The 67,723-nt window shown below is 40.6% G+C and overlaps 1 long non-coding RNA gene across 3 annotated transcripts; it reads right to left on the reverse strand.

Annotated features, from left to right (window-relative positions):
* Window positions 1–15,679: 15,679 nt before the first annotated feature.
* On the reverse strand, window positions 15,680–60,293 carry LOC117196813 (uncharacterized). 3 transcript variants are annotated; one of them, XR_007470393.1, is made up of 5 exons: window positions 60,210–60,293; window positions 47,328–47,460; window positions 35,010–35,147; window positions 31,519–31,597; window positions 29,300–29,875 (listed from the first exon to the last, which is right to left on the reverse strand). It is a non-coding gene; the product is annotated as an uncharacterized LOC117196813 (long non-coding RNA). The 3 variants fall into 3 exon arrangements; XR_007470392.1 differs by lacking the exons at window positions 29,300–29,875; window positions 60,210–60,293 and adding an exon at window positions 15,680–16,313 and having other exon boundaries at window positions 47,328–51,079; XR_007470391.1 differs by lacking the exon at window positions 60,210–60,293 and having other exon boundaries at window positions 47,328–51,079.
* Between the last annotated feature and the right edge of the window lie 7,430 nt (window positions 60,294–67,723).

The following is a 67,723-nucleotide window of genomic DNA, read 5'->3' on the forward strand; positions in this document are numbered from 1 at the left end:
AGGGAGACTGGAAATACCAACATTACAAATGCATTTACCCTTTAAGTAGGGGAAACTGGATCCCAGAATCTAGCTTTTAGTTATATCTGTACCCAAACAAAATAGCATATGCAAAAATTTGCGTCTTACAGCATTGTTTGTAATAAAGGAGACTGGAAACTATGCAAGAGTACAGCAGCTAGGAGACTGGTTGAATGACAACTAAAACATTTATATATTGGAATACTATGTGACTGTCAAAAAGAAAGAGGAGGATTTCTACATACTGCTATGGGGAAATCTCTATATTTTTAAATGAAAAAAAAGCAAAACGTAGAAGAGTGAACTCAATCTTTTGTACAAGAAACAGAGGTATAAGAATATTTACTTGGATATGCATAAAAAATAATATAAAGATAAACAGAAATTTGGTAATAACTTAGAGTGGGCATGGGGAGAAGGTGGTGGGTGGGGACAGAGGAAAGTGACACTTCTCAGTGTACATTCTTGTATAGTTTTAATTTTTGAGCCATGTTTAAAAAAATTTTTTTTTAAGAGAAAATAAACTCAAGGAGATCCAGGGAAATCTTATAAGAATGTTGTAATAACATACTCGGGCTTCTGTCCTACTAGATTTGGTTTGGTGGGGTGGTAGCATGTGAGGGAATCTTGCCTTCCGGGAAGGCGGGGCAGGGTCTAGGGGGCTCGGTGTTCACAGGTGGTGTCCGGGCACCAAGCCATTCCTTACAGTCAGAGCATTAGCCCAGTTTATTTTGGTCCCACGCATGGCCTGATTCCACTCATTGTCTTGGCTCTCTACACTGGTAACTCCGGTCATGAAACTGCCCTGGGGAAAGAAGTAATAGGTTATCCAGACCAGCTTCCTCTCCCTGTCACCCGGCTCTGTGAAGGTCTCGGGGAAACATTAGTAAGTGTTTCCATCACTTTTCTTTGAAAGGCCTTTCTATAATTACCTTTTCTCTCTCAGGAAGACAGTTTCATTGCACCTAATCTAAATTTGGGTTTCCTAATTCCATTGCATATCTTATGAAAATAGTTTGGACAATGCAAATAATCATCCTCTTTGCTGATGTTTCAAGGAGGAAAAGATCCTTAAATGATCCCTCCAACCAGGGCTTAAGTTGAATGCTCTCAAGGTTTTCCCTTGGTAAACTCAGAGACGCAGAGCAGAGGATTGCCCATGCTGCTGGCTCAAGCAGGCTAATCTTTCTGGGCATTTGGACTAAACAATCACTACTTCTGGAGTCTTCCTTCAGCTTTGGCCCTGGCATCGCCTTTTAATAGACCATATCTTCTATTATTCACAGCAGGGGAGGACATCATTGGAGTTGACAAAATGTACAGCTGTCCCAGGATGAGGAAGCAGATGCACCTAGGGCCAGATAAAAGTGCTATCTACCTGGTCTTATACTGTACAGCAGAGAGAGAAAGGACAACCATCACCGATCCCCTTCTCTCTATGTGCGAGGGGGTTGAGGGGAACCATGAATAATATGCTTATGTTTCCTGTGCAAATCTGAAGGTAATTGGTTTAGGTGATTTGAGCGTGACCAACAGAGAAGCCACGGGTATTATTTTTATGGATGTTCCCTCAGGACATATGACGAGAGGAATGGAAATTCTTCTCTAAGCAACCAAGAGAATAAAGAGGGCAGGGCAATGAAAAATATATGTGTAACTCAGGCATATAAGGTCCCTCTGCCACACAGTTAACACGTCCTTTAGCTCCTTGCTACTGAACATGTGGTTTACAGGCCAGAAGCATCAGCATCACTAGGGAGCTTGTTAGAAATGCAGAGTCCTGGGCCCTACTGCAGATCCGCTGAATGGGAATCCGCATTTTTAGCAAGATCTCCAGGTGATTCAAATGCACATTAAAGCTTCAAAAGTGCTCCTCTAACCAGCAGACATAATTAGAATGGTATCTCCCTCTCACCTGAGCTCTCCCTTTTAGCCACTCTTCTCCTGTACTTTAAACACCTCCCAGGCTTGGAGTCTGAATGAACCCAACAGATGCGTGTTCTTGCATGGGACCCACTGAAGTGATGAGATGTGATATACCTCCCTTCCGTTGCCATCCTGTCCACTCACTTGGCCCAAAGCAGAAACATCACATGTTTAAATAAAGCAAACATCTATATTTTAAAAATCAAAGACAGTTTTAGAAGCATTCCTAAAATAGGAGAAGGAAAGTTCAAACTCTCACCTTCTTGAACCACACCCCTCTCAAGATCCCTCCTCTATAATTCCATCCACCTCCTGGGACATCGCAGTGGGGGGTTCCCCTCACTTATGCCTCACACCATCCTCCCTACACCCTTGCAACGAGCCAGGTCTGTGACATTCTTTCTAAAGTTGTGGATTTCATCTGACCTGTGAGTGATGTGGGAGACTCAAAGACCCTTTGTTGGTGGTAGAGATGAAATTTCCTGATCCGATATGTGGCTCCACTTCCACACCAGAGTGAGCTGCAAACAGATATCTCCTCTAACTAGGGGACTTACTGAGATAGTTTGTCACGGAGGAGGCAGTTCAGTGTGATGAATAAGAGCACAGCGTGCAGCTAGACTCCCTGCATTCCAACCCCGGCTCTAGTTAGAACAGCAACTGGTAAGCATTGGATAAGTACCTGCTATCATTACGTGGCGGCAAATAATTTCTAAAATTATTCAGAATGCTGTGGCCCTGTGAATGTAAAGAGCAATTTGTCCTGATTAGCTTAGAGCCTGATACAGATTTACAGGAAGGACAAGTAACATCTATGCTGAAGAGCTCTAAGACCTTTTGTGCAGGGCAAGAAAAGAAGTCAAGATTTCTTACTGCCTCTTCCTCAGCCTCAGTCTCCTGACTTCACACATAGGCTAATTGCATCTGAGCACCTTGAGTCGCTCAGAAAATCGACACCGCTTTCCCAGTGTTTCAAGTTTCCCTGTTATTTCACTTGACGCTCATAGTATTCTTTTCTTATTGCAAATATTTGTCACGTGGGGCATCGCTGTTCATTTCCTTCTTGAACATGATGGTGGAATGGAGGAGCTGGAATAGAATGATTTCCATATAACTGTATAATTATAATGAATAGAATTAAGTACTCAAATGAGCTAAATACAGATAGAGAATTTTAGCATCGACATTTCTCTTTTTAACAATACGCTGATTGTAATAAGGTCTTTTTTGTCCAGAGGTATTCAGAACAGCTCTCAGTAAATTTGGCTCATTAAGAACAATACTCCTTGAGTGACTAGACGTTCTGTGTGGTGAGTCAGCCCTGGGGTGACGTCCTGCACTGTGTATCTGCTAGCGTGGCTCTAGGAATCATTGCCAGGCTGGTTAATTTGGTCCAGATATTAACAAGATGGGAATCCTATTTTGAAATATGCCAAGACTTACAAAAAAAGAGGGAGATCTTTACCGTCATAGCAGGTGGAATTTTTGTGTGCGTTTAGAACATTTCTACATGTTCTATGAAATTTACAAAGTTACTTTTATTTTTTTAAGTGGTAATGAAGTGCTATTTAAAGAAATAAAAAGATTTTTTACACAATATAATTATGAAAATTCTAATCAGAAGAAACTCAAAAGGTCATCTACTGCAACATTTCATAAAATGTTGGCATTGCTTTAATGGTACCCTTGATGGAGATTATTCTATGATAAAGCAGAGAAATATGTAGTCTCAGGAGCCAAATGAACTGGGGCTTAAGTACCAGTCATACCATTTCCTGGCTAATATTTGACCTAGGTCAAGTTGATTAATTTCTATTAGCCTCAGTCTCCTCATCTACAAAATGGTACATAAAACCTACCCTAGGGCTTCCCTGGTGGCGCAGTGGTTGAGAGTCCGCCTGCCGATGCAGGGGATACGTGTTCGTGCCCCGGTCCGGGAGGATCCCACATGCCGCGGAGCGGCTGGGCCCGTGAGCCATGGCCGCTGAGCCTGCGCATCCGGAGCCTGTGCTCCGCAACGGGAGAGGCCACAACAGTGAGAGGCCCGCGTACCGCAAAAAAAAAAAAACACGAAAAAAAACCTACCCTAGAGTTATTAGTAAGATTTAAGTGAGATAACATATGTATAGAAAACACTCAGAACTATGCTTATGTGTGCCATGATGCCATATAAAGCATTCTGTCATGAGTGTCCAGTGAAATTTCATAAAAGCAAAACCATTCAAAACTTATAGCTCTGTGAGCCTTTTCTCTTGTCTACCTTCTTTGAAGAGTCGTTATTAGGAATAGATTTATAATATTTAAAGCACCTAGCACATAGTAGATGGATGCTCCATGAATTACAGGGGTTATTAGTATTGCTTCCAGATGAATATTCTACATCTTTTATTTATTCATCAAATATTATTACCGTGTGCCAGTGGTTTAAGGAAACCCAATGAATAATACACTTGTGTTTCCTGTCCAAGTGTGCAGGCGATTGGTTTGAAGGGCTTTGAGTGTGACAGGCAGAGAGAGGCCAGGAATTTGGGGCTAAGTAACAGGTAGGTGATGGTACCATAGATTGAGCTAAGGCAGACGGAGGACAAGAAGACTTCGGGATAAGGGGATAAGGAGGAGGAGTTAAGAATTCTACTTTTCACATATTAAGCTTGAGATGCACATGAAACATTCAAGTGAAAGGTCATAGAGGTGGTTAAATATATGAGGCTGGAGATGATATTTAGCTGGAGAAAATCATGGGTTCATTATCACACATATATGGCATTCAATACAATGGAACTGGATGAGGTGCTTTAAAAAGTTGTGTAGAGGGTCTTCCCTGGTGGCGCAGTGGTTGAGAGTCCGCCTGCCGATGCGGGGGACACGGGTTCGTGCCCCGGTCCGGGAAGATCCCACATGCCGCGGAGCGGCTGGGCCCGTGAGCCATGGCCGCTGAGCCTGCGCGTCCGGAGCCTGTGCTCCGCAACGGGAGAGGCCACAGCAGTGAGAGGCCCGCGTACCAGAAAAAAAAAAAAAAAAAAAAGTTGTGTAGAAGGAAAAGGGAGCCCCAAACTGAAATCTGAGGAGCTCCAACATTTAGAATTTGGTGGAGGACAAGGAGCTCAGGAATACCCCAGGAAGCTGATATCATTGATGGATGGCTTAAATGTTTAAGATGTTTCATTTTGAAACTGTCTCTTTGGAATTTCAAAATACTGGCCTTTTTAAAACAACATAGAGCAAGTCTGCTCCTGCAGGTAGATGAGGAAGGCACCCTGAATGTCTACTGGATTTTTCTCCTTTAGCCTCAAAATACCCACATGTCCCGGAACGTGACTCAGAAGCAGACATCACCCAGACCCTACCCTCCCAGCTTGACGAGCCAGCCACCTGCAGGACTTCTAAGCAAATACAGAGTGAGAGGGAGTAAAAGGAAAACAGAGGAATCACTTTCAAAATCCACTGCCGTGGTCTTAATGGATCGTGACAGTGGCTCTAACTAACAGAGTAGTTGTATAAAGCATGGAGATAATCTTTTAGAAATAACCATAAGGCTAAGAGGGCAGATTCTAAAGTCAGTTGTGCTTCCAGCAGCTTAAAAAATATGGAGTGAGAAGGCATGTTCTGGTGATATAAAAACAACTACAAACCAGCTGGACTTCTGCTGAAACTAAGATGGACTGTTCACATTTCTTCCTTGAGTCCATGACACCGGCTAATTCATATGTCTCTGCCTGGTCCTGGTTTTGATTTCCATTTCATAACTCTGATTTAGTGCATTTGTTACTCGGCTGTGTGATCTTATATTAGGATATCCATGAACTGACTTTGACATCACCCCAAGCTCTGCCCTCCACATTTCATTTTGGAAACAATATTTACCTACTACTTCTTCGATACTTACCTCAGGTTTTGGTCTTGCGGTATCCTGATATATCTAGAGAAAGCCATATGTAAAACCAGGCACTATATGTTAAAACTCCAGCCATTAGGCAAAAGTCAGAGTTTCTTCTTGTGCTCTGTGTAGAACTGGAGATTTATCTGCGCTGGATTTTTCAGACACCTCTGCATATCTAGCACGTGCTGTGCTACCTAGTAATTTCTTGACCAAGAAGCAGTGGCTAGCCAAGTCAGACCATTCCAGCCTGGTGGGTCTGTGAAGTGTGATCTCCATCTAGGTACTAAGATCTGACCAGGTAGTTGGTTGAGGGGGTTCTACTCAAGGTACCATGACTCAGAGCTGAATTTACTTCCCTTTGTGATGCTAGCCATCACCCAACAACAGGACCATAATCTGGGCTTCCTTCTGGTGTGGCTCTTGCCACTGCCTTTCTAAGGCTCACTCGCTCATTGGGAGCCTCCTCCTAAGGACGTCTTCTACCTCCTTCTTTTCCAAGCAATGATTTTTCAAAGCTTGGCCACATCCGAATAATCAGAAAGAGCTTTAAAAATATAATATATGTAAGATATTCTTTAGGAGATTCTCTTTCGGTAGACTCAGGTGGAGCCAGAATTCCACATTTTCTAAAGTCCCTTCTAAAGCTTTCTAAACCTGAGTGACCAGGTTTGGAAACCACACTTCCAAAGAATCCAAGTCAGAGGCAGTAAGGTCATGGCTTCGTGGGCCATATCTTCTCTCTGGTCTCACTGTATCTGGTTACCAACATCCAGTAGCTGTGTTGGCCAGTTTGTTCCCACTCTGAACAGTTCTTCATTCTCAGGTTCTGATTCTCAGGTCTTAATGGTCTTACTGGTTACTCCAGATTCTCTGATCCCAATAACGCTTTTGATTTCCTGTTCTCATTCACTGAGAAGATCTTAATTTAGTTTCTGTGGTTTGATACAAGATAAGGTGGCACAGACTACACTCATCAAATATCCACGCACTCCAGACATTTCCCAGCTCCCCACTCCCTGCCCCCATCATGTTACTAGTTCTCTCCAAGGGACTGGGAGCAGTAGAGACACAATTTCTGGGATGAGACCGTTAAAGGCTGGTGTGAGTTTATATCCTTCTCCTCCTCCATTGCAGCAACTTGAAAGTCACATACTGAGATGGCATCCTCACAGGATGGAGGCCTCCTGCACGGCTCAGTCATGGATGAAGGGGATTCCCTGCCAGTCTCCATCAGTCTCTATGGGAGCAGCAAATAAACTTTTTTTTTTGCTGAGCCACAGAGATTTCAGGGTTAATTTGTTACCACAGCATAGTTGACCCTGTCCAGGACTAAAGAGAAACAACGACTTCTGGGTAAGGTGCTCCCAAAAGAACTAAGCCCAAGCCGTCATAACCCATCTTCTTAATTTCTTGTCCTCTTTCCCTTCCTAATAGCTCATTGGAAGCACCCACTGGAAACCACAGAGGACAAGTCATGCTAGTTACATGGGATGAAACAGCTGTGCCTAACAGTGAAAAAAATGAATCACTATATTGTACACCTATAACTTATATAATATTATACATCAACTATACTTCAATAAAAAAATAAAACTACAACTTAAACTGGGATTGACATTTCAGAAAAGTCATTTTCAATCACTTTTAATTCCTTTAATGTTTCCCTTAACTCTTGTACATTCTATATCAAAGGTGGCAAACTCAGGTGGGAAACTAAAATGCATGCAGTAGGCAGATATAAAATAATAAGCAATGGTAGGGCCTTGCACTTGGAACAGAACAAACAGAAGAAGGTTTGACCACCTCAGGGTATTCAAAGGTACTCTGTAATGGCCTATATGGGAAAAGAATCTAAAAAAGACTGGATGTATGTATTCATATAACTTTTGCTGTACACCTGAAACTAACATAACATTGTAAACCAATTTTATCCCAATAAAAATTTTTAAAAAATAATAAAGATATTCAAAGGAAATCGAAGAAAATAATAGCTCCAACTTAAATAAGAGGCTGCAACCCAATCATCAGCCTGCCATGGCAGCTATGGTCTGAAGCTCCACATTCCTCCTTGTAACTCTTGTCAAGTCTAAGAGTCATTTTTGAAATGTTACTATACACGTGAAAAAACACTATGCAGCTATTAAAAATGTGATGTGAAAGAACGGTAGCTGGCAGAAAAAATAATATATATGTATATACATATATATATTTAAAATTTAAAAAGAATAAAATTGTGCCATTTGCAGCAACATGGATGGACCGGGAGGGCGTTATGCTAAGTGAAATAAGTCAGACAGAAAGACAGACACTGTGTGATGTCACTTGTATGTGGAATCTTAAAAATATAACAAACTAGTGAATATAACAAAGAAGAAGCAGACTCACAGATGTGGAGAACAAACTAGTGGTTACCAGTGGGGAGAGGGAGGAGAAGAGGGGCGATATAGGGGTAGGGGATTAAGAGGTACAAAATCTAGGTAGAAAATAAGCTACAAGGATATATTGTACAACAAGGGGGAATGTAGCCAATATTTTCTAGTAACTATAAATGGAGCATAACATTTAAAAATTGTGAATCACTATATCGTACACCCATAACTTATATAATATTATACATCAACTATACTTCAATAAAAAAACTACAAAACAGTTATAGTATGATACCAATTTTGTGGATAAAATGTGTAGAAAAGAAAGACTAAAGGGTACCTGTACCTAGTTAGCAGAGTTAATATTCACTCCAACCCAACAGAATGGATATCTCTGGGTTGTAGGATTATGGGTAATTCTTACTGACTTCCTTTTATTTTTGTGTATTTTCCGTCTCTTCTAAAATAAACATTTTAATCATCAGGAAAAAAATGTTATCTTAAAAATCCATATTTAGTAATAAAGGGTAAATATATATGTATATTAGCTATGAGAATTTCTAGTATTTTAATTCTATGTACTTTATAATACAATATAGTGTGTGTGGTATATTGTAAGTCTAGCAATAGTTTACTAAGTTATATAAAAACTAACCTGGAACTGCCACTCATTTACAAATTCTAGTTAAGTTGAAACATACATCTCTATTATCCTTTACACATTTCAGAAAGAAATTACGCCCATCTTAATGATTATCATAACTATCTTGCAACAACAACTTAAAAATATACTATCATGGGCACAAGTTGTAACAGGCAATGAAAAATTGCCTGTAATTATAATTACAGCTACCAAAAGAATGCAAATAATTGAGAAGAATTTTTGTTCTCCAAGTTTTGTTCCACTGTTTATTCATTGGAATGGCTTGGCAATCGTGAGTTCACAACCAGCCTGAGACTGGTTCATTAAACTCTAATCTGATTAGGGCTTTTTGTTTCTTTGTTCTCTGTGTCCCCAGGTGGCAATTTTGGCTGAACATTGCAAATTTTTGCCCCATGTCAGGTACAGAAACATAACTTTTCCTGTGTATTACATAATAAGAACACAATTCTCAGGCCTCAATCCTAAAAACGTAACTCTTGTTAACAGAGTTCCACTTCTGTCCAAACAGTCTTCAACATGTGAATTTTGTTACATAGGTAACAAAGCACTACACATGCCTTTATGTATGGATAGCCAAATGTGTATAATTTCCCACAGCCATTACCAGTTACATATAAGTTGCTTTTTAAAAATTATTTTAAAACATTCCTAAATGTTTTTTATCTCAAGAAATTAAACATTGATCTAATGTAATTTGGAGTCAGATAGCAAGATTGGTGGAAAACATGGTAAGGGAGGTCATTTGTCAGGAAAGGGGAGAGAAACCTAGGGTCGGTTAGAGAAGGAGAATCACAAAACCATCTAGAAAAGGCTTTATGTTAGATATGAAATATAATTAGGACCCAGCAAAATCTTCAATACCGAAAAGCAAGTATGAGTCATTGTGCTATGCTGATGGGCAGAAAAGATCATGGGGGACCATGGCCAACAAGTACATTCTATCCCAACAGTCACTGCTGGATGACCCTATAGTCATAAGTAAACAAACATCAGAAATTTTCCACTTTAATGAATGCACTCAGAATTTTATAATCAAGAAATCACCTAGAAAAGACAAGTTGTTCTGCTAGAATCATACATTTTATGTTATTTCAAAAAATAAAGTTGTATTTTTGTTTATGTGCTTAATAGCTTAGGAGGTCTAAAAGTCTTATTCTGGTTCTGGCAACAATTCAAGTGAATATGGAAAAAAAATGAAGACATATATCAGGGCAGGTCCTCCGACTTTAGTATATTCTGCATGAGACATGAGTCCTGACAGAGGAAGGTAGGCGTAAGGCTCTAGAAAGTTCTAGAATGGTGGCTTCTGAGGGTGTGTGCACTCTCTGGTTTAGTCTTCAGGCACCTTTCCCGAGAGCATGCCACCATCTGGACATGCAGCCTACAGCTCCTGGAGCAGCAGCGGGTTTAATGGAGACCTATGCTACATTAGGAAGGGTTCTAATTGCAATTGGTGTTGTAATATTTACACTGTTGAAGGTGTTTGGTTCCTTTCTTAGAAGCTGAATATGAAAACTGTCTGCCAACTGGCTGTCAACCTGTGAAGGATGGGCAGCATCATATGATCAAAATAGGCATGAGGACATATTTGATCTATGGAAGATCTTCTCAAGTCTGTAATGACACCAAAATGAATTGTCCTCAGTTGAAAGGAGCCAATAAATTTTACTTTAAAATCTATAGAAACACACCTGTGTTCCCCATCACTGTACTATGACTCGCGCTTCTAAGTTCGCGATTCTATGAAAGAAACAGAAAATCCATCTCTCTCTTAAGCTTCAGACCCCTGGGGACTTGAACAGGACCAAAGAAACCCTTCCAGGCTCTCTATTTTTTAGTTTTTGGAGCTTAACATGCACTCCTAACATTAACGAGCTTAGTTCCACGAAGCACCTTCTGGGCCAAAAGATAAGACTTTCTCTCCCCCAAATCACATTTTCTCAAATATTTTCAAAGCTGAGATATAAGCCTTTTAATAGAATTATGTAAATTTTGCCCTAACTCCAAGTGTTTTCGGAACTAAATACCTCTTTGAAGAGTCACTGTTTTGCAAAGTCCACATGAGGAAACAAAAGCTAGGAACAGCAGGCAAGGAGGGGGTTCCATGAGGACACCCCAAACTCGGCTTTTATTTGTCCCCAAAGTTATTTTGTGCAAATTCAGAGCAACCTCTGCTTCTAAAAGGCCACACTCTCTGGGATGAGAATGCTGACCAGTCATTAAGGGATTATCTTCTTTTCAGAGTAGAAGCCCAGCTCGAATGCACCTCACTCCTGATTTGAACTATCTGGATGATGGGATAAAAACATCCAAGGCACAAGCCCAGGGCGATGAGCAGTGAAGCAAAGACACTTGCATCCCTCCCCAAACTGAGATGCAAAGGTACATTTGAAAAAGAAAAGCCTTGTGAGAAATAATTTTCTACTTCCTAGTTTCTCTCTTAAGACAATGGAAGAGATTTTCTTGGAAATTAGACTCAGGAAAATATGACTGTAAACGATTTCTTTCAGGATGACACATGCTTAGCATTTCACACGGGGTAAGACTCCTTGTTTAAGACGTGTATACTCACGTCCAGAAGATATATTGTGGAGAAGCAGGCCAACTGTTCTGATTCCGCAGTTCTTGGGCCTTCTGCGTGTGAGTTAAACCAAATTACGTACTTGAAATTGCCACAGGGGCACTGTCTTATCACTCAAGTGACTCCTTGGAACTCAGTGCTGATGAAAACGGTGACCTTTTTGGGGACTCAGGTAATGTTGCAACAAGAAAACAGTGTTTATGTTTAAAGCTGTCTCCTCTGCTCTACACCTAAATGATGCAGGGGGGCACATTTAGGCCCTGGGCACAGCCCCAAAGCAGCTTGAAGGACCCCAGCTGCCTTCTGAGCTGGCCCTTTCCATCAGCTAGCTATTCCCTCTTCAAGGTGAAGGCCCTTTTCTCCCCAAAAGCAGTGCTGGAAGGTGAAATGTTTGGCAAAACAGCCTCAGACAAAGGATGGGCACAAGAGAAGAGCAGCACAGGTGACCTTTGCCAAATTATGATTTTGACACCAGTTCAGCATTTTGAGGGTCACTAGCTAAAGATGACATTGCCAGCGCGGCATTTCCTCATAATAAGGTCTCAGCTGAAAATCCAGCTCCCATCAGCTTTCCAAAATTCACTTTTATATTTAAAAATACACACGAGATGACAAAACTCCAGCGCTTACTCTCTCCCAGAGTCATGCCTGACTGCCCTGGCTCCGGCCCTGTGATATGCCCTCAGCACAGCTCTGTGCCTGCAGCTGGGAGGTGAGTCGCTTGCACAGAGGCTATTTGCCACCATCAGTCTAGGTGATGTGCACACTTAGCTAGCATCTCCACCAAGGAGTTTAAAAGTCGGGAACACCAGCAGCTTCAAATATGTAACCTGATTTCAAAATCAAGTTCCTGTGTTTCTGCTACATCCGAGTGTCCCCAGCCACGATGGGCTTGACTGTCACTCTCTTGGCTGCTGTGTAACTTCTCTTGCAGGTCGCTTGATGTTTATTGGCTTTAAAATTGACATCTCGGGCTTCCCTGGTCGCACAGTGGTTGAGAGTCCGCCTGCCGATGCAGGGGACACGGGGTCGTGCCCCGGTCCGGGAAGATCCCACATGCCGCAGAGCGGCTGGGCCCGTGAGCCATGGCCGCTGAGCCTGCGCGTCCGGAGCCTGCGCCCCGCAGCGGGAGAGGCCACAGCAGTGAGAGGCCCGCGTACCGCAAAAAAAAAAAAAAAAAAAAGACATCACTAGGTCAGCAGAAGTGAAGGAGTTTCTTCCTTGATTTATTTGTTCTTGTTTATGTTCAATTATGATTAGAAGCCACCTCTACATAGCTGCTCTGTGGTTTGTACTGTGTTTGCTTCTGGGATTTCTTCTAACAGCGCTGTTCCGTAGAATAACAGTAAGATTATGAAAATGGGATCCGTTTTTACAGTTTAGCATGCGGCAGATGGTGCTCTTTTATTAAAAATTGCTGAAGGCTGTAATTTGTAGGTAATTAATTAATCCATGTGAGATTTAACCTTAATATGTATTTTCCCCAGAGAACACTTTTCTATAAGCAGAAAGACAAAAATGAAAAATTAAATCAAACCAAAACACACCTATCAAACTCTTCTGATCAGAATAGCAGTATCCTCTCTGTGCTCATGTATCTCTGAAAGACGTGGCTCCCCACTTTGGTCTGAAATGTCAGGTTGTACAAAAAAAAAAAAAGAAAAGGAGCCGTTGGTGGGTTTTTTGGTTTGGTGCGGTTTTCTCCCCTAAAATAACAGAGACTTCATAGACACAGATCAACTGCATGTTCTTTTCCAAGAAATTTCTGCAGGAAGGTTTTCAAATGTGGTCATGTTACAACGTTAAGTATGGCTAACACAGCAAAGAGAAAAAAAAGGATGTTTTGGCTGGTACATGTGGGTATTAGTTTGCAGTCTTGAAGCTAACTGAATATCCATAGACTCTGGGTTGAGTCCAGGGAATGGCTCTGATGCTCTAACTGGTTCAAACTGGTTTGGTTGCCTGAGTTGGAAGTGCTAAAAGGGAACAGAAAACAAGTCTCCTTACTGGCTGCTTTTCTGAGCATCCTTACACAGGGCACAGTTGTGCAAGAAGGTCGGGAATGACAAGCAGACAGGTTATGCCTCAGGGAAAAAAAAGATCAATCAGAACTATAGGTATCGACTGTACTGTAAAGGGACCATCAGTGTGTGTGATGAAGTGGATCATTTTCTAGTTTTCTAGTTTTCAGAATTTTAAAATTCAGCATAGTAGACTGAGAATAAACCATTTTCCACTGCTCTTATCATCTTCGAATGTGCCCTGTGATGTTAGAACTGTTAAATATTAGCTTTTTCTTTATTTTTCTGCCTCCCCTGCTAGAAGGTAAATGCTAAGGAACCTGATCACTTTATTTATTCCTCTAGCCTTAGGACTGAACTAGTGCCAGGCACATAATTCTTGCTCAATAAATGTATGTGGACCAAATACTGATTAATCTCTATCAACTTTATGTTCCATGAAGCTGACTGATGATATGCCTATAGCTTCTGAAATAACATTACATTATTTCGTACTCACTGAACACCAAAGGCAAAGCCCCACTTTCTTATTTCAATATACAGTACAAACTGCTAACATCTTGAGACTTTTAATATTCTTGCTTCAAATGAGTTGAGGCCTCCTCCTCACGTGGAGAGTTGCTGATTGGTTATCAATTTAATCGCTTATGAGATTGTTTATTTCTTGAGTGGAGGCCAGAAATAACACTGGAAGAGAAAACTCTTTCCAAAGTTCTCTCATGAATGTACCATCCAACTAAAGAAAGCTGAGAAAACATTACTTCAAAGTGCTTTCAAGAAAGTGATGTCAAAGTTTGCACACCGATGCAGTGCTGCTTTTATTTCACATAAGCACACGTATCTGTGTTTAATAAAATGTTGAGAGAAATCTTGTTACTTCTGGAAAGAAATGAGGAACAATTGTCCTCTTACAACTTGCAAACTTTAGCCAATATGCTCTTGGACCAATGGGCCTGTCTCAACTGGTGTGCTTTCTAAAAAAGGCAGATTTCTAGGCCCCATCCTGAAACTTCTGATTCAGTAGGTAAAAGTAGGGTGCAGAAATCAGAAAGGTTTATAATCACACCAGGTGATTTATATGAAAGTTGTCTGCAGACATTACTTTGAGAAAAATAAAAAACAAAAAACGCCCTGATTGGTAGAAGATTCTACAAAATCTTGGTTCCCTTTGAGCTCAACTCTCATTAGATTGTAATTTAGGCATTTGGCTGCCAGACAAATACCTATAAATTTTGATTATAAGACAAGTAAAATGGCTGAGATCCTATTAGAACATCTTATCCAGTTCAAAAATGCTTATCGTCTCTATTCTTCAATAGGCTTTTGTTTAGGTTGATGCTACAAATGTTGGCAGAAGTCAAGTGCAGGAAAAAATAAATCAATAGAAATATACCATCTTCAGTTGGCAAACCACAAAATATTTTCTCCCATATTACCTAATTTGCTTCTCAGAGTAACTCTGTGAGGGAGTCAGGGCAGGTATGTGTTAATCTAATTTTGCATATGAGCAAACCCAGGACCAAGGAGGTTCTCACTTGCCCAATGCTAAGTAGAATTAACAACAGAGAAGTCATCCCTCTTGGGACCGCTTGTGCCTAGTTTATTGTTTAATTACTCTTCATGGTCCCTTACATATATCAAAATATACTTTCTCATTGCTTTTCTTCCCCGACTCTTCTTTCTCTAGAGATGTTGCATGGAGAGTTCTTAGCACATTGCCCAGCTCATGGTAACCAGGAGGAAGAGGAGGGTTGGATGTTATTGTTGTACTTAAGATTAAATGAGATAACGTGTGTGAAAAGTGCTTTTCGTAAGTTACGCAATAGTATACATACCCATGCATATATTATTATATGACTATATGACTATATGCATATATGCATGTATTAGTATTACTAGTATTATTATTAATACTACTACTATTGCTTGTCTTTTCCTAGGCTTTAAGCCTTCAAAAGGGAAACTCGTGAAGCTTACTCAGTGTATCTAAGGAAAACAGAGCCACCAACAGCAAATTTGGTGATAAATCATAAAAGGAAAAAAATGGAGGAAGGAATACATGCAAAAAGAAATAATACTTTTTTGGAGTAAGAAACAAATTAGAGTATGCTGAACTTTGAGGAAGTGCTCAAATGTAACTGAAATTGAATTGTGGGAGGAGGTATATGACTTCTCTCCAAAACGTCTCCAAATGGTACATAAATAAATAAGTATACATAAGCTTAGAATTTCTCCTTTATTTTCTCAGGAAAGTTCTTGTAGTTGAATTCGAATCTGCCAGAGATTTTGGCCGCTTCAGAGGAACCACAGAGGCTGGCACCTGTGCTGTGAGGTATCCTGACTGGACCGGGTCTGAGAGACTCTTTTCTATCCTAGAAGCAAGGAGGCATTTCTCAGCAGGATGCTTTGCCTAGTTCTCACAGCCTGATAAGGGAATGTAACACAGACCGCCTCACTGCCTTGTTATTTTCACTCTTAATATTTTCTGGTCTCTGCACCTCATTTCTTTGCCCATAATTCTGTATTGGCAGTTGTAATCAAATCCTACCTTGGAAATGTCAGACTTGGGAGGAAAAGAGAGCAGTTGTTCCAACAGCTGCTGCTGTGGGCTCTTTTGCTGTGTCATAGTGCGGGGAGCGCTTAGACGTGAAGTTGAATTACCAGAATCCTTTCCGTCAGACAAACACTGCCTAAGTCTGGCGTAAATAACTGGCGTGATGACTCGAGCCAACTGTTCAGAATAGGAATGGAGTAAACATCAACGTACTACAAGTACCTGTCTCTGTGTACATCAGAATAACTTTGCATAAAGGTCTGAGGGGCTTGAAAAGTTTTTCTCATCTAGTTGAATCTGAATAAGAGAAAACAAAAGAAAGCTTATCATAGCTGACAGATTCACAAATGACATGCATCTCACAACAAATTCCGGTTCACATCATTACACTGACGTACCACTGATTGTAGTCTGGATTGAACCTAACTTAAACCAGAATCTGGATCAGATAACACCTGGCATGCTCACTTAACTTACTGGGGCATCAGCGGCCACTGCTCCATCGATCCCGACTAAAATGCTCACTTAAGAAATTCGTAAGTCTTAGCCCCCTCTAGAAGCTCATAGATCTCCTTTGAATCCCATTACACAACACAACACCCACCCAACACCAAATACGTAAAGGGTGCATTCAAATAGTATTTGAGAAACGAAATTCAACATGCTACTCTAGGAATTCCCACTCCTACTTCTTTAAGGGAAATTTTTTAATCGCTGAGAAGGTATTTTTCCTCTTCTTGACCCTTGTAAGGAGCTTGAAAGCAAAAGACACTTTTCCTGTGACATTTCCCTCCAAATAGAGAGATGGGGAAACATCTTTAAGATGTTCAGAGGACACAAGAATGTAATCATCCCCAGCCCCACTAACTAATCTGGTCTTTTGAACCAGAAAGAAATCAAAATATTTCAAATTCTTTACAGAATCCTGGGATTTCAAGATGAAGCAGACTCTCTGGCCTCTCCACTCCATTCCTTTGTTCCCATATCTGAATATCTTCAGGCTGATAAGCATCTGCCTATAATAAGAGCTCTATTTACTAAGCATCTACTGTATATCACACCCTGGACCAGGAGCTTCACAAACCTCATCACATGTGGAATTTTCAATCTCTGGAGGTATTGTTTGCACACCTTGCAGGTAATGAAAAGAGGGTCAGAAAAATGTAGATACTTTGCCTAAGGTGATAAGAGATAGAAAATCTGAAGCCAGGTCTGTCTTCCTGCAAGACTGTGTGCTCTATTTCTGTCTGCACATCTGCACGTATGTGATTTGTTGTACAGAGATATCGAACTTCCTTTATCCAGATTCTCTGTTTACTAGTCATATGACTCTGTGCAGGTCACTTAACTTCCAAAAAGGTAGGTTTCTGACAAAACGGAAATGACAATTCTTGTTCCTTGTACTTCATAGGATTGTTGGAGTGAAATGAAATAACACATATACAGTATCTTTGTAAGCACTAAAAAAGTTTTCAAATCACAGATGTGCACTACTCAGGGTTAGGTCTGACTATACAGCAGAAAAGTCATTGTGGCTTTTTAAGTTGAGCTGTATGGCATGCGGGATCTTAGTTCCCCGACCAGGGATCAAACCCGTGCCCCCTGCATTGGGAGCATGGGGTCTTAACTACTGGACTGACAGGGAAGTCCCAGTTGTGGCTTACATGAGAAGACAATCGATTTCTCTCTTATGTGAAAGATGACCTGAGGGAGGCGGTCCACGGAAGGCATGGCAAGATGCCCAACGTCTGGCACCCCGGGTCCTTCAGTCATGCTGATCTCTTCTTTAGTACATCACCCCATGGTACCATATGGCCCCACCCACACTGACTACATTCAGCAGATAAGAAGAAGACCAAATGAAGGGTGCACTTCCTCTCACAAGAATCCTTTCCCAGAAGTTGAACACATTCCCCATTTCCCCATAATCTTATGTTATCCACTAAAGCATATAGAGACATACAAATTATGTTCAGATGACAGGATTTATTAATAAGGTTTTAGATGCAATGAGTCATTTTCCCTCTGAGAGCATAAACAATGCTTTCAGATTATTTCTAGGAGAAGATACACATCAGATATTATCCTTATTTCCAGGTGGCATATGCGAAATACAGAGCGACTACAGGGCTTGTTAAAAGTCACATGGTTAATGGATAAAAAAAATCCCGACAAGGTATTTGACAGTTGTACCTTCTACACAATTTTTTGAACAAAGCAGCTGGAGAGAAAGTATAAAATTCAGCCAAATGTTGGCAGGAGAACAATGCAAACATCCTGAAGAATGACTCAAATGGAACTTTGAGGAAACACAACTAAAACCAGGGTTCTTTCCATCAAACTAGAATGTTATAACCAAAATTCTAGTACTTGAAAAATTGGGAGGCAAGCAGAAATAAAAAATTCTAGCTATATACTCCCTCACTTCCACATTTCATTTTTTTCTGTCTAACAGTGACAATTTTAAATATATGGAGCCTCTAATTATTGACTCTGGTACAAGCTCCTGCTTCTTCCCATAGACGACTGTCATGTTGACTCATGACTAGCACCAAAGAATGCATCCTCACAACGTTGAGATATGTGTAGAAAGAACTTCGGGCTAGCACCACTTATTCAAGGCTACACAAATTATTTTTAAAAATAAAGTACATACATTGTGTTGTAGAATAAAACATTGTGCATGGAATTTAGGCTAAAACACAAGACTACGGCAGATGCCTAGGCTACCTCTCCCAGACAGCCAGGAGTCACTGTCACTGTCCTCTCACTGAGATGTCTCTAAGAGGGATCTGCACACTGCATGCTTCCTCCCATACCTCATTCAGGCCTCTACTTAAGTGTCCCCTCCTAACACTGACTTCCCCAACGACCTTACCTAAAAAGCCCCATACACTCCTTCACCCCACTCTCTCTCCCTCACCTGTTCTAATTTTCCTCTTGGCACTTATTAGCACCTGACACTGGCCGTGTCTGTACTTCTGTCTTTATAGTCTGTCCCCAAATAAACTGTGAACTCCACAAGTGTGGGACTTTGACTTGTGGGCTGCTATATCCTAACTTCTGCCATATTTACAGAATAAATAAAATAATGAAATACTGAGAATTTTAGGCACTCTTGTAGACAAGAGAAAATAATTGATTTGGGCAGGTGATCCCATGATATGTCCCTTAAATCATACCATAGGTGTCTCTGACTAAGCTTACAAAAGCCTTCAGAGAGACCTTAGTACATCTTATAGGACACTTTTCACTCTCATTAAAATGAAAAATGTAGATAAAATCAGTCATTTCTTTCAAGGCTTCTGACTGATTCCCATTAAGGTTGCTGCCCTTACAATAGTTCCTTAAGTGGCTGGTAATAACCTTCTTATAAACTCTCAGAGTAGAGAATGCCAAGCACATCCACATTCATTGATTCATTCATTCATTCAATTATGCAACAAATATTTTTGGAGTACTTACTATGAGCAGAGCAATATCCCTGAGGATATAGCAGGAGCCAAAGTTCCTGCCTTCATGGAGTTTATTTTCTAATGGGAAGAGAGATGGGTGATAGAGAAATCAGCAAGTATATTTGGGAGGGTAAGAAATGCTGTAGAAAAAAATAGAGAGTAAGAGAGATCAGGAGCTGAGTAAAAAGGGATGGAGGAGACAGTTACACCAAGGGAGATTAGGGAAGAAGGGAAGAGAATGTGAAGAAATAAGAGGTTATGCAATGTGGAAATGGGGGGAGGGGGTAGTTTCAGGGTTGTATCTTGGCAGAAGGAGAGGCTCCAGGCTGAAGAAGAACCAATGAGAAAGCCCTGAGTTAGACCTGTGCAGGTGTGTTCTGAGACCAGCAAGGGGGCAGTGTGGTGGCATCCGCTTAGCAGGCGTTGGGTCATTTGGGACAGTGTAGTCCTGGGGTCAGTGTGTGCGGAGAGCAATGAGTGAAGAATGGAAGGTCTACTTGATAAGGTTGGAAGGATACCAAGGGAGCTGGACCATCCCTCCTAGGCCACCACAGAATTGACTTTACTCAGTGAAGTGAGGACCGTGAAAAGATTCTAAGGAGAGTGGCATAATTTGACTTACTTTTTGAAAGATCTTTCTAGTAGCTGTGTTACCAGCAAGCCACAGGGGCACAGAGCATATGTAGAAAGGCCAATTATATGGCTGCTGAGAGAAACGATGAGAAAGAGCGAAGTCAAGGTGGATGCCAATATTTGGGGCCTGAGTGACTGGCAAGACCGAGTTGCCACACAGTGAGGCGAGGAAATGGGAGGGATGTGGGGCTTGGGGACAGGGGGATTTTAGGCACCCAGTTATAAATAACAAAACTCATGCGGCCTGTTTAAGCAGCAAAGGGATTGAGCAGCATTCAGAGCGCCTGCAGCAGAGCCCGAGTGCCAGGCCTGGCCGTGCCACACGCTGCTCCAGACAAGGTCCGTGTCCCAGAAGACCCAAGTCCACGTTGACACCGGGTACCGGAAGCTCCGCCTCTGCTGCCAGAAGCCCTAGCTGTCACTCACCAGAAAAAACTATAAATAAATACGCTATTCCATACGCTTCTGCTTCTCACTTCCCTCTGCAGATAAGGACCACCTGATGGGCAGAGCCGGGTCCCAGACCGCCGAGGAGCCTGGCTGCAGGCGCTGGTTCTAGCTGGAGAATCTGCGGGCATCAGCTCTACCCCCGCCCCTGAAAAGCGAGTCACCAGGGCTTGACCACCAGCAAACCCCAAGATATTCTTGCCATCATTTCTTTGCTCATTACTAAATGCTCCGTGAACATATTCTTAAAAGGGACATGATTTTCTTTTTTTTTCTCGACTTCCAGTTCCAGACCAGGTTTCTTGTGGAATGTGCGGCCAGCCTTGTCCCAGACCGGATAAAGGCCTGAAGCAGGGTGGTGAAAACTACATCACTGTTTGAGAAATAGTTCCATGAGAGAAAAAAAAAAAAAAAAAAACACAAGATGTTTGACACTTGGGAATAAAACATTTCCAGAGAAGAATTAATAATAGTCTTCAGGCATAAGAGGGAATATACACCATGTAAATGATAAATGGATAATTAAAATTGCTTACATCGATGTTTAAAAATTGGAAATTTGGGAGACCCTGGTCTGGCGCTCCTTAAGAGTAGTCATTATCACCAGATAATTATTAACTGTTCATTTTATTTATTGAGAGGTTACTAATGCTAAATACTACTGTGCAAAATGCTTACTTACAACATCTCATTTGACTTTCATAATAGCCCCATTTAGGCAAGACGAGGTGCAGAGAACTTAAGTACCTTGTCTAACTGGTAAGTGATGGAATTCCAATGCCTTAAACTCATTGCTATGAAACTGTATGCTGCCATTTAATCTCTAAGAAGACAAGATGTCAAGTAAGGACCCTGGAGATCCACAGTATAACAATCTGCCCCAAATAATCTCATTAAATGTTTATGTTAACTTTGTTTTTCAAGTATCTTTAAAATGATCTGCTAGTTCTTCATTGCTAGGAATTTAGCCTTCTTTGTTTACAAAAATATGTATCTATGTGCAAAGGCACTTACTCCAGTTTTTTTTTTCCATAAGAGGGAAAAAAACTAGAAATCTAATGTTGTCAGAAACCTTATCAGTAAGTTTCGTCATATCTACATAATAGAATTTGTAAGTAAATTACTTAAAAGATCTTTAAGATACACTTTAAAGTTTAAAATATCTAGATGGAAAATAGTGGCTATAGTATGATTCTATTTGAAAAAATATATACACAGATTTATATGCTTGTAGATACATAAAACACTTCTAGGAGGATGTCCAAACCTGGGAGGAGGGGAAGGGAAACTGTAACGGGCGAGGGAGACTTTTGCCATTCATTTTCTACTTTCTACTTTTTCTACATTCAATTTTCTACTTTTACAGTTACTGAAAGTGAGCGTCTTCAATAAATTCTGTATTTGAAATATTGTTGAGCCTTTTGAAGAAGGTATTTTATGTCTTCCTACACTTCATTTTTAAATTATAAAGCTGTAGAGAACTTTGTATTGTTTTGCTCTTCATAGCAAATGCTTTTGTCTTGATTCCTTTTTCAATATTTATGGCTAAAGCAAATTGCACAGTGTTAATATGCAGACGTTTGCTATAAATGATCATAGTTTCCCTCTAAATAAAAAGAACGCAGAATTGAACACCTAGAGACGGTTAAAATGGTAACTTTTATGTTACATATATTTCACCACAATTTTAAAAAAAAAAACCCAGAACTTCATAATATCAAGTATTGAATGGAAATGTAATCATCTTAGCTAACATTTCTTTGGTGCCTGCCCGGTGCCAGGCTCTGTGAAAAGCACGATGCACGTTTATCTCCCTGCATCTTCAGACTTCTACAACCTTGCTGCTTTTCCGGCCCATTTTACAGAGAACACTGAACGAAATGATTTGCCCCAGGGCCTGCAGCTGGCAAGCGATGATTGTAGAGGGAGCCCAGAAATTCTAATTCCAGACACAGGAAGCCCTCTGTTGATACATTACTCTTCACAGCCTCCCTAATTCAAATGAGTTTGACTCTTGGAAATATAACTGTGACATTCCCAAAGAAATGTGACTCACTTCTTGTACATATATAGTGCAATGTGAAGCTTAAAAACATAAAAAAAAAAAAATATTTAACACTAGTATCTGGAAATTTTAGGCCTATATTTTCTGATTTATATAAAATCATGGCCTAATATTAATTTATAGGTGATGTTTTCCATATACAATAAGTAACTGGAATACACTGGCTAGTTAAACTTTCTGGCTACATCAGTGATGAACAGAAAATGTCTTTTGTTTTCATCTTTATTACTGAAAATATTTCTGAAATATGTTAGTATACTTTCTCTTCTTAGTAGACTCATAATGGAATCTTCTTTTCATGGAAGAATTTCTTGTGCAGTTATTACACATATCAGTGATCATTGTCTAAAAATATGTTCAGCTGAATTTATGTTGAGACTGTGCTCCATCTTGAAAATATCCTTTTTTTATACTGAATCATCAGTAAGGGTTTGTTTTAGGTCATTGCCTCATGTTTTCTAAAAATAGAATTTTCAAAGTGATTCTGGCTAAGTGGATTTCATTTAATAAGGTTTGGCTACACACTAATGTTTCAGATAGTTCCACAAACACATAATTCTTGAATTACTGGATTTGGAGAATGCTCTACAGCGAAAGACACTAAATGCAGGACAAATACTGAATGTATTGTTTGTTTAAAAAAAAAAAAGAGGACTCTGTGCTTTGACCAAATACACATTCCTGCCACACCCTAATCCCCTCTCTCATCTCTCACCCAGATACTCCTTTGGAAAAGACAGGCAGGTGTGATTCTGGTCTCCCTTCCCCCTCATGCAGCCCCTTACATTTTTTAAGTACACTCTCTAGAGTGTGTGTGCGTGTGTGTGTGTCACAAGATCTGTTTGTTTTTTTTTTTTTTTTTTGCGGTACGCGGGCCCCTCACTGTTGTGGCCTCTCCCGTTGCGGAGCACAGGCTCCGGATGCGCAGGCTCAGCGGCCATGGCTCAGGGGCCCAGCCACTCCGCGGCATGTGGGATCTTCCCGGACCGGGGCACGACCCCGTGTCCCCTGCATCGGCAGGCGGACTCTCAACCACTGCGCCACCAGGGAAGCCCCGTCACAAGAGTCAGCTAATCACATTTCTAACCTAGCATAGACATGCCTTCAGCAGCATTCCTGACAGCCTACAGTCCAGTGTGAATGTTAATTCTTCTAGTTGTTGAGGCCTCTGCATCATTGGACATTCCTTCCTTTGTCAGACAATTCTAATTGCTATAATCCTGCTGCCACCAAAACAGTCAACTATCGATGCTAGTTTTGACACCTAGAGAAACTCAGATTATGAACATACTCTTCCACAAACAGACTTCCCAAGTGTTCTTTGCCCAAGACCTTTCCTTATCCAGTTAGGGATTTATTGAAAATGATAAAGCCAGAGTCTGTACAGGCTCCTTATAACCTCTGGACAAAGTGTTTATTGGAATGTATTGACTTGTCTTTCATGATAAAGCATCCCGGACTGAATTTATTTTTAACATGGATGGAAGTAATTCATTTGCATTATGTATTTGAACAGTACAGGTATTTATATCTAATTGTTCTCAGGTACCGACATTCAATGAAGCTATGCTAGAAGCCACACAAAGTGTGTTTTAAACAGACAATATTCCATTCCTCCTTGCAGACTGTCTAGCAAAGTCCTCAGCTCCCAGGATGAATAGATGATGACGGAACAACAAGCAAAAATAATAGCAATGAGCTACACACACAGTCATTAACACACTAAAAGGCAGCAGGGTAACAAGAGCCCAAGATAACAAACAGGTAAAAAATTGCATAATTAGGTCTTAAGACTGCCTTTAGTTGTGAAATGTGGATGATTCACCTTGTGATTCTGGGTGTGGGTTAGGAAATGTTCACCTCTCTTAAACTATCTGCTAGAAGCCAACCTGACTTCATGTTTTCCCAATCTACTGGGTGTTTGCTCTACTGGGTATCATTAGCCAACCAGTTTGACAATAGTTCTTTGTTTTTTGCACTGACACGATTTATTTACCGAGTTTCCTGAACAAATGGGTTGTAATTTAGGCTATTGTAATGGAGAAGCCTGAAAGTGGGTTTTGGAGAGGATAGAGCTCTCTTCCAAGGAAGGACTATTCCACAGTTACAGTAACTGATGAGAAACGATTCTCTTGATGTCCACATGTCAGTGAAGCCACTGGAGGGTGGGGAAGCAACCCTGCAGATTAACGTGAATGGTGGAACATAACTCATTGAACTAGTTTCCCCTGAAAAAATTCTCAGCCAAACACTTCCTAACCTCTCTCTTCCTTAGGGTACCCCTAACAAACTGGAAGCGGAGTAGTTTACATGGAGAATTTGGGGCTTGTTATGTAGACATTCTAAATATTTTATTTGTGGGCAATTAAGTGAAGTGAGAAAACAGGCTGCCCCGGGCTTCCCTGGTGGCGCAGTGGTTGAGAGTCCGCCTGCCGATGCAGGGGACACGGCTTCGTGTCCCGGTCCGGGAAGATCCCACATGCCGCGGAGCGGCTGGGCCCGTGAACCATGGCTGCTGAGCCTGCGCGTCCGGAGCCTGTGCTCCGCAACGGGAGAGGCCACGACACTGAGAGGCCCGCGTACCGCAAAAACAAAACAAAACAAAAAACAGGCTGCCTGTGGGAAAAGCATCAGCCTTTGAATAATCAAACTTGAAATCAAACTCCAGTTCTGCCATCATTAGCCTCATGACCTCAGATTCTCTCTGAGTCTCAGTCTTCAACTGTAAAGAAATGCTGTGAAATTTACATGACTTATGTAAAACACCCAAGATTGTGTTTGGTGCAGTGGTTCTCAAAGTGTGGTCCCCAGACCAACATCAGTATCACCTGGGAACTTGCTAGAAATGCAGATTCCAAGCCCCACCCTAGACCTAATGAATCAGAAAGAAACAGAAAGGAGAGAGAAGCAACAAGTTTTTAACAAGCCCTCCAGGTAATTCTGATTAGCACAATAAATTTTGAGAACCATTATCCTGGCATATGAAAGTCTCTCCAAAAATGGCAACTGTTATATACTTCATATTAGTCAAGTACTTTACAGCTTACAGAGTTGTTTTTCTGCCCGAAATACCATCTACTTTGCTCAGGTTTGCATTTCTTTTGATCCAATAATTCCACTTTGCAGAATTTCCTCAGGAAATAATCAGAGATGTTCAAAAAGATTTTATGTAGTAGGTTATTCATCGAGGAACTGATCATGTAAGTAAAAATTTGGAAACGAGACTTAAGTAAACAACATGATATGGGTTTAATAAATTATGGCACGTCTGTGCGATGGAACACAGTGTAGCGATTAAAAATCATGTCATATATTGTATTTGTCAGAGCAAGCGTTGAGAATCATCTACACCAGAATCACCTGGAGGCTTTTCAAAATGCAGATCTCTAGTCTTTATCTCAGATTTATGAGTTAGAATCTGTGAGCGAGGGACCTTATAATCTTTCCTTTCCACGTGCACACAGAAATTTGAACATCTTGTTTCAGATTAATAATTAATAACATGGCAAGTATTCGTGGTATATTATTATGTGGATAAAAACATATTACGAAGCAAATGTTTACAGTAACTCAATAACATAGGCACCATGTATGTATAAAGATGACCAAAAATACAAGTGCTAAAATGCTAAGTAATTATCTCTGGATGGTAAGATGGCAATTCTGGTGCTGGTTATTTTCTTCTTGTTCTAAATTTTCTACATTTTCAGTGATGTGTGTAATTTCAATGAGAAAAGGGATGTTATTTCAAAAACCACATATTAGTGTGCGTGATTGATCTATGTAGTGAGGACTTCATATTTATACCTGAGGATCGAAAACTTTGATGTAGATACATATGAACAAGAAATAGAGAAAAAAGTAATAAAATCAAGACACGGAGGAACAAAGCAAATACACTTGTGTCTCAAAAGGGAAGGCGTTTAAGTCTGATTGAGGAGTGCGAGCAAAGATAAATTCAGAATTAGGTTGGAAACCATCCCCTGCCCTTCTCCCGTCCCCCGGCTGTGCACAGCGGGTAAGCTGCAGTCTGCCATCCACTAGGCAATGCAGGTGGCTGGGAATACTGCTGACTCTGTGTGGCCTTGATGATGACTAAGGACAGAAAGGAAGGAAACCAAAGGATGCTAACCTGGCACAGAAGTTGCAGAGCCTTCATGGAATTTTTTTTTATAATAGGAGGGTAGCCCATCTTTCAGGGGTGATGTAGGTGATATACTTTCTGAAGTCAGAGCAATGGCATAAATTACAGCTGAATGTCTTTGCCAGACCCCTGATGTCCCCTATGGTGGGCACTGGCAGATAAGTGAAAGGAGTGCCTGCAGAAGACAGTCTCATGGAAAATGCTGCTCTACCCACAACTGATCAGAGCTACTGGCAGTTAAAGAACTGCTTTCAGCAAGTGTGTATTAACTGTCTATCCCAGGCCCACCACCAAGCTGGGCACCAGAGAAAATATCAAGGAGGTAAAGAGTGAGGACTACCAGTGCAGCCCCAGGCTCAGAAGGGGCCACACGCTTGGAACTGAATGCTCTGTGGTCACCTCTTGAAAGTCTTTTTTTTTTTTTAATAAATTAATTAATTTATTTTATTGGCTGCCTTGGGTCTTTGTTGCTACGCACGGGCTTTTCTCTAGTTGTGGCAAGCGGGGGCTACTCTCCGTTGCGGTGCGCAGGCTTCTCATTGGGTGGCTTCTCTTGTTGCAGAGCACAGGCTCTAGGCACATGGGCTTCAGTAGTTGTGGCACGTGGTCTCAGGAGTTGTGGCTCGTGGGCCCTAGAGCACAGACTCAGTAGTTGTGGCGCACGGGCTTAGTTGCTCCGTGGCATGTGGGATCTTCCCCGACCAGGGCTCGAACTCACGTCCCCTGCATTGGCAGGCGGACCCCCAACCACTGTGCCAACAGGGAAGCCCACCTCTTGAAATTCTTAAAAATTTGATCTTTGAATTAATGTTTTCCAAAGTGAAGTCCAGAGGGACAATGGAGCATAGCGGGTGGGGACGAACTTGCTCATCTCCCCCTATTGCCTGCTCACCCTCACAGGTTATCGGCCTCCTCCTCCTCCAACCCCATTCAGGGACCACAACCAATGAGGCAGACAGGTGCCTGGATGAAGGTGCAGGGAGGTCCGAAGTCGGCTGTGCATGCCCCACGCACCATGCTGCAGGGCAGGGCTCAGGACACCTGGGAGGGTCTGCACTCACCTTGTAAGTATCCCCATGCTCCAGGGGGCACAATGTTACACAGCAAAGAGAAAACACTATGACATGTCAAGAAAGAGACAGGAAAAGGAAGGAAAGCTTTTTTTCAGGCTTTTTGAACAAGAAACCCTGTGGGGTTTTTGTCCTGGACCTTGGAAATTAGGGAGTTGGTCCTGATGAGAACTTATAGGGGTGGGAGGAACCAAGGGACACATACTAATAAATAAAAGGGGAGGACTCACTGGAAGAGGATCCTCCCTTGATGAGTATTTCTCGCCTGTCTGAGAAAGCTAATCTATCCAGGAAGGGTGTTTCCCTTGTAAGCATCACACTGTAGAGCAAATCATGGTTAAATAAGAAGAGTATTTTCCCTGAAGGGAGTCTCTAGTGATTATAGGCTAGAATCAGCCTTGCTTAATTACATGCCGTACAAACAATCATTCTAAATACTCTTTCTCTCTCTCAACCTCTCTCTCTCTCTCTAAAAACATATATCCAGGACTAATTAGAGAAAGTGTTGGGAGTCTAACAGAGAAGTTCTTAGGCTTTTGCTAAACAAGGTCAGGAGGAAAAAAACACAATCATAAAAATGAATTGAGTTCATTCTTCCTAGAAATGATCTTTCCAGCACTTTCTATTGTCCTCCTTTCCAGAAGTTCATTTTTAAAAAGTAAAAATTGTGCTTTTTTGAAAGCATGCGATCAGTTTTTTTGCTAGCATTCTGGAAAGTTAAGGTCACACCTGCACAAAAAAATTGCAATGCAAATGCTTATTAGTGAAAAATATGTGCATGTTTATAAAAATCAATTACATTTCACAACAATTTCTAAGTTACCCCATAGAGTTCAAAACCACTTTAGCTGCTCAATAAAGTGAGAGAACTCCATTAAACTCCTAAGTCCTGTTGAGTGTCCCGATGAAAGAGAACAAGAACTTAGTCATTACATGCAGAAGAAGAAGTGTGCTTGTTTAAGGAGGTCTTTTTAAGACCTAGACCTTGGCCTAGTTTACTTCAAGTCACATGGACTTCTTCGCTTACTCTAACAAAAGAATGAACCAGGATCTTCTTACTTATTTGCATGCTTGTGTGTCCTGTGTTATGGAGAAAAGGGTGTAGGTAAGAAGTGGTTGACGACTAAGCTCAGCTTCCTAACAGAGGTAAGATGCATGTATCTATGTGGCTGGGTAAGTCCAGAAGATTGGGAGGGATGGGATCTCCAAGCACTTCCACCCTTAGACCCAGGCAGACAAGGGACATGCTTTCGTTTAAGAGGAAAGCAGGCTGTGAAGCCAAGGGGACATGCCCACCTGGAGCCAATATACTTTTTCTAGTCCATGCTTTGGATACCTTGAACCCGAAACTTTCTTTCTAAATGTCCCAGCCTGCTTCTAGAACCTGCGTGGGCCTATTCTTCTTGTGCAGTCATCTATGCGGTAATGTGACTTGCAGGTTAAAAGACATTTGATGCCAAAAGTATATCTTTTATTATTTTTTATGGAGATATAATTCACATGCCATAACATTCACCATTTTAAAGTGTAAAATTCAGTAGTTTTTAGTACACGCACAAAGTCATAGAACCAGCAGATCAAATTAACTGTGGTGCTTCTCCCAGCTTGAAGAACTATGAAGGACTTCTCTAAAACAAAATGTGTACTTAAGAATCCTTCCTTCTAAAATGTACCAAAACCTAGTAACATCTAAAAGCTTCAAAGCAGAAACATGGTAATGTGCTCTGCTCTAGCTCTTTATGACTCTCCTCTTGGAACCATGGGGCCATGAACACCACAATCTTGGAAGATGAGCATAGCAAGGTAGCAAGTGTGGGTGAACGCTTTTTTCCCAAAAGGATCCTTCACCCCTTCTGAATAAGGATCAAGAATGGGGAAATAGGGCTTCCCTGGTGGCGCAGTGGTTGAGAGTCCGCCTGCCGATGCAGGGGACACGGGTTCGTGACCCGGTCCGGGAAGATCACACATGCCACAGAGTGGCTGTGTCCGTGAGCCATGGCCACTGGGCCTGCGCGTCCGGAGCCTGTGCTCTGCAACGGGAGAGCCTGCAACAGTGAGAGGCCCGCGTACCGCAAAAAAAAAAAAAAAAAAAAAAAAGGGGAAATATACAAATCATAATATTGGTTAATAAGATATGCATCATATTTTTTTATCCTTGTAGACAGCTGACTTGACTATATCCCAACTAGTTGAAAATGAAAAATTTAGTCACGTGGGCTATTTAACATCAGGTCATTTAAAAATTATAACCCAGTGTTATTTTTGGTAGTTTTCCCCCCTCAAATTTATTTTGTTTGTAGACATAGCCACAATTTGAAGCACAGAATGTGTGCTCAGAAATGTGCTACACTGATGAATTATGCCATGACAAAAGAGGCAGGCTGTATTTTTGACTTTTCAAGTAGACAGTTACAATTTGCATTTCTTACTTTCCATGTGTGTCATCATGGCTTTTTCCCTATAGGTTTTTCAATGCTCTCTCCCTGTTCCTTTCTTGTTTTCTTCATTTCTGACCCCATAATTCCTGAATCATCATTCCGCCACTTGCAATTGTTTTCAAACTAATGTGTTTCACTCATACATTCCAGGGATATATCCATCAGGAGAAAATTGCAAGTGCTAGTAAAAATTGTCTCTCTAATTTGTTAATGCACGTCTGAAAAAATACAGAAAGTGTGAGATGAGTACAAAAATAACTTGAAGCAGAAGGCTGAGGAGTGGGAAGGAGAGGAAATGTACATAATAAGTAGTTTGTTGATTTCTTTCCCCTCATAAACTAACCCACATGTCACTGCCTGCTATGGGTTTGTCTAGTGCCTGCATTTTTAGCATCCACCAGTGAAGTTCCAGGCCACTGACTCTCGGGTTCATACTTGTCAGTGGTAATTCATGCATCCAGCCTGTTCCTTTCCTGGCAACTCTTCTAAGAGATGGAATGTTGTAGCCTCATTCTAATCATAAGGTTCCTTGGGAAAATCTCTTGGATGCTGTACAAACCACTCAAATCTAATCTTTCACTAGGGATAACTGAAATTTACAGGTCTACCATTACGATTTGTATTTGTGGTCCTTGTGATTTGTATTAACAGTAAGCTTCCAGAGTGTCAGAAAGAGTTCACTGCATACACAAAGCACCAAAAACATTGAGGATTTTTGCTGCCTGAAGAGCACTGCGCGTGTTACCCTGTGTAGCGGAGAAAAATAGTTGCACAGCCTGTATTTCCCTCGGTTCAGCTTAGAAAGCATTACTAGGTACAGCCCCCTCCTAGGCACAGAGGGGCTTGCAAGAATCGCTTGCTCTCGAAAAGCACAGGAAAGCAACTAAGAAAAAAATAAGCCTGTGATAGAACAATAGAATCACAAGTATGTGCTGTGGTGGTATAAAATGTGTATACAAATGCTTAGAACACAAGGAATTCATTCGGTGGAAATAATCTGAGCAGACTTCATTACAGAGTTAATTATTCAGCCGACCATTGTAGGAATGATAAGATTTTGAGTTTGGCAAAGTAGAGAGAGAACGCCTTCTGAGCTGGGGAGGAAGAGTGATTGTAAAAGAATAGAAAGCCAAAAGTCCTAGCAATGTAGCTTGAAATTTAAACCTCATCTATTCCACAAGTCCCTTCTAGTTAAAGGTGGCCATGTGACCTAGTTCTGGCCAGAAAGTTCACCGAAATCTGCTAGGTACCTGAGTGAGAAGCACTTGCTTATCTCGATGCAAAGAGGCAGACACAGACAGCTCCAGCCTTCTCCCCTCTCGTTCCTGCCTGGAAAGATACAATAGGTGTGACGTGTGGCGCCGCAGTCCTTCTCCTCCAACGTGAAGGAAAGGCCGGAGAATCACGAGAGGCTGGACTCCACACCGCTGGCTACTCTATATCGTGGAAAAAATAACCCCTCTTGGATATAAGTCACATTTTCTATTATTTGTAGCCTAGCATATTCCTAATAGATATTCTTAGGTGGTTTTTTGGTCAGGAAGACATTGCCCAGATTTTAGTTGTATTGGGTAAAACTAATTTTAAAATAAAAATGCACATGATCATAGGTTTGTTTCATGAGAAGGTGATGGTTTTAGAGCTTGCAAGTTTATTCACTTGAAGAATAACACTTAAATAATTCTCTCTATATATAACGATTTCATAATTGTAGCTAAAAGCAGATTTCCTGAGCTTTTAGCCACTTTTAATCCATTAAGCCTCACTAACTCAGATGAGCACATCTAAACCCCTCTGTGTGGCCATGAATTTAACGTCAGCTGGGATTTCAAGGGACAGATCCTTTTACAGTGTCATTTATTTTCCTTTAGTTTCTCTTGCAAGTCCACAAAGTCATATGTATGCTGGCATTTTTTTTTTTCATATTTAGAAGATTGTTGTATCCACTCCAAAATCTAATCTTTTTACAGGGCCTTCTCATATTTCATGAAATAAAAGAGGCTTAAGAATGCATAGTCTCGGGCTTCCCTGGTGGCGCAGTGGTTGAGAGTCCTCCTACCGACGCAGGGGACACGGGTTCGTGCCCCGGTCCGGGAAGATCACACATGCCGTGGAGCGGCTGGGCCCGTGAGCCATGGCGGCTGAGCCTGCGCATCCGGAGCCTGTGCTCCACAACGGGAGAGGCCACAACAGTGAGAGGCCCACGTACGGCAAAAAAAAAAAAAAAAAAAGAATGCATAGTCTCTAAACCCTTCAAGAGTTACTTTTTCACCAATTTTAGTAACTGTCAGCAGTGATCAGGCAGGGATAAAGGATAGCGTTGTCTTGAAAACATCAACTTTCCACGGACTATAAAAACTGGAAGGGACCATAAGGACGAATGGATCCCATCATTGGTTGATCTTCAAAATCATCTTTTTTTTTTGATGATAAGACTCCCTTCCCAGGTGCCAAGGCCATGCTGACTTGCTGGGTACAAGCTGATCTGTGTGTGTGTGTTTTACCTTGAAGAAATGTGTCCCTGACTTGTTTAATGTTCTTTGTTCTGACAAGATATAAAACTGTGCTGAAAACCCTGTTTCTCTGGAGCAGTTTCTCAGAGTGATCTGGCTTCTGGGCTAGTCCTCAGTTTGGCTCAGATAAAACTCTTTTCTATTCTTATTATTGATCATTTATTGATTATTTTCACGGACAATGCCCACCTGACGTTACTGAACATGGAGTTGGATGAAGATGCACCCAACCAGCTCTCATGGCCTAGCGGGAGCCAGCTCCACCCTTTCCCTCCTCCAGCTCTTCTCTGACCTGGAGGAGCTGAGGCCACAGGCCAGGACAGCAGCTGTGGTTCCTGCCAGGCTGCCAGGAGCTGGTACCCGGCTAAGCGCAGGAGAAGAAATAACACTATTGTTTTTTTTATTCTGTTTTGTTTCGGCCATGCCACGCAGCTTGTGGGATCTCAGTTCCCCACCCAGGGATTCAGGGATTGAACCCGGGCCATGGCAGTGAAAGCCCAGAATCCTAACCACTAGCCCACCAGGGAACTCCCAAAATAACTCTATTGTTTTTTAGGCAAGTCAACCTCCGATGTAACTGGTAAAATGTATTGATTATGTGTTAACAATGAAAATGCCTTAGAAAAGCTAATTCCAAGAAAAGCAGAAGATCATGGGGAAAGTATCAGCTTATAAAAGAGCTAAAACATTTAGAGACTGAAAACAAACAAGCAAACAAAAATGAACTGATTAACCCAAAAGTGGACAAGCATATAGATGGATGCTTTCATTTAGTCAAAATAGAACCAAAAACTGGATTAATATTTTTAACTTATTTTTTGAAGTATAGTTGATTTACAACGTTATGTTAATTTCTGCTGTACAACAAATTGATTCAGTTATATATACATATAATTTCTTTTTTGTATTCTTTTCCATTATGGTTTATCACAGGATATTGAATATAGTTGCCTGTGCTATACAGTAGGACCTTGTTGTTTATACAGGAAATTCTATATATAATAGTTTGCATCAGCTAATCCCAAAGTCCCAATCCATCTGTCCTTCACCCTCTTCCCCCTTGGCAGCTACAAGTCTGTTCTCTATGTCTGCTTCTGTTTTGTAGGTAAGTTGATTTGTGTCATATTTTAGATTCTACATATAAGTGATGTCATATGGTATTTATCTTTCTCTTTCTGACTTACTTCACTTAGTATGATAATCTCTAGGTCCATCCATGTTACTGCAAATGGCAAAACTTGAATTTTATTTTATTTTTTTTTGTGGTACGCAGGCCTCTCACTGTTGTGGCCTCTCCGGTTGTGGAGCACAGGCTCCAGACATGCAGGCTCAGCGGCCACGGCTCACGGGCCCAGCTGCTCCGCGGCATGTGGGATCTTCCAGGACTGGGGCACGAACCCGTGTTCCTTTCATCGGCAGGCAGACTCTCAACCACTGCGCCACCAGGGAAGCCCAAAACTTGAATTTTTAATCCAAGGCTTCAGTATTGACTGGGTGCCTCCTGTGTTCAAGACATTCAGCTAGGTTCTTGCAGCATAGGTTTTATTTTCATATGACCTGATTGTAATATTTTTTTCTTTTTCCTAATATAAACCACTTCTGCTAGGAGTCTCACTAGAGGCGAGACAGTTCCCTGGACCAGTGCAGGGGTGACTGCACCTCATTGGCCCCTGGCCACCAGGTAATTTATGCTATTTTTTTTTTTTAATGAAGGCTCTCTATTAAAAGAGATTTATCATATTAAGAGTAGCCCCCGCTCGCCACAACTAGAGAAAGCCTGCGTGCAGCAATGAAGACCCAACGCAGCCATAAATAAATAAATAAATAAATTTGTAAAAAAAAAAAAAAAATTCTCCCCATCTTCCTCCTAAATGCTATCATTCTCAGGGGAAAAAAAATGAAATGGAATTCTTTCCCATTACATGTATTTGATAAGTGCTGCATAGAATCAGAAAAACCTGCTGTAAGTTCGATTGCTTTTCTTCTGTTATCAATCCCTGTAGTTCACTGCAAAAAGCCAAAAGCCAAAGAAAATTCAGAGAAATTCTGCTTAAACTACATTTAGCAAAACCAAGCGAATAGGTTTAGAAACAGAGGACCATTATGAAGTGGCCTTATCTATACAAAAACATTTAAGCAAAACCTAATATGAATGAGTCCAAATTTCTTTATTTAGGAATATCTAGAAGTTAAATTACAGATTCTTTGAAAGTTTGTCTTCAACTTACCTAGTAAGAGGTTTGTTTTAATGTCCACAGCGTGCCAGTTTAATTCAAGGGTCTATTTTGGGACTTCCCTGGTTGCCCAGTGGTTATGACTCCATGCTGCCACTGCAGGGGTTGTAGGTTCCATCCCTGGTCAGGGAACTAAGATCCCAAATGCCACGCAGCCAAAAAATAAATAAAAATAAAAGTTTAAAAAAAGAGTCTATTTCAATAAATATTTATTGAGCACCTACTATATGCAAGGTCCTGAGCAAGGCACTGCAGATAGGCAATATAAAATAACCTTCTACTTTTTTGAACATCAGCACTATGCTAAGAAATATTTTGAGCTATGATCTAATATTTAATCCAAGATGGAATAATCCAGCTGGTTTATAATGTAATCCAGTTGGCTCTAATAAGGTAAATATTGTCCCCATTATGCATTCCTGACAATAACAAATTCTTAAATATTTTGATCACTAGAGAGATAAGTGAGAGAGTATAACTTCAACAGACATCCATCCTCAAAGTGAAACACAATCTTGAGGTCCTGAACAAAAGACCAGAAGGTTTTTGTCAGCCTCATACATTTGTAGGGTTCAATTTGTACTTAATAGGTTTGGTTTGAAGATCAAAAAAGATGAAATGTACTGAGAATGTGTGAGGTCAAAGCACCACAGAGATGTAAAGTGAAACAATTATTACTATGTATAGGTCTTTACACACAGAAATTTCCAGGGTCAACTTTTAAGAAGCTCATAGTGTGAAAATATGGTATTCTCTCCTTCTAGAAAACATTAAAAATTGGTCAGTTTCTGGGTTTTTCTTTCCCCACAGTTAATCTGAGTGAACTGTAACTTCCTTCCATGGTAAGGTTATATTTTACACTTTATTCTTGAAATCCCTTTGCTTTTCTTTCCTTCTTCCTCTCCCTTTCTTTCTTTCTTTTTTTTTTGAAAACATACACCTCCCATTCCTTTAGTAGTAGTATTATTACCATCATCATCTTGACTTTTATAGCTGAAAGAGATTGTGCCATCTTTCACGTTACAAAGGAAGAGATGAGAGCCAAAAAAGGGAATGTCAGTCAGAGACAGTGGCAAAAATAAGCATAAAGCCCAGGTTTCTAAATCCTAATCAAGTATTTTCTTTGGTGCATTTGGCCCAATAGGAAAGAAAGAAATCCAAGTTGTGAGGATTCCAAAGCTTTGGGCTCAGGGAAAGGAAAGTTATATTAAACCAGAGTTAAGTAGGATAAAAATAATGTGAATTATTCATTGACTTGGAATGATGCATTAGTGAGAGATACATGTCACAATAGGTGACTTCTGTATCTACCTTGAAATACCTAACTTTTTTTTGTTGAATTATATAGTTAAATGCGTGTATCATTTATTCACTCAGCTATAGAAAAACCAAAGCCAAATATATCTTTATGTACATTTTTCCTGAATTGCTTTCAACACAATTGGAACCATAATTATGTTGAAATGTTGGGACCAGTCTGTAAGTTTTTCCCCAGTTAAACCTGGAAAGATCTTTTGTATGTATCTATTGGTTTTAATTTCAGATATTGTGGTTTGCAGTTCTAAAATTTCCTTTTGGTTCTCTTCTACAGTCCTTTGCCAAAATTTTAGTCCTGCCTTTTAGTTCATTAAACATATAAAGTATAGCATTTAAAAATAAATGTCTGATAGGTTCATCGTCCAGCTCAATCTAGGTCTATTTCTATGAACTGTTGTTTATTTTGGTTTTGGGTCATATGGTCTCCTTTTAGGCTCGGTTATTTTTGAATGGGTGCTGGACTAATTATATATGAAGAAATTTAGAAGTAATTTCAAGCTCTTAATGATATTATCTTTCTCTAAGGATCATTTACTCTTGCATCTAGCAAGTAGCTAGGCTTGAGGTATTTGCTAACTGAAAATAATATAAATCCAATATGGATTAGGATGATTCAAAGATGAGGTTCAGTCTCTATGAGGGCTTATCTGTTATTGAAATTGGCAATCATTTCAAGGAGGAAAGTGGCCCCCAGATACCAGGCTATATTCTCTAGCTTCTTTCCTCTTCCAATCTTTGTCCTACAATGCCTCACTGAACCATTACTGCCCCAGAATAAAACCAGTAAATTCTTTAAAAATCTTCTGAATGCCCATAATTTCATGTACTTAGTTTAGTATCAAGCATTACATGAAATAGGTTTAAACTGACAGATTTAATGTGATTTTCAAAACATCTTGAGCCATGTTAAGTCCAGAGTAATTTGGATAGGCCTTAGTCTACCTTTCCACATTTTCCTCTGATAGTATTTAACAATTTCGTATCTGCCAAACCTAAGACGATCCTTCGTGAAATTTCAGAGCCTTTCAGCCTTTTGAAGTGTCAGTGTCCCCTGTGACCCTGCTAACTTGATTCTCTATCCCCTCTACCCAGGCTCCTTCTCTATTTTTTCTTTTCTTGGTCAGCTCTTAATCATGATTCTGCTCAGGCATGGGGAAATAACTAGACAAGACCAACTCCCTGAATATTTTGGGAGCATTAATCACTACCCTTTATTAATTCTCTATTGGCACATACAAAATCCATTCTAAAATAAAAGAGCATTTTATGATTCAGCACAGACTTCCTCCGGAAGGATTGAAAGAGATTTCTAAGTTTTATATTACAGATTAGAAAGTAGATACAGACTTTTGGCCTGATAAGAAAGCAAAAATATGAAGGACAGAAATGGCAAGATCTTACAAGATCAATGGCAAAGTTGGCAGTAGTAGGCAGGTCTCCTGATTTTGAGTTTAGAATTGTAACCTTAAGAGGTAGATATGTTTAAGTGAAATAACCAGTAAGATGATCAGCTAGTTATATCATTCTCATTAAAAAAAAAAATTCTATATTGTTTCAGTTTCTTTGGGGACCATAACTTGTTCCCTTTGTGCAAACATGGGCAGAAACAGTGAGTACTTTCATTTTGCTCCGAGAGCCTACAACTAAAGATCAGCTCTCTCTCTGTGTCTCCAGTTCCTACTGCAGTGACTGGCGATTACACTCAGTAATCACATGAAGGGTGCACGTGTTCCTATTAACTAAATTAAGTTATTTATTTATTTTGATTTTAACTTATAGGTTTTATATAATCTTTCCAAGATGACAAGAAAGCTCCTTTGGGGGAGGGAAGTGTAGTCCTTGTTTGTATTGTTTTTTACCCATATCCTTTCCTCTAGCACCCTCTCTCCCTCCTCCTTCTGTCCCTCTCTTCCTCTCCATCCCTGTTTTGGAAATCTGGTTAGTCTAATTATAAGCTATCTAATATAAGAAGGGAATAATTTTAATGAAGGTTTATTTTTGATGCTTTGCCGCTTTCCGGAATTTGCAACAATGGCAGGAATCTTAATAGAGGTGGCAACCACTGCATGTATTTCAAAAGGGGGAACACTCAAGCCAAAGAACAGCATCTATGAAAGTCCAGGAGGGAAGGACACCCCCCACCCCAATTCAAACCATCAACAGTAATTTGGAACGTGGACTAGACTTTGAGAGCCTGGTATATTGTATAATATATCAGTATTTAAGTGCCATTCACACTTCTGGGTGTCAGAGATCACTTCTTCATTTGCAGTGAAAGAGTGGAAGATGACTCTTGTGTCTTTGCTATTGATGTAAATAGAATGGCATGGGTGGACCTCTGGGGAGATAGAGAAGGGACTGAGTGGGGTGGTAAGGGAATAATCCTCCCGGCCTCCTTCTTCTTCCCAACTTGTGCACAAGCTGAGTTTTGTAAGGTGCCCAAGGACATCGACTTCCTCCACAGCAGTTACAAGTGAAACAGGCTGGGACCTGGAACCTGGGACCTTTTATCGCAGTGCTTGCACCTGGACCAGCAACAGCATACAAAGAAACTATAAGGGACTAAAAATAACTGCATGAGACGGGAATAAAGACACAGACCTACTAGAGAATGGACTTGAGGACATGGGGAGGGGGAAGGATAAGCTGGGACAAAGTGAGAGAGTGGTAGTATATACATGGACACATATACACTACCAAACGTAAGGTAGATAGCTAGTGGGAAGGAGCCGCATAGCACAGGGAGATCAACTCGGTGCTTTGTGACCACCTAGAGGGGTGGGATAGGGAGGGTGGGAGGGAGGAAGATGCAAGAGGGAAGAGATATGGGGATATATGTATATGTATAGCTGAGTCACTTTGTTATACAGCAGAAACTAACACACCATTGTAAAGCAATTATACTCCAATAAAAATGTTAAACAAAATATAACTGCATGCATGTGCAGATGGGGCAAATTATGAACAAGAAGATACAAAAAGGCCAAAACCCAACTGCCATTTCTGAGGTGCTGGGAACAAAAGCAGCAGCATACTGTGCAGGATCCCTGCACACAGCACCACCAAGGGGGTGGGCAGAGCACCTAAGCCACGCCTCCAGCCCAGCCCATTGATCTACCCCTACCTTCACCCCTTTAATGGCTCACCTCCACCTTGGAGAGTGAGCAAGGACACCTGTTACTTGTTTTCACTCCCTCCTGCTGCAGCATGAGTCCCAGAAAAGCCTTGCCTGGATTCCTCATATCGCCTCTTATCAATTTCTATTGATTAAAGAGTCCAAGAACCCTGGTCGGTAACACCAACATTCAAGATTACAGTGAGTGTCGACCTTAAATAGCTTAGGCACCAATCTAAATCCCACAATCTGTCAACCTGACCTTGTCCTTTCTTTGGGTATTTATATACTCCTGGAAAGGAAAATCATTCCATTACATAAAGGAAATTACAAAAAAAAATGTACCCAAACCCCATAGAGTAATTACAATATTGCATCATTTTTGTAATAGTTAAACAATTTCAAATCAGCATAAAAAAATGTTGGCCAGGGACAAGGATTAACAAATCTTAAATGTGAACGTTTTGGATCTTTCATTTAGTTAAATCCATTGAAAATCTTCATGTCGTTAGTGCTTTTTCAGGCACATCATCATTACATGTATGTTTGGAGTTGACTTCCAAGAGAGGCTAACATATGAAAAAGGGGCCTTTTGGGGGCTTCCCTGGTGGCGCAGTGGTTGAGAGTCCGCCTGTTGATGCAGGGGACACGGGTTCGTGCCCCGGTCCGGGAAGATCACACATGCCGCGGAGCAGCTGGGCCCGTGAGCCATGGCCGCTGAGCCTGCGCGTCCGGAGCCTGTGCTCCGCAACGGGAGAGGCCACAGCAGTGAGAGGCCTGCGTACCGCAAAAAAAAAAAAAAAAAAAAAAAAAAAAAAAAAGACTTGCTGAAAAAGGGGCCTTTCAATCCAGCTGTGACCTGTTTATAGGTACCGAAATTTTGTAGCTCTTACGTGACAACTGATTTCTGCTCTATTTGGTTTATAGGATGGGATAAGTTATTTCTAGAAGCACATCTCTTATTTATAATTTAAGCCTAATTTGGGTTTTTTAAGAGTATCTCTTTAAGAATTGCCTTTCCTTCAGGCTCATATCTACCCTAACAGCTGTTACAGCTGTAATAGAAGGAACAAGGATTTTAAAGACAAGATTGTTAATTGAGAATATATGAATACTCCCTGTGGCTTGCCATTTTTTGAAGATAGGAGAGTGGTGTGAGGTACCCTCCCATTTTCAAAAGGTTCTCTGGGGAGGGCTGTCATTCACAGCTACCTGGACACATTGGAGCAAGCCACATACACTGTGACAAAGATCACATAGGAAAGAATCACTAAGGCTGAACAATGCATTGCCACCATTTCAAGTACCTCCGACAGTCAACACTTTCATAAAGAATAAGCATATTTTTTCAGCAGTTGTGCTGGTGCTTGTTTTGCTTTTTTACACTAGCCATTGTTGGTGCTTATTTCTGAGCGCCACATAACTTACAGTAAATGGCCACAGGCTTTGTCACTCAGCTCACCCCTCTTTTGGATGTGTATTTCAGGAGGACAAGGGGTGAGGCTGCAATATTTGCTACTGAGTCACTGCCGTCCTTACACTCTGGGAGCTCTCGGTAATGAATGACCGGGAAGATGACAACATCCCATCATTGCTGTGGTTTTTAGAGGCTAGTAAACATTAACATTTTGTTTTAGCTACAAATGAAAACAAAATTTTTACATTTCTTGTGTGTATATGTGGATGTAAATGTACTCTTATACAAGGACACATAAACCTGGTAATTCAAACAGATATGGAGGCATTCAAGAGGGGTGTCCTCTTAAGATCTAAGTGGGAATAAGTTGTAATTGTCAGATAAGGTTCATTACCAAGGAAGTGTGAAGTAGATGAAAAAACTGTCTATTTGTGGCTTTGTACCACCTTTAGTTTGCTCATTTCAATTAAAAGATGCCCCATGGCCTTATCAGCCCTTAGTCTTGCCTCTTCAAATATAATGTTTTTAAGAACTCATACAGTTTTATAGGATGTTGAAGTGAGAGTTACACACATAAAAATTAGATCTACAAAAATTACATGGACTATTTCTGCACTGGAGATTCATCTATTCTTTCCTATTTATTTATTTAGATTAGTATGAGCACGTGGATACTTATACTTTGAGTTATAATCCAACACTGATTGATTGATTGTGCCAGCCTTGGTCATTGGGAGCTTTCTCAGTTTGCTCCTGTGTCCCTTTGATGGACCCCCATCACTGTGTTTTTGTTGTTGTTGTTTGCTCTTGTTGTTATTATTGTTTTTGAGCACGTCCTTACTTTCTGGTGCTCAAAGATGCTGCAGGTTCATCTTGTATAGTATTTCCCACCCCAGTCCCCAATCAGCTATTTTTTCCAAAGTGTCTTGGTTCCTTTTATTGAAGACTGGTAATAGAAACTCATATCTCCTTGCTACTGGGGTGATGTTGGTTTTAGGCCCTTTCAGTTGACAAAACAAGGACATAGATGTGTGTGTACTAACTATTATATGTACATATATCTATAAATATTTCTATAGGTATTCACTTGTCTCTATGTTAAGCTGAACATGAACACATGTCCAATCCACTGAGTACCACATGGGTCATTCTAATCCAGTTCCATGTGGATCATTTTAATCCAATATCACATGGATTATTCTAATCCAGTACCACATGGATCATTCTAGACTTTCTCCCTTTGCTTGTCTATAACCTTTCAGTCCAAAAGAGAGAAACCTGGCTCCCGACATCCACTGTCCATGACCTTATTGTTCAATTCCAGTATATGTGTACAGTGGTTTCACAGTTAACCCATACTCCTGTGGAACACAACTTTCCCAACTAGAATACAGTGCTTATGAACAATTCCTTTTGTCTTTAGCCTTATAGTCTCCATTCATTTCCAAAGTTACTTAGAAATTAACAACCCCCCGCCACTACAGTAAGATTATTTCACACATTTGTAATACAGTTAGATTATGTTTTCATAGCGTGCATTCCATCCTGGGATCCCTTAATCTCCTAAATGATTTTTTAAAATTTGCATACATTTAAAAAATAATGTCAGCAGTTTTTGTCTCTTTTAGTGTCCCAGCTTGACTCCAATGCAGACCAACATACTTGTTCGTAATCTCTCCCAAAGTCAGCAGGGACTGTAATGATGCTTCTTGGACTTGGGACCAGGAAATTTTTGCTGTATTTTCCTTAAGAAGATGCTTAGTCTCACAAAGGAAGAAGTGAAATGACTTTCAAAACTTTATAAAAAATATGTGATGGTAAAGTTGACCTCCCTGTCATGGGTCTGGAATTGATTTCCCTTCTCTAGGTTTCTTTAGATACCTGCCTGGGTTTTGTTCCTGGTCCCCAGTCCATTCCTTCCTTCACCACATTTACTTTTCCTCATCTTTTATTTTATCTCATAATAAAACTACTTAACACCAGGTTGACTAGCTGTGAGCTTCATTTGTTCCCTTAAAATAATGCTTATATTAAATACTTACCAAGTAATTACTAATACATGCTAAGTTCTCTTACTTTCTGATTACCAAGTGAAGAAAAAATTGTGATTATTCTGACCTTCTCTATATAGGGCTTAAATGAAATAAACCCATTTACTAGCATAGAAATTTTTGGAAGCTGTCTCTTTGATCTAAGTATTCTCGGTATATTAATTTTTTATCCTGAAACTTTACTGAATTCGTTGATGAGCTTTAATAGTTTTCTGGTGGCACCTTTAGCATTCTCTATGTATAGTATCATGTCGTCTGCAAACAGTGACAGTTTTACTTCTTCCTTTCCAATTTGTATTCCTTTTATTTCTTTTACTTCTCTGATTGCTGTGGGTAAGACTTCCAAAGCTGTTGAACAAAAGTGGTGAGAATGAGCATCCTTGTCTTGTTCCTGATCCTAGAGGAAATGCTTTCAAATTTTTACCATTGAGTATGAGGTTAGCTGTGTGTTTGTCACATATGGACTTCATTATGTTGAGATAGGTTCCCTCTATGCCCACTTTCTGGAGAGTTTTTATCATAAATGGATGTTGACCTAAGTATTCTCAATAAAGCTGCCCTTTTACCCTCCAAAAAGGTTTTGCACATATTAAGGATCACCTTTTGTGCTGGTAAGTTCTACTCTCCACTCAAGGAGCTGACGTAACTCCCACCCCATTAAGTATGAGCTGTACACAGTGACTTCCTTCTAAAGGGTGCAGCATGGAAGGGTGGGGAGGAGAGTAACTCCACAGTGGAGAACTTGACAAATGCCAACTCAGGCAAGTGATTAAGGTTAACATCACCAGTCTTAAGTCATATTGATAACAAGTACCCTCAATATGATGATGTGATGAGAATGGCAATTAGCTCTGTGATCTTCCTCCCCAAAACCCATAACCTCGGTCCAATCCTGAGAAAAACATCCAAGGAACCCCAAATGAGGGACAGGCTACAAAATACCTGACCAAATTGTCCTTCAAACTGTCAAAGTCATGAAGAACAAGGAAAGTCTGAGAAACAGTCCCAGTCTTGAGTAGCTTAAGGAGACAAGATACCTAAATGTAACATGGCATCCTGTGTAGGATCCTGGAATAGACATAGGACATCAGGTAAAAGCTATGGGTATCTGAATACAGTATAGACTTTAGTTAATAATAATATATTAATATTGGCTACTAACGGTGACAAATATACCATAATAATGTTAATAATGGAGGAAATGGGTAAAAGGTGCATGGAACCAATCTTCTTAACTTTTCTACAAATCTAAAAATATTCAAAAATTAAAAGTTTATTTTAAGAAACAGAAAATAAGGCAGAAGAAAATTAGATCTGATGCCTTAAGAAGACAAGGACTTGTAAATTTGAGAAAAAGAGACTGTTGGGGCAATGTTGCTTCATTTAACTTATAAAATATATTTTTCCTACTAAGAAATCTTGTAGGGTGTTTGACTTGTTTTTTTTTAACATATAAAAGTAGGGCACTGCCGATGAATCTAGTCAGTAAGAATGACCCAAAGGAACTCATCTCTGAAGATGCATTTAGATTGGATTTCTTACCTTGAGAATGAACTGATGACCCAAAAACCTTATTTCAAATGCTAATCAGCATATATTAAACAGAAAAATTTTATATTCTGGAATACAATCTAGGTCCTGTAATTGGTAATTGGAGTGTAAGTTCATGTCCATTTTTGTTTGGTATTATTACTCTGAAACACTTAGACTATTTTTTGAGAGTGAAAACTGTGGGTTACTCAACCCTATTATGTGCTCAAAACCTATATAGGTTTTTTTTTTCCTTTATTGTGGTAAAATATGTATAACATAAAATTTTCCATTTTAACTGCTTTTAAGTGCATAATTCAGTGACATTAATTACATTCACAATGTTATACAACAACCACCACTATCTATTTCCAAAATTTTTTCATCACAACAGTAACTCTGTGCACATTAAACCATCACTTCCTATTCCTCCTCCTGCCAGCCCTGGTAACCTCTAATCTACTTTCTGCCTCTATAAATTTGCCTATCCAAGACACTTAGTATAAGTGAAACCATACAATATCTGTCCATTTATATCCAGCTCATTTCACTTCGCGCAACGTTTTCAAGGTTTGTCCACATTGTAACGTGTCAGATCCTCATTCCTTTTTATGGCTGAACAATATTCATAGTGGGTACATACCACGTTTTGTTTATCCATTCATCTGTTGATGGATATTAGTAGTATTGTTATCTTTTGACTATTCTACACAATAGGCTTTGTAAGTGTAAGTCTTTAAAAAAAAATAATTTGTTGAACCTTCCTGGAATGCAAAACTTGGCTTCATTGTAGTTACCATCAATGCCTTTCATTTGATGCCAAAGAAGTAAATATGCTAGAAATGAATCAGCGTATTTTGTGTCACTTGCATTTTCACAGGTGGCTCTAGAGGCCCCAGGCCAAAGTTATAGGGGAACAGGTCACATTCTTCCAGAACGACTTGCTTCTCTTGTCTGTTCTTTTATGTTTGGTTTGGTTTTTGCACGACTCTTTTAAATGTTATGCTCTTGCCTTATTCCCTTTTCTTTCTCCCTTTCGTCACGACTATATTATCGTCAATAAACTCGGGTAATTCACATTTCAGTTGATGTATGTTGATTATTAATTAGCATACCAACTACCACCATAGCCTTTAAATCAAGTTCTGCCGACTGGCATAATTAACCAAGTTGTATGGATGACAGGAACATGAACTTGAGGGCTTGCGATCACTAGAACTTACCTGTGGAATTTGCACACCCCAGATGCAACTCCTTGTTTCCCTTAAAGTAGATTCTCTAGATTTTGTCCCTTAGTTAGCAATATTACTAGTCACCTCATCACCCAAGAAAGACCCCAGGGAATCATTCTTGACACCCTCCTCTTTCTCACTCCCTAATATAAAGCCTACAGATTTCGCCATGTGTAAATATTTATCACATTGTCCACTGCTCTCTATTCCTCTATTTCCAATTGCACACCTATAATGGAAGCCCTCAACACTCCTTGCAATCCTTCTTGGAGACATAGACAAGAGGGGCCCTTCTCCAGATGCTGTGCTATAGAGAGAGCAGCATATCACAAACACAAAGAGTTGCTGACGAACACGCAGTGACCATCACTTAGGACGTGGTGCTCAGCACTGAAATAGTCAACCCATAACCCCAAACATCCACTTTTGAAACTAACACTGTTCAAGCCCCAAGGAAACCCTTCTCCAATCTCTTCTCCACATCTCGTCCCTTAAGTTCCTGAAACAAAATGCAACCAACCATGCGAATGCTATTAAAGGTGAGAGTTGTGTCATTACCTAGATAAGTGAAAAAACGCTTCTCCCTTCACGTTGCTGAGGAATTTAAGTAAGCAGATGCTTAGGTGAAAAGAAAGACAAATTAATAAACTTGATGTGGTGAAATGAATTGTGTCCTCTCAAAATTCATATGTTGAAGTCCTAACCCCACTACCTCAGAATACGACTGTATTTGAAGATAAAGTCTTTAAAGAAGTGATTAAGTCAAAATGAGGTCATTAGGGTGGGCCCTAATCCAATACAACTGGTGTCCTTATAAGAAGAGGAAATATGGACATAGACACACACAGACTATAAGACAAGGAGAGAGGCCTCAGAAGGAACCAACCCTGCCAACCCTTTGATCTTGGACTTCTAGGACCCAGAACTAAGGAAATAAATTTCTGTTGTTTAAGCCACCCAGTCTGTGGTACTTTGTTATGGTAGCTCTAGCAAGCTAATACACTTGCCAAAGTATTTCCTCTCAGATGGCATAACTGAATATTTGTTCCCAGTATGCCATTTTTTTGCTTCTCTTTGTGTTCCAATTTATGGTTCTGAGTAGCACCTTCAGAGTTTAGCCCTGTGCCTCTACCTTAAAGAACTCCTTTGACTATGCCTTTCCTCACAGGCCTAGGAGTACAGAGGGCCAAGAAGTGCCTATGAAGCCTCATCTCCTCCCGTTCCAGAAATCCCTGTCTTAGTAGCCTTGAACCCATCACCAGGGACTGTGCCAGCCTTTCTCAAATCCTTCCCCAGGAAGATGGACGAACCACTGCTGTGTATATACCTAAGCCTGAGAGACACCCAGAGCAGCTGTTTATGGGTGATACAGTTGGAGTATGGACACGTAGACTGGAATGTCCATATGTAAGTGTGCAAGAGCCACACAGTATGTGATGGAGCAGGAAGGTGGCAGGAGAAGGGGATGAAGTGTGGAGCTGAAGCTTCAGGCCAGCTTTGCTTGTGCTGTGACTTTCTGACATGGTTCTCTGAGAAGCTCAGTAGCTCTTAATTTGAATCTGAACTTTCAGGTCCTTAAGAAGGTATATTCATCAAAAATCGGGGAATAGCACATATTTTATTTTATGATTTGTTAATACGATTTATAACCTTTAAACATGTAGACATACGACACATGAGTCTTCATATCTTGCTTCAAACCCCACGAATATTAGGATTAGGCTTGGCGGCTCTGGAGGGATGCACAAATTAGAGCAATATCTGCCACAGTTGCACATAGAGCCTGGGGAAAAATTTGCAGTATTAAATAATTCATATCACTCTTAGATTTGTATATAGGCACATTGGTCTAGACAGAGAATGTGTGACACATGATATTACATTTAACATTAGCAATGAGGTGGATATTAAAATTAAAATTGCAAATACTCATGTTCTTATAAACATTTGATATGATTTCATTGTTTTTTAAAAATTCAACAAAAATATTGTCTTGTTTAAATTATTTTAACTCTTACTGTGCTTTATCATTAGTATTTTGTTTTACATTTTAATTAATTATATTAAATATTTCAAAATAAAAATACATTTTAAACTATAGGTAACTTTTTTACATGATTATGATTTATAATTTTTGACAATACATTAAAATTTTGTACATTTTCTAAAAAGTTCATACATTTTGATTATAATTACATTTTCTTTTTTATTTTTTTAGAATAAGCAAAAAATGTGATTTATGAAAGAAATAGAAAATGCAACAGTGGAATGCAGATAAGATATAAAAAGGAAACAAGAAATAGAAAATCTTCTAAAAGGCAATCTGCTTAAATTTTTAAAAACTGGACACAATAAAAGTGAGCAGGTTTTTATTGAGTGTGTCCCACATAAAAAGTTTGAATAACACATCACAAATTTTTTGTTTAATGAGGATTTAATTATTGATCAAAACAATGAAAATGAACAAGAAAATTATTCTAATAGAATCTACAACTTGGGAAGAGGTCCAATGAAATCCCTGCAAATTCACATTCTTTACTAAGTAGAGTTAATTACTGACTGAAACAATGAAAACTTCTGAGGTCCTCCTTGACATTTGTCCTAGTGCCTTGTGTCATTCCCAAAGATAGCCTCGTCACAGACCTCTGTCCCCACTCTGTCCTATGTGCTGCTGTTAGAGTGGGCTACCTGACCCCATCCACTGAAAGCAACCTGCCACCACGTGGAGCACAGCTGCTCGAGGGCAAGTCCTACGTGTTGTTGATGACGCTGGAGCCGGTGAAGTTTTCTGTGGTTACACAAGTTGGAGAAACTGTATGCAGTACAGCCACTTTACTTCTGGAAGACTTCTCAAGGACTTTAATATATTAATCCCTTGTTTAACTCTCTAGGAGGGATCTATATCAGGCAGATCTCCCAAGTGTTTTCACTGAAAAGTTTGTAGGACTGGTGTTCTTAGGAAGGTTGGTCTAGAGCATTCCCCAATGTGGTAGCCATGAGCCACGGATGGCTATCAAGCACTTGAAATGTGGCTAGTCTGGATTAATACAAGTTCTAAGAATAAAACAAACTGTATTTCAAAGACTTAGTACAAAAAAGAATGGAAATTACCTCAGTAATAATTTTTATATTGAATACATGTTGAAATGATTATATTTCTGATATATTGCATTAATAACATATATCACTCAACAACAGCAACAAAAAACAAACTCAAAGATACAGAGAACAGGGCTTCCCTGGTGGCACAGTGGTTGAGAGTCCACCTGCCGATGCAGGGGACACGGGTTCATGCCCCGGACCGGGAAGATCCCACATGCCATGGAGTGGCTGGGCCCGTGAACCATGGCCGCTGAGCCTGTGCGTCCGGAGCCTGTGCTCCGCAATGGGAGAGGTCACAACAGTAAGAGGACCGCGTACCGCAAAAAAAAAAAAAAAAAAAAAAAGATACAGAGAACAGATTGGCGGTTGCCAGAGGTGGGAGTTGAGGGGGGTACAAAATGGGTAAAGGTGGTCAAAAAGTACAAACTTCCAGTTATAAAATAAGTAAGTCATGGGAATGTAGCATATACCATTGTGACTGTAATTAATGATACTCTATTGTATATTTGAAAGTTGTTTAGAGAGCAGATCTTAAAAGTTTTCATTGCAAGAAAAAAAATTGTAACTCTGTGGTAAGGGATGTTAACTTGACTTACTGTGGTGATCACTTTGCAATATATACAAATATTGAATCATTATGTTGTACACTTGAAACTAATATGCCAATTATATCTCAATGTTTTTTAAAAATTCTATATATATATATATATAGACTAATAGATCGCTAAAATTAATTTTATCTGGTTCTTTTCTTTTAATGCAGTTACTAGAAAGTTTTAAATTCCACCCATGGTTTGCATTTTATTTCTATTGGACAGCAATCATCTACAAGACAACATGATACATAAGACCACTCAGGATCTGGCATCTAGTAATCTCTCCAGAACTTTCTTTCAATACTATCTCCCTTTGAGATCTAATTGCTACACACTGTTTAAAGAAATCCCTCCCTATCCCTACCAACCATGACCATGAGCAGTACCAAATGTCGTAACTCTTCTATTTGTTCATTTCAACTCCTGTAACTACATCAGGCTAATTCTTATTAAGCCTTTAGGTATCAAGCATCAGCCACTCATACAGGAAGCCTATGCTGAAATCCAGACATACCTATCCCTTAGCCTGGTTAGGTGACCTTCCTCCAAGCACCCGTAATTTCCTTCTAAACCTTTAACCTGTACTCACTACATGTCTGTATAAGCATCTGCTTATGTATCTCACTCTTCTTCACTAAGCATCTTGAGAGCAGAGACACATCTTACTTTTTTTGGCTGCACGGCACAGCATGCGGGATCTTAGTTCCCCGACCAGGGATCAAACCCGTGTCCCCTGCAGTGGAAGTGTGTAGTCCTAACCTCTGGACCACCAGGGAATTCCCTTTATATTTCATATTCCTAGCTCCTATCCCAATGGAAGAATGAATGAATGACTCAAGAATGAAGCAGATATTGTTCCTCCCCTAGTGGAGTGCCATCAAGAAGATGAAGCAGATAGGTGAATAGATAGTTCAAATGTGTTGCTTTAAACTGTGTTATAAATGATACTGAGAATTATAGGGAAACTCTGAGCAGAGAACTTAAGTGGGGTCAGTTTTATGGGTAGACAAACTGTACTGTAGCACAGGCTACATAGCAACTGATTTGTTTTTATCCCAGATAAACATACTCACCTACTATTGGATATCAAGTCACTATGAGATGAAAAATATCATCTATATTTTTTTCTGATGTCTCTATTAAACAACTAGTTAAAAGTAAAATTTTCAGTTCTTTGGGAGAATGAATATAGTTTATTATAATAAATTAAAAGATGTTATTTTCTGTTCTTTTTATTTTTTACATTTAATTAGTTAAAACCAGTCAATGTACATACACAAAAATTTAAATACTATTTAAATACTAATTTAAATTTAAATACTATTTAAATTTAAATAATTCACCATTGTTTTCCCCACTTCAAGTTACATGTTATATGTTATCACCTCTACCAAATTATTAATTTTAGGCCTCAATCTCTGCATAATAATACAGATGTCTCCCCTTCCCCAGTATAAAATGAACATGATATTCTTTTACATAGGAAAAAACAGTACTGGTATTTGAAGTTAATTTTTTTTTTTATCAAAGGTTTTCTACTGTCTATAAACAAAGACAGTCTTGTTTCCAGTTTGACTCCCTGGCTCCTGAATTCTGTGTCAAAGCCTATAGCTTTAATGTTTAGTATTTCCTTCCATAAATTGAGAGTTTTCACACATATTAAGAATTCTCTTAATGGTTCATTCAACATTGTCCTGGTAATAAAATACAATGTGGCATTATAAGTTTCCTTCTTAGTGCTTATAATGCACTAACCTTTGTAATGTTCTTCTCCCTAAGATTACTTCCACATCATTTATCTTTTACAATTCCTAGCATCAGCAGTAGAAAAAGAAATGGCAAGATTATCCTCTAAAATATTAGCTGAATGCGGGCTTCCATAACCAACACTGATAATTAAATTCAGCTAGTTGTTTTATTTATATTATATTGTTTAAAAGTTATTTTATCCTGAATGCCTGGCTTTTTGATAAAATTCATTCATTCAACAAATATTTATTGAGTGATTCCTACATGCTAGTGTTTTTCTAGGCTCTGAGGACACAGCAGTGCACGAGACACAACAGTCCCTGGCCCAAAGGAGCTGATAATCTCATGCAGGAAACACTAAATAATAAGTACATAAAAATCTCAGATGATGCTCTGAAAAGACATAAATGCTGTGAGAAAATGAGAATAGGGAAAGGTGATCTGACAAGAGGGGTCAGGAAGATGCACCCACCTTGAGTGTTGTGTGGCCATGATTCACCTTGACCGCATCATGACCACATTAATCTCATCTTGCCAAAGCTTTTGCTGGCTCAGGAGTCACTTAATGAATATTATAACTCTTCTACTCTTGCTGTTCTTGTGTCTCTTACTCACATTATATACTGTTTCTATTATTTTTCGGCCACCTCTAAGACCACATAAATGATGGGCTCAGAAATCTTTCTTTCAGGAAGAAAGCTCAGAAATATTTCAGTGAAACGAATCTGTTTGTTCAGTTTTTCTTGGTTTAATCCCTTGAGGCAAGTGTCATTTGATGGAAAAAGAAAAGAACATGAAGTCAGAAAATTTGGCTTTGAACCTATTCCTACTTATTGGCTCTTACTTAACCCAAGTCATGGCTTTCTTTCCTTCAAATATGGGAAAAATGATGCTGCTGTGAGGTGTTAACTGAGAATTAACACATGGATCATCTAGCAAAGCGGAGGGCACCCTTCTGAGTATTGACTTTCTATCAGACAGCCAACAACTCTGCCAAAAACGCAAGACCCACCCTGTTCTCTAAAAGACCGAGGTGAAATTCTCATTAATATAAGCATTCAAGTTCTAGAGACAACACAAAGGTCATGTTTGGATGAAGCAAAAACTCAGGAATAAAAAGTAGTCATTTAGATATGTGAAGTCTATTCTTGTTCCATTGGCAAGAAAGTAAATGAAGAACAAATCCACACACAGAAAAAAAAAAATCTTGATTCACTGGGATCAGGAAGTCATCCTTGACTTCTCTTACCTCTCACATCCTATGGATTACCAAATCCCATCAATGCTGCCTCCTTAAGGTCACTTTCTATTCCCATAGCCTATTCTTAGCTCACACTGGCAGCGGCATCACACCTGGGCTACAAAAAAATCTTCTTCCCTGATATCCCTTCTTCCATTCTTTTGTCTCCATACTTCCTTCCTCTTGCCCACACCAAAAGGGGAAAACATTCTAACACTGACTCAAGAATGAGTTTCCTGGGGCTTCCCTGGTGGCGCAGTGGTTGAGAGTCTGCCTGCCAATGCAGGGGACATGGGTTTATGTCCTGGTCCGGGAAGATCCCACATGCCACGGAGCGGCTGGGCCCGTGAGCCATGGCCGCTGAGCCTGCGCATCTGGAGCCTGTGCTCCGCAATGGGAGAGGCCACAGCAGTGAGAGGCTCGCGTACAGCAAAAAAAAAAAAAAAAAAAAGAATGAGTTTTCTAAGATGGAAACCTAACGATGTTACTCTTTGGCCTAAAACTATACAAAGCCTTTTCTTGGTCTTCAGTGTGAAATCCACTGTGTAGCATGACATTATTTCCATTGCTGCTTCTTCCTATACATTGTACTTCTGAGCCTTCCTATACATTGTACTTCTGAGCCTATACTTACTTCTGAGCCTTCATTCATACAGCTCCCTTTGTTTTGATGGGTTACACCAGACCCCTTCCCCAACCCCATTCCATTTAGCTGATTCTAGTTATGATGTCCTTTTAAACCTTCTCTTCTCATCTTCCCCCCATCCTAGCCCCGCACGGGTTAGATACAGGACCAGCTACGCAATTGCAGGGCCCAGAGCAAGATGAGAATGGGTGACTCCTTGCTCAGAAATTAGGAGCTTTAAGACAGTGACTGAAGAGCATTAAACAAAGCACTGGGCCCTTCTAAGTGCAAGGCCTTGTGCACAATCACGGGTTGTGAACCCACAAAGCTGGCCCCGGCCAAGTTCTATGCTCAGAGTTTCCCTATAATTCTCAGTATCATTTGCAGCACAATCCTAAATCATTCATTCATTCATCAACTAAACATTTATTCAGGGCCTTATACACCAAGCACTATGAATACATCCACCCTTAGGCTAAACACTTTACATACAATAGAGCAGTAGTAGGGCCTGGTGGTCTGGGCTCCTGTTGCCACCTAGCCTGATCTTCCCATCTCTCCTCCCTGTTCACTACTTTTATTTGCTGCATCCTTAGCTGGGGCCCCTCCTCACATACTGTCTCTCCCTGTCCCAGGCCTGATACTGTTCTACATTCAGTTTCCCTTCCAGTTTACATGATCAAATGCCCAGGAATATCATGGCTTAAATTTAATCTCTGAAATCCAGATACATCTTACACCTCAGGATTCCAAGTACTAAAAGATCCGCTCCAGCTTCCTCTGTCTTTCTCAGGCTTAAAGTGGGAAAATGAGGGGGCAGCATAGAGATACAATGGTGACCAGAAAAGGGATCTAGGATCTTCCTATCCTAATTATTTCCCTTTGCTGGTAAGAGTTCTAATAGCTCTAAGAGCTTCACAAGGCCTAGATTCAAACACAGGTAAAGGGGAATTTTCCTCTGTTCCCCAGAGGACCAGAGTAGGAATGACTGTCTAGTTAGAAAAAACAGCTGAGAGCAGTGGTAAGGGTAGCAGATGGGTTCTTGGAAAGTAATGTCACCAATACTCACCCTCTAGGGACATTAATAGGAGGCCCAGATCCCTATTCCCCATCAGATTACCCTCTTTCTCCCAAAGCCCAGATTCTGAGTCCCTGTCCAGGACAGGAAAGGCACCAAGGGTGATGAGTTTGAGCTGAAAATGGCTCTGCTGCCACAGGCAGGAGAAGGAGGGATTGGGGTATGAGGGAACCCCTAATTTTCCTTCTACATCTCCAGCTTGGTAGATGTTCTAATACCCAAAACTGCAATTTTCACCCTAAACAAGTAGTAGGTTTCATTGTACCATTATTTAACCTATTTAACCTAATTATAACCTATATCCCCTGTAACCTTTAGCCCCAATTGACTTCAATTCTGGAAGATAAATTTTACATTTTAAGACTAGAAATAGTTCATTGAATGCATCTCTTCATTTTTAGAATAATGGGTTTCTATTCTTAGATCCCCTGACCTAGACTCACAGAGACACATGATATTATGTTTATTTTACTTAGTGTTTTTTCCTCTATTTAGTGTGATCTAGCGAAAGTACTTTGGGACTAGCAATACCTAACATCATTGAGTATCTTCTATATTCCATGACCTGGGCTAAGAGTTTCACCTACCTCTTGCCTAATTTTTATAATAACTCTTGAAGTACCAGCATTTCTATGACTTCCATTTCATAGATGAGGAAACTGATGCCCAGAGTGGTTACGTGATTAGTAAGATGTGGGTCTCAGACTCAAATTCTGTTGGACTGTCTCCCAAGTCCATGCTCAGATGCCAGGGCTCACCACTTTGGGTAATGTTAATTCTGTACCTGTGAGCAATCACTCTCTGAATTTCTTCAGTTTTTTATCTCTTTGTGTATCTTTTTTTTTTTTGATGCTATGTGATTTTTATCAAATATTAGAATTATTTTTAAACATATCTTTTCTTCCTTCCTAGACTTTGAAATAACTCATGTCTTGCCCTGGATGGATTTGATTCATCTTAGAATCTGAAAAGCTCAGAATTGTGTCTTACACATATCAGGGCTTAACTAATCTTTTCGAATGAAAGAATGAATGTAAGTAAATTAATAAATAGATAGCAAGTTCTAAACAGTCTGTTTAAAAAGAGCTTTGTAGAGAACCACCACTTGGTGAGCTGGGAACTATCTCTACTCATATTTAGTAAACAATATCTTCAACACAGAGTAACTTTCTTCAAACCTATCAGTATCTAAAACTGTTGCCTCTTAGGAATTCCTTCTTGAATGAAACTATATTAGGAAATATTATTAATATACTAACTATAGTAGAAAAGATTCTCAATTTTTCATTTGGCAGATTCTTCAAACACATAAACAACTGGTACCTATAACAATTGTCAAATTCTTTTTCCTAATTCTGCTTTGCAGTTTAATAAAAACAGTCATTTCTTGCTGCCAAAGTTGTCTTCCATGTCATTTCTCTTTCCCTTTAGGGATATTAAACCTCAAATATTCACTCTTCATAGCTTTTGTTCACATACTTTGTCTACACTTTCAACTGTATTTTATAGTCAGAAGAGAAGGAGAGTTTAAATGCAAGAACGAGAGGATGCAACCCAGGACGTCCCTTCCCCACCCACACTCACCAGCATTACCCCTACCTTCTCTTCCCCAGACTTGACCGTAAACTTGTCTAATCGCTTTTTCTCAGTTCCCTTTTCCTGGATCCTCCCAATATTAAAAGTGGCAGCTCTACCAGAAAGATATGAACCCCAATTCCATCTGAGGGGTTGGTGCAGACTAACTAGACAACCACTTTGCCAGCTGACTCATATCACAGGTCACTCACTGACTCATGATCATCATCATAATCTAATTTATAGACCATGGAACATTCTGTACATCTGATCAGAGAGCCAGAGAGGTGACTAATATGGGTTGTTGCTATTGGTGGCATTTATTTTTTTCCACAAAAACAAACACTCCATCTCTTTCATTTTGCAATGGAATGTGAGACCTCAGTTGCTGAGAGCTTTTGCCACTGCAAAAGAGGGATTTTGCATCTGGTAAGAAATTCAGATCATAATTAAGAAGTGTTTAGTAATAGCTGTTTGTGCTTCTGTTTTGTTTTGACAACACGTAGAGACTGTATTGCCCCAAGGTTTATCTGTATTGAATTTTAATCATAATTGAGAAATGAGCTTAAAATCTCAGGTAATTTTGACCAATAATGCAGTGGGATAAGGAGGGGAGAGATTGAGGTGGAAAGAGAGAGGAAATATATTTTCCCTGGTGCAAAGTAACTCTGATTCCATTAAAGTTTCAGGACAAATCTGTTATGTTAAAAGTAGCCTTAGATTTTCTTTAATCACTATGATATTGGACAAACACTATTGTAAAAATTCCTTTTTTTTTTTTAAATGAAGAGCAAAGCCACATTATCACACCAGTTTAATTAATCACCTACTCTGATTTTTTCTATGTTGAGTACTTGGATGTCTTTTAGATTGTTATTAGATAGAAAAAAATATTTATATCTGCATCATATTGTTATTTTCCTTCTTTCCCAGACCCTTTTATTTACTTAGGACAAGATAACTTAGGACAAGAATTTGAAGGACCATCATAAAAAAATATACATAATGAACACCTTCCCCACACCATTGGCCAAGGGCCATACTAGGTACACTGGAAGATAGAAACATCCTGTCTTTTGAGACTACAATTTAGTGTCAGAGGCAGAAAAGGCACATGAAAAAGTAACCGTAGATGAAAGAGTGGGTGCTCTTCATCTCCATGACACATCCACTCTTTAGTGAGAACTGACATAGGTGACGTGAAGGCTGACTCTCCTACCTCATTCTCAGGTCCATTTATTTACTGACTCTAGGAAAGATCAACTAAGATATCACTGTGATATCTGTGCAACTATCTCTGCCAAGAGCAGACCCTGATCCAAGAAGAAGAAAAAAAATGCAGTTTTCTCTTCTTGAGGATTGAATTCTTCTGTCTTAACACTTCTACAAGTTTTTCCTGCTAAGGATGAAAAAGCCAGGCCAGGGGATGGATGAAAGAAGGAAGTGTGGTTGTCTTGTTGGAAAGAGTGATAGGAGGTAAGGTGGAAACCAGATTCTTATACCCATCAGAGTCTGGGTCATCCCAAAAGTCGAGGAGAGCCATACATCTCTGAGCAGGTAAAATTAGAGTAAACTTTTGAGCTTGGAGACTGGTATCTAAAGGATGCGTGGAGAGGAACAACTCATTAGCTCTACCTTAATTCAATGACATTGTCTTAAATGAGCTGTTATGGCCTGGCCTGGCCTGGGGATGTCTTCACCATTTACAGCATTGTTTCTATTGAAAAATATTCTAAAAATTTCAAACAGCCGACAGACAAGTAAACTTTTGGCAAACAACTTGTTCATAAAATGAGGTATGAGGTTCTTCGGTAGCATATGGGGTCATAAAGCTCTGGGGAAAATAAGCAACAACAACATAATCTCTGAAGTATTGAGAAGAACAAACAATGCAACGTTGTCTTATTTCTGAAGAGATCAAAAGATCAATCAGAAACCTTGCCCTAAAGTATGTGTTATTTAGATTTCTTTCCATCTGTCACCCCCAAATGATGAAATCGGCATGGTACCGTCACTCATCCTGAGAGCTGTTCAGCCAACATGTATAGATGAAGCCTATGTGCCAAGCACTATGCTAAATTCTTAACGCATGCTGTCGAGTTTAATCTCTACAACCCTCTTAAAGTAGGTAGTACCACCTCCCTTTTCAGAGGAGGAAATTAAAGCTCAGAGGGTTAGCTGATTTTACCAGGGAAACACAGTTAGCAAGTAGGCAGAACCAGAGGTGAGCCCAAAGCCAGGGCGTTCAACCACTTCCCTGTATGCCTCTGTGGCTCAATCCACCCTTAAAACATATTTATTTGGTCTCCAGCCTCTAAAAACAAGTCCCTTTTAAGAGAACAACTGGCTCAGGTAACAGGTGCATTTAATCTGTGTTATTTGTCCAAATGGTTCCCACCCCTTCCGCTAGAATCCTGTTGAAGTACTCAAACATAACAATATTCTCTGCAAGCTTCTCAAGTGTATCATTTTACATGTTCAAAATCTCACAGTACCACTCAGCAGGAAGTAAACATTAACATCCATCCGTCACGAATTGGTCAACTGAGCTAGAAAGAGAATAAATGGCAAGTTGTAGGATGTAGCAGAGGTGGGAGGTGTCTCAGCAAAACCAACGAAGTTTAATGGACTCATGAAAGCCTAGGAAGAAGTCTCCCACCCGCAGTGGCAGCCGGAACATGGAGACCTCAAGGTGCTTGCTTGGCTAATGGACTCAATTCCCCCTCCCTCCTTTTACCACTGAATCATAAACACATAAATTATTGTATTTATGAGCCCTCAGCTTTGTAGTAACTGATTCACAGTCTCTTTCTGGGAGTCCTTTGGTAACACATATCAGAATCATGAACAATGTGTTTTTCTAGGTCAGAACAACACCCCATATCCAATTAAGCCCAGTTGAGGAATTCTATCCCATCCAACTCAGGACCACACAGTGGAGACATCCAGGCAAGTAGGGAGCTTGCAGAGGGAATGAATGAATGAGGGAGATGGACTAAGTACTGGGTACTTGCCTAAGTCCCTCTTCTGAGGTGCAGGCCCAAGGCAGCCCTTCTAGCTAGGCTACATGAGGGCCTCAGGCTCTGGAGAGTTCTATCTTGAGGTGCTTCTGCTCTATCACAACAAACAGCCAGTAAACATTATACATTATACATGTATACATATACATGTATATATTATACATGTATACATATCTACAACATAGCATTTAGCATTTGCCAGATGCTGTACTAAGTGCTATAAACGTGTTACTCTAGTTAAACCAAACAACACACACTAGGATATAGGTAGTGTCCTTTTCCCCATTTTACATACAGGATAACTGAGGCAGAGGTGAGTTGTCAAGGGCAGAAGTAGGGAACCAGGGCTTTAGCCTGACTCATTCTTAACCATCACACTCTGCTGATGGCAGCTATTGTGAAAATGACTCACTTTTGATAAAATCTCTGTTGCCAAAAAAAAAAAAAAAAAGTTGACCTTCTGATTTCAGCTTTCTTACTAACCAAATTGCTTCTTTAGCTGATCTAATTGATCTCCATAAGGAGCCTCATGAGAAGTAGGCAGCAGCAAGGTAAATGATTCTGGGAAAGCACCTTGACCAAATTATCTTCAGTATGTATCTTGAGCTGTCCAGAATTCCACCCTTATAACCTCAGTTCTGTGTGGTAATTCTTTCTCAACAATACAAAAGAACAAATGCAATAAAACTGATACCCAAATGAGAACTAAAGAGTGATCACATGAAAAAGCAAAAGTATACTTCAACTATTTATACTGATAATAAATTGCATCTGATTAATGCCCGGGGTAAGTTGACACTTTAGTGGCAATAAGCATTTCCTTTATTTCTTGCTTTCTACTTTTACACAGTTCTCTTTCCTCCTCTTTCTACTGAAAATTCCACAACTATTTGGAATTCCTAACTCTCCCTCCCCCTCTCCTGCCCCTTCTTCTTCCCATCCTCCACGTGGACATAAAATTCAAGGACCTCAGAGAGGAGCAGGCTTCACAGTGGGCCCGAAGACCCACTGATGTAGAACTTTTTTTTCCTGGGCAGAATCTAAGTAAAAGAGAGAGAGAAAGAGGAGAGAGAGAAGTAAGCGAGAAGCTTTTAAAATCCCTTTTCTGTTACATTCTAGTGGCAGATAATAGTCTTAGAAGGGTTCAGATCTCAGCTCCATCCCTTACCAACCCTGTGTCCTTAATTTATCTCAGCCTGTGTGTCCACATTTTCAAAACAAAAACAATTCCTAGTTCATCAAGTTGCCTTCAATGAGATAATACATGTGAGTGCTTAATTCATGATATTTCTAGAAATGCCAATGCCTCGAAAGGACCGAACACTTGCTCAAAGGAGAGGCTTTGCTCAAAGAGGTTAAGCAAGAAGCTGAGGATGGATCCTCTCTGCAGGGGACAAGAGAAGACAACATTCCCAGTCAGATATCGTGGAAAGGGAAGAGAGTTCTGCTGACAGTAAGTCCTGAGCTTGCCATGGTCTGTGTCCAATGCTGTCTGGTCATTGAGTAGAGAATGACAGGCTCTAAGGACATCACAGGTAAGCATTCACCTGGTGAAGAATCTGCTTTTCCCTCTGAGCTGGAAAGGGCAACCTAAATAGTGTCAGATGCCCACATTTAATAAATAAAGAGACTCCGCCCCAGATTGCCTCATTCTCTAGCCCAGTTCATGGCTGAGCCAAGATCAGCAGGGAGGTTCCTGATTCATCGTGACCCAGGGACTTGTCTCCACATCATGGTGCACGGCCCTGAGAAGCGGGGTTGAAAACGGGGTCACAGCAAGCTGTATCCATCTGCTTTCCCTATGCAGCAGCAACCTAGCCAGGCAGCTTGCAACGTGATGCTAAAGGTTATACAACCAGCATCATAGAAAATACAAACCTTAGAGAGACAGCAGAGCACAGGTGACAGCAGGTGCAGGGGAATTAAAGGCACTGCAGAGCCCCTGAGCACATAATGATAATGTAGGCCTCTGCTTTATCTCTGCTATGGGACATTGTGATAAATTATTAATAAATTATTAATAAAATGATTTGTGCAAGTTGTGAAGAAAAAGAGACCTACTTTTGCTTAACCAGCTTAAGCAAATGGGAGATAAGAGGCTTTTACTTTTCAGTCTGAACTTTAAAAATACATAAAAAGCGAATTGCATGTGGTATCTGTGCTCTTCATAAATTAAAGGGGGGAAAGAACAAAGGTTGGATCTGAGCAAACACCTCTGAGTAAAGTAAGCTTAAAATAGTGATCTTCTTAATATATATCCTATAACCTATATCCCCTGTAACCTTTAGCCCCAATTGACTTCAATTCTGGAAGATAAATTTTACATTTTAAGACTAGAAATAGTTCATTCAATGGATCTCTTTATTTTTAGAATAATGGGTTTCTATTCTTAGCTCCCCTGACCTAGACTCACAGAGACACAGGATATTATGTTTATTTTACTTAGTGTTTTTTTAAGTGTTTTAAATTTTATGTTATTTTTATTTCATGTTATGTTATGTTGTATTTTATTTATGTATTTTATGTTATGTTTTATTTATTTAGTGCATTATTTTTTTAATGATCAACAATGAAAAGTTAAATTTCAGATCCTGGCTTTTTAAGAGAAACTACAAAGATCGAGGTCCACACCCCTAAACAGCAGAGAATCAACTGCAGTCAAAAGCAGCCGCCTCTACAGATAGGCAGGTGCTTTTCCGATACCCCGGGGTTCCTGCACCCCTGTGGTCCTAAGTCTTCTTTCTACCCACCCCGTCCCTCTTCCCTGCCCTGCCTCTGAAGATATGTAAATGTGTTTTTAATCTTTCCTCTTCCTCCCAGAATGAGAGCTTAGATCTTTTTTTTTTTTTTGCGGTATGTGGGCCTCTCACTGTTGTGGCCTCTCCCGCTGCGGAGCACAGGCTCCGGACGCTCAGGCTCAGCGGCCATGGCTCACGGGCCCAGCCGCTCCGCGGCATGTGGGATCTTCCCGGACCGGGGCACGAACCTGCGTCCCCTGCATCGGCAGGCGGACTCTCAACCATTGCGCCACCAGGGAAGCCCTAGATCATTTTTCTGAACGCTTCTCTCCTTGCTGACCTACAGCCATGGCACAAAGGTCCCAGGCAGACAGAAAGCACATTGCTGAAGAGCATGTTTTTGAAGTTCTACAACAATTACGTTGGCTTTTTTAAAAGACACTCACATTGTGTTTAGCAGCAAAATGTTCAGTGTTGCAAAGGAAAAGTCATATTGCAAGATCTCTCTCCTTCAATGCCACATCTCTCCGTTTCTGTGCCCGTCTCAGAAGAGGAAAATAAGTTATTTAGCACCTTCTACCTAAGAGTGCCAAAATAATTAGCAAGCATCAATTAAGTTATTGATGTATTGATGTCATAAGTTTCACAAGTATTATTATTTAGACAGAAAACTGTGAGGCCTGCCTGTGAGCCATGCACATGAGAGTGTTTGGTAAACAACAATGGACCGATGATGATGCTGAGACAAAGCTATACAATGATCGACCGGCAAAGGTGGGAGTGACACCCACCAAAAGAAGTCAGCATGTTTTAATCCATGCCTGTTCTGTTTGCTGTTTCTTATAGACCCCAAAGAGTATATATGTCCTTCCTTCGGGTCTGTGCTGGTGAATTAGAGCACGTGGTCTGTATGAAAGCGGATTTTCTTCGAACCCGTCTGCACTTCCCACAACAAACACCATTTCCTGCCCCAGCATCTCAGAAGCACACGATGTGAAGCTCTCCTCCCAGCAGCTGAAGTCTCCCAGGATGAACAGACACACGAAATATGGGAGACTTCCCAGGTCTCCAGGGAGGTACTCTTGTCTTCTGTAGTCCCCTTTCATCTAGTGGAGGCAAACCCACCATGATTTTGAGCCTCAGTTCTGAAGTCTATTAACAAGGTTAATGCAGTGGAGGTTACCTAGCCCCTCGGAGCCTGTAAGGTGAGGAAGCTATCATTTCCTGAGAGGGCTGCTTAGAAGGGTCTGTGTGGCCCTTGACAACCTACACAGGCCCTTCCAGATTCACGTGGTGCCCTTTTCTACTGGAGCTGTGCTCTCAGGAGCTTGGTCCACAGGCACCATACCCACAGGCTCTGTTGCCACCTGACTTCCTGGGGGTTGTGCCCGTGGAGGACCAGTGCAGGACCAGAGGCGGGAGGAGAGAGAAAGCCAGGTATTGACTACCCCAGCTCCCTTCCTGCTGGGTCGTTGTCGATCAGCCTCTTGCCCCACAGAAGCCACAGTTCCCATGAGGCAGCCTTCTCCAAACAGCTACACTCTGTGGGTTCCAGGACTGGGATCCCACTCTTCCTAGCCCCAGGGGACCACAGCATCCTTTGTGGTTTCCTGAAACTCTGCCCACACTTCGGAAGTAGTTCCTTTGTTGAGCTCTCCTCAAATTCCCCGTGGGACTGTGGGGTATCTTTCCTACCAGGACTTGGAGTGATATGCATGTGAGCGCCTGGCTGCAGACTAGAGGCTCAGTAGTGGTGTTGACGTTCACCAACTCTGCAATAAGAAAATATCCTGTGACAATGTGATTCTGCATCTGTGACTACAGAATGGTTTGGAAGTGAAACGCATGAGTGAATTCAGGTAAATACCCACGATACACAAATGGCTTTCATCAGGCTAGAGATGACCTTATAAACCGAAACAGAATATGGAAAAGTCAGAGGTCCTGGGATCACAAATCATTCTTGCTTCCTGGAGGACGGGGACAGCGAAACTTCTGGAGGAGAATTTATTCTAACAGTAGGCTTGTGGTGGTTCTCAAAGTGCAGGTCCCGGCATCACCTGGGAACAAGTTAAAAATTCAATCCTCTGGTCCCACTCCAATCCTGCAGAACCAGAAAATCAGAGATGGAGCCCAGCAATCAGTTTTTTACCAGACCCTCCAGGGATTCTGATGCACACAGAGGTTTCAGAAACACTGGACCTGAGTAGTTGCTAGAAGTAAACAAAAGCCAGTGTTCAGGAGTCCGGGTAGGCAGATGGCTCGCCTAGCAGGAGAGACTTCAGGAGCAGGTGAATTCAGAAGAACAGAGCTTTGTTTTGGGGGACTCTGTCTTAGGCAGTGGGAATCGGTTCAGAACAGGACTCCAGTCCCTGAGAAGAATCGAGGTACGATCGAGGTAGCACCCCAATATCACAGGGGCTGAGAGCTATGTGAATTAGGATGCACTGAGCACCAGAAATAAGAAATGCAGGATCCTTATGAGAAGTGGAGATCTCAGCAGCCTAGTGTCTGAAATAGCCAGAAGTCCAGTTACCAGAACTGGAACTCAAGATCAAGACCAGAGAAGCATGTTGAGTGACTCAATGTGTGGGACGTGAGTATCTGGGCAGGGCTAAGTCCCTCATGTCCTAAATAGGACCGGCCCTAAGAGCCAAGGTAACTGTTTCTTCTGGTGACAACTGAAAGCTTGGCTGTGGGGAGAGGGTGAGTACAATGACCCATCTTCAGGTGGGGCCTGACCACCTCCCTCCACACCAGCCACTCACCGGCTGGCTGGCTTCCTGATTCAGCTCATCATTTTTCAGACTGACTTATATACGCAGACCTGCGGTTTTCAGGCTTCAGTGGGTGACTGGATAATTTATTGAGATACTACCCTGTGTTTTGTTCTCTGCGTTTTCTCCTTGCCTCATTCCTAGACGTTAGCTAGTCTCCTGGTATGTTCTTTTTTTTTTTAATTGGAGTATAGTTGCTTTGCAATGTTGTGTTAATTTCTGCTGTACAACGAAGTGAATCAGCTATATGTTTACATATATCCCCTCCCTCTTGGACCTCATCCCACCCATTTAGGCCATCACAGAGCACCGAGCTGAGTTCCCTGTGCTATACAGCAGGTTCCCACTAGCTGTCTATATGTTCTTGCCTTGGTGGCTTTTGTAGGGCTGGAAGCAGAAGAGAGCATCTCTAACGTCTGGGGAAGCTGAAGTTTATTGAAGGGCAGGGAGAGAGGGCAGAGGAGATGGGAAGCAGGGCCAGTGGATAGTGGGCAGGAGCTTCGTAGGCAACAAGAAGGGAGGGGGAGAAGGCGGCAGAGTGAGGGGACCTTCAGCAGTGCTCCCCCTGGTAGTGCCATGCAGGTGGCAGGACCCCAAGGGGAAGGCCTGAGGTCCACTCAGTGATCACTATACCTTCAGGCCTTGGGGTTCTCAGCCTCTGGTGAAAGTCTCGTGTCCTAAAATATGGCAAAGAAACAAAGCCCTGGACATTTTATTCTGGGGCAATAGAAGCCTCAAGTAAACCATAAGTTTCTCACAGGCATAATAATCACCTGTTGAAAGCTGGAATCCTGGGACCCACCCCCGACCTTCTGACTCAGTAGTAGCTCTGGGGAGGCGCTCCGGAGTGCACAGTATAACAGATGTTTCTGATTAAGGACTCCACTCAGAAACATTGGAAAAGGTAAAGCAAAATCTGCAGCGTTCTGCTCACACCTACAGGAGGGTCTTTTCCTTACAAAGAAGCATAATAAACACTATCTTCCTAAAAATAAGTAATCCTAGTTCTTTGAGCAAAGCTGAGAAAATTTCTTCTGTCACTCCCAGTGCCCATAGATCTCTCTCCACACTTGATTATGAAAAAATTTATAACAGGTGAAAATTAAAGTAGATCCATCAGTTTCACAGTTCATACAAACCATCAGTCAATGACATAACATCCTAATGAATAATGCTACCACCCTACAAATTGTAACTATTATGTAACTATTAAATGGGATTGTACTTGGGTGAGTGAGTTGTGGACATGCCACTTTGCTTACCGGATGTGAATCCACACCTCATTTCCATCATGGACACTTGGTCTATAATGTAAATGCAGTCACCATCCGGCTCTGTGGTTGCATCATCTTTAGGTAATAATATTTGTTTGCAGAGAAGAGATCAGAATGACACATTGTAACCCCATAGGTTACTTCTCCGGCTTGTAAGGATCCTTGAACCTTCAGCCTAAATGGTAGATCTGTAGCAGGGGTTGGCAAACTAGAGCCAGAGGATCAAATCTGAACCACCACCTGTGTTTGTTCGGTCGATGAGCTAAGAATGGTTTTTACTTTTTTAATTGTTGGGGGAAAAAATCAAAAGAAAAATATTTCCTGAACATTGACATTATATGAAATTAAAATGTCAGTGTCCATGAAAAGCATTATTGCCACCCACCCACCTTATCCCCTTACTCCCCGGCTCTAATTTGTTTTTTGTTTTTAAATTTGATCTGCACACACACACATGCACACTCACACACACACACACAGAGGTTATTTGTTTTTAAACTTATGATGAATGATTGGCTTTGGGTTTGTTTGGGGGGTTTTTTTTTGCACTCTTCTTAGCAGCTTTGATTTCTGATAAACAGACCAGGATGTTGAAAGATTTCGTTTGGTCACACATGTCACATTCCATTTCTCAATCCATTTCATCGATTGTACATGCAAGTCACCTTGACCAACAACTGGCAAAACCACATCAGGAAACTGACAGCAGACACTTGTAGCATTCTCCAAATAAATAACCGATCCTAGGTGAGGCATTAAAAAAAATTACAAAACCTTAACGTCTATTCTAATTATAGGTTGAGATGAATTAGGGTACTAAACAGTTCAAAAGGGTGGCTCCACTGCCATGCAGCCAGTGAAATTGTTGGAAAGGCAAGAGAAATGCTCTTCTTCTTATGAAAAGATGCCCTTGTTCAACTGATGGTTGTGCCTCTACCAAACACTTTTGTGAGGGACACTGTGGATTACCTCCCTCTATACCCACTCCAGGCCCTTTTAAGGGTCCTTAGACTAAACAGCTAAAAGCACGTTTTCCAGGCGTGATTTATAGTGCCGTTCTGTATGTGATGTGGGTGTCTCCAATTAGATGCACTCACATAAGACTCTGATTCAGAACTGAGTCATGTGGGGGGAAAGGTGGGGTACAAGGCGCTCATTTTGTGGGTACAGGGAGGTGTGGATCTGGCCCTGGCAGCTGGGGTGGCAACTTCTTGATTTGATAGCTTCCTGATCAGTGTAGAGGGGACAGCCACCCTTAATGGCCTGGTTCTACAGCGTGGCTTGGGGCTCATTCCTGGTAACTCAGCCTAGATTTGTTTCTTTGCATCTTCCAATGGTTTGGGAATTAGTATGAACACTCCATAGTAAATACCATTCTGCATCACTAGCCAGAGAAGATTCTATTTTCTGCAACAAAAATACTGATTAATACATTGAATTACCCATTTTAAACTACCTTAAAGCCTGTGGTTTAAAAAATTATTAAGACTAGAGACGCGGATAATAATACATTTCTTCTGAACTTCCCTATAGCCCATGGGAAGAGACAAAGAGGGGAGGGAAGGAAAGGATTAAAAATTGTTCAAAATAATAAAGCTTGGATTGTTGGATCACCCACGGTCATTTCACATTTTCCGATTTTTCCGCCTAAAGATTACTGGTTTATTTATTTTTGGCCACACCATGTGGCATGCGGGATCTTAGTTCCCCGACCAGGGGTAGAACCAGTGCCCCCTGCATTGGTAGCACAGGAGTCTTAACCACTGGACCTCCAGGGAAGTCCCAAGATTACTGGTTTAATGTCCACCTTCCCTCCTAGACTGTAAACTCCATGAGAACAGGGGGTTATATGTGTTTGGTCAACACTGTGTGTGTGATACCTAGCATTCTTCTGACTTATAGTAGCTGCACAATAAATATTGTGTGACTGTCTAAAGAGGTAGAGGCAGGTAATGAACATTTCAAGGTAGGATGTGTGTCTGTTCAATAATGTTGATAGTTACCGTTTATCAAGCAACTGCTAAGAGAATAGTATTGTGCTAATCATTTTACGTATATTATTTCACCCTTCTATAGAGTAGATAATAACTTCTACTTTAGAATACTTCTAGAATAATACTTCTAGAATAATACCTTCACTTTACACATAAAGAAATTGAGTCTCAAGATGTGACTGTGGAAGAATGGTCAGAGATACACCATTGCTGACTTTGAAGACAGAGAAAGGGAGCCACAAGCCAAGGAATGTGGGCAGCCTCTAGAAACTGGAAAA

This window comes from Orcinus orca, chromosome 12 (genome assembly GCF_937001465.1).
Source record: "Orcinus orca chromosome 12, mOrcOrc1.1, whole genome shotgun sequence".
Taxonomy (NCBI): domain Eukaryota; kingdom Metazoa; phylum Chordata; class Mammalia; order Artiodactyla; family Delphinidae; genus Orcinus; species Orcinus orca.